This window comes from Pinus tabuliformis, chromosome 6, assembly GCF_031772625.1.
Source record: "Pinus tabuliformis cultivar Carrire ecotype Pingquan chromosome 6, CPIR1, whole genome shotgun sequence".
Classification (NCBI taxonomy): Eukaryota; Viridiplantae; Streptophyta; class Pinopsida; order Pinales; family Pinaceae; genus Pinus; species Pinus tabuliformis.
In genome coordinates, this window is record NC_142292.1 from 1,346,328,036 (window position 1) to 1,346,400,124 (window position 72,089).

Sequence of the window (72,089 nt, forward strand, 5' to 3'; positions counted from 1 at the left end):
TGTTAAGGTATTTAACATCTTTGGATTTTCCTATAATGCACAAGAATCTTTGTTTTGAACTTTTCCATTACTTTTGATGTTATAGTTTTCCATCCTTTATGTAGAAAACATTGTCCATATATATACCTTTCTAATATACTAAAAATATATTTGGATTTCATTTTCACACTCAATCAAGCAAAGATAGACTAATGGAACTTTTCATATTTTTGATGATTTAATAATAGCTTGATTCTTTCTAACTTGTCCCTACATGTATGAATGATAGAGATGTAAATGACACACTTCCCTTAGATACTAGAGATTTTTAATCGTTAGAAATAAAGTAATAAATGCTATATAGGTTGAGATATAATGGAATATATATCAACCTATATAGCATTTATTACTTTATGGTTGGATGCACATTGATAATTGTGGTGAACAATATACACCCTCCCTATAAACACTGGTCTGACATAGTATTTTAGAAACATTATTTTCATAAATGGGAGCAACTGTGAGTACTCAATATTATTTTTCTAATTTTGTCCCCTTGTGAGGTTTACTTCTTGATGGGATGAATCCATTTTTACTAAATCTATCCTTACATCCATATCCTAGAGATCTCTCTTGAGAGATAATAGTAAGATTCCATGGATTGTATAATTTTGGATCAATGTTAATGTATATCTTCTTCTTTCCTCTTTTATGGAACAAGTGGAAAGAGGTGTTATTTGATATTATGGAACCTTTCATATTTTTTATGATTTAATAATAGCTTGATTCCTTCTAACTTGTCCCTACAAGTATGAATGATAGAGATGCAAATTATACACTTCCCCTATGGATTATAGATTTTGAGATGCCTTATCTATCACCCGATTAAGGAGATATGTAATGAATTGGGTTATTTGTGCATTTAAGGAGATGAGAGAAAGTAATCACAATTAGTCGCCCCATCATATACAACTAGAGGATAAATTTATAAAATTTATTCCTACTATTTTGGAGAATCTTAAACCCATTGAGTCTAATAATGATGATTGAGACCTAATTTTCATTGAGATGTAACCTATTTACATTGGATATTGACCAATCTCTAATAATGAGATGATCCATTCCTTGATGTTGTTCTCCTACTCACTAATCCATGATGTTTATGTGTCATTTTTAAGGATAAGTTATGTATTTATTCATATTTATGTCATGGATTATATATTAAGGTATTTAATATCTTTTATGTTTCCTACAATGAACAATAATCTTTATTTTAAACATTTCCCTTACTTTTGATGTCATAGTTTTCCATATTTTATGTACAAAACATTGTCCATATTTATACCTTGCTAATATAATAAAAATATAATTGGATTTCATTTTCACACTTAATCAAGCAAAGATAGACTAATCGAACTTTTCATATTTTTGATGTTTTATTAATAGTTTTATTCTTTCTAATTTGTCCCTACATGTATGAATGATAGAGATGAAAATGACACACTTCCCCTAGAGATTAGATATTTTGAAATGCACCATCTATCACCTGAGCAAGGAGACATTTGGTTCCTCCCCGAGCCACATAATTTATCAATGGTCCCATAGATTCATGTCCAATAATGTATTAGGGTTATTTGTGCATTTAAGGAGAGAAGAAAAGGTAGGTAGAATTAACCACCACATCATATACAAATAGAGGATAAGTTTCTAAAATTTGTTCCTACACATTGAGTCTAATAGTGTTGATTGAGACCTAATTTTCATTGAGATGTGGCCTCTTAACATTAGATATGGTCCAATATCTAATAACATTGAGATGATCCATTCCTTGATGGTGTTCTCCTACTCACTAAGTCATGGAATTTATGTGTCATTTTTAAGGATAAGTGATTTATTTATGCCTATTCGTGTCATGGATTATATGTTAAGGTATCTAATATCTTTGACTTTTCCTTCAATGAACAAGAATCTAAACTTTTCCCTTACTTTTGATGTCATAGTTTTCTATCTTTTATGTAGAAAACACTGTCCATATTTATACCTTGATAATGTAATACAAATATAATTGGGATTCATTTTCACACTCAATGATAGACTAATAATTTTTTTTCATTATTACACTTTTGAGAAATTAAATTTACCATTTTATTTGTGGTTTGATAAAGGGTCCACATTATAAAAAGTTTTGAGAAGGGATAAACATCATGCACTGAGAAATAAATTAATAATGATATATAGTACATAAATATAATGGAATATATCTCAACGTATATAACATTTATTAATTTATGGTTGGATGCACATTGATATTTGTGGTGAAAAATATGCATCCTCCCTGTAAACACTAGACTCACTTAGTAATTTAGAAACCTTAGTGCCATAAATGGGGGCAATTCTGAGTACTCAATAGTTTTCCCATTCTGCCCCCTTGTCAAGTTTACTTCTGGATGGGATGAATCTCTTTTTACTAAACATATCCTTACATCCATATCCTAGAGAGCTCTCTTGAGAGATAATATTAAGATTCCAAGGATTGTATAATTTTGGAGCAATGTTAATCTATCCATGTATATCTTTTTTTTATGGAACAAGTGGAATGAGGTTTTATTTGATATTATGGAACTTTTCATATTTTTGATTATTTAATAATAGCTTGATTCTTGCTAACTTGTCCCTACATGTATGAATGATAGAGATGTAAATGTCACACTTCCTCTAGAGAATAGATATTTTGAGATGCACTATCACCTGGGCAAGGATACACTTGGTTCCTCCCCTAGCCACACAAATTTTCAATGGTTCCATAGATTCATGTCCAATAATACATTAGGGTTATTTGTGCATTAAAGGAGAGGGGAGAAAGTAGGCATAATTAGCTACTCCATCATAGACAACTAGAGGATAAGTTTCTAAATTGTGTTCCTACTATTTTGGAGAATGTTAAACCCATTGAGTCTAATAATGATGATTCGTAGACCTAATTTTCATTGAGATGTAGCCTCTTAACATTGGATATGGACCAATCTCTATTAATTAGATGATTCATTCCTTGATGGTGTTCTCCTACTCACTAAGACATGATGTTTATGTGTCATTTTTAAGGGTGAGTGATGAATTTATGTCTATTCATGTCATCATTTATATGTTAAGGTATTTAATATCATTGACTTTTCCTATAATGAACAAGAATCTTTATTTCAGACCTTTCCCTTACTTTTGATGTCATCATTTTCCATCTTTATGTAAATAACATTGTCCATATTTATACCTTGCTAATATAATAAAAATATAATTGGATTTCATGTTCTCACTTAATCAACCGAAAATAGACTAATAGAATTTTGTCATTATTACTCTTTTGAGAAATGAACTTTACCATTTTATTTTAGGTTTGAATAAAGGGTTTATTTGTGCATTTAAGGGGAAGAGAGAAAGTAGACACAATTAGGCACCCCATCATATACAACTAGAGGATAAGTTTCTAAATTTTATTCCTACTATTTTGGAGAATGTTAGGCTCATTATTTTCTAAGGTCTCTGTGCTAAACATATGAAGAGAAACAATGTTCTTAATCTTTTGTTTGTTTTCACAATGTTTCAAATTGTTGAATTGGTTTTGAGTATTAAAAACATCCATGATTTTTGCTCTAGATATTGTAGATGACACATTCACGTTAATGCTACTCTTTTCTATGCTATTGTCTTATGGCGTTTCCTTTGCAACATTTGGTGCAATTTCTAGTTATATGGATAATGATGTAGTTGATGTAGAAGTAGAAGCTTTTAATTTATTTTTTCATTTGCAACAGAAACCTAAATAATTTTCATTATTATATCAAAATAATTTTCTATTGCGGACATAGAGGGGACATGCCTGAGTGTTCGGCCATGCATTATTTATAGTTCTCAAGAGATTTTCAAAAATTAATATAATATTTTGCAATGTTTGAATACCACATATATCTTTGCCTTTTTTATGGTTTTAAAGAGATTTAAAATGCATGTTTCATTGGAAAAAGTATTGAATATATTAATTCTTTGTTTTACTACGAGATAAATATTAGTATTTTGATTAACATTTTTATTTTAATATAATAAAAATAATATTTTAATTTTTATTATCGTTGTTGAAAAAAAACATGTGGCCTAGAGACGGTCATATCACTAAAGAATATATCTATGTTTTAAATATTTTTTTTGAGGATATGGTTAGTGAAAGTGTATATTGGAATTTTTAATATTATTATTGTTGGTGATGATGATTAATGTCTACTAAGGCCAATGTCCTCACCAATGTAGTTTAGGGACCTTAAGAAGAAAAATAATCTAATTGTAATTCTTTAGGATATTATTTCTATGTTAAAAAAAAAAAGAGAAAGACGCTCAATGTGATCACTAGAATTAAATTGGGCTGACATAACAAAACAAGAAGATTGTAAATGTTTTAAATTTAAATGAAAATGTAATTTTTTAAACTATACACTTTTTAAAAGATTTAAATATATAAATAATATAATATTACTTTTTAATTTTATTTTTTTTAAATCAATTGTAACATTTAAAGTTAACTTACCATTTACAAAAAAAATAAAATAAAAAATTACTATATAAAAATGCCCATTCGGGACTTTGGTAATTGGTTCATTATGTGCAATCACATATATTTGATTATTTTAAATCATGAGTCCATGGACTTGACATGCACTGGATCTAATGAGTCCCACAGATGGTATTAAGTCAAAAGGTTTGAGTTTAAATGTGAATGATCTGCCATGTGGTTTCCCCGTCCTTATGTCTGGGGTGACCTACTACCCTTTGTACCTGAAGCCACGCAGCATGGAGACATGGAGTAAGGTTGTGCGTGCTAACCAGATGGGTCATTCTGCTCGTGCTATCTGTTGGGTGTTGATGTTGTTGATTAGGCTCATGTGATCAGACGATGGCGATCACTTAGGGTTTCAAACCCTAACTAATTGCTTGTCCTTGGCTTCTGTGTGGCTCATTGTTGCCACTGCTCCTGTGGTTTCTTGCTGCTCCATGAGGGTTTGTCGTTCTACAAGGGTTCAATGTCTTGATCAGGGTTCTTGTCCATCTAGGCATCCTCTGAAAATGACGAAGATGGTAGTCATTGCCAATGGAGGGCCAGGTAAACCCCTTAGACCATTGCTCTGTGATCTTCTTAGATTGTATGGAGGTGTTTACCGTAAAGCTGGACTAAGGTTTTGGAGCTATGTTAACACTTGGTCTCAGCTGCACAAGAAAGCCGCATGGTACTTCCATCACTCCAGGCGACAGTTGATTCTAGGATTTAGTTGCAGAAGGTAACTTCTGAGCACTTCTGAACTTGAATGTTTTAAATCCTTTGATTTGCTTAATATTTCTCATATTGTTTGCTCTTTGTGGACAGGGAAGCTACCTCTCATGGGAATTGGCCACCTCTAGGTAATAAATCTTCCCTTTGTTTATTTACCAGGTTTGTTCGATTTTTCCATAAGGTTTTCTAACTTAAGGTTTCAGTTGCCTGACAGGTAACTATACAGTGCTTAAGTGTATTAGTGTTGGTGAAGGTCATTCCTCATCAGAGCTTCAATTTCTCACAATGTCATTGTTGGCCCTTCCAGGTTGGAATCTTAGCTCTGGCATGAATTAAGTTATTGAACATTTCGCATATGGTCAATGATAGAGACTCCGTGTCGAACTCGTTCAAGTTTTATCATTCTGTTGATTATGTGATTAATTAAACACACATGAATAGTTAAGGGAACTTTGTGTAGGCTCTTTTGGTAATTTTTGGGGACAATACTCCCGCTCTGTAATCAACAGAGAGTTTAAGCTCTTTCCCACGGAGAGTTATTTTGTCAAGCGGCCACTTAAGTGAACCGACCTATGTTCTGTTATTTAAAATCTTTAATTTATGCATTATCATTTACACGACTTTATCTGAATTGTTCATATGCTTGGAAAGTGGCACTGACTTAAGTTAATTGCTACCATAGTTGCAATCTAGGCCGAGAGGACCCTTCTCTTCTTCATGCAAATTTAGCTAGGATGATTGGAATTCGATTTAGTTTTTATTTAAGATATTACTAGGTTAAACAATTACTCTGTTGAAATTTTTGTAATTGCGTATGTTGGGTTGTGTTATATTCTTTCCACGTAGTTAATAGGGTTTGAAGGGTACCTGTAACCCCACTTTATGGGGTCCGGGGCAGCGCCCCGGAAAATTTTGGTTTTGGACCATATGTTAGGTTGGGCAGACCCAGCTATGGTTTTGTGCATGATTTTCGCACATGTTTTTTGGACACGATGGTTTTCGGTCGATGGTATTGGACGCAATGTTTTTCGGTCCATGGTGTTGGATGCTTCGACATGTATAAATATGTATTGTAACATTGAAAGGAACATAATGAAAAATCAAGCTGGTAGTCCCGGTTTTGGGATCCAGGGAAAAATCTTTGTGCATATGTGTTTTATGGGTTATGCTATCGCAATTGTTTATTTTCTTTGTTTAAGAATTCGTATGCAGGTAATTTCTGTACAGGGTTAAAACCTACATTTGGTATCAGAGCTGTTTTGGCTTCAAGGGGATGCCTTTGTTTCTGAGGGGTTTCACTCGGGCCTATGGTAGACCCTATTCAGTGGGAGATCTGCGAGATCGATTTTGGTGGTGAAAGAAGATGGCGAGCAGTGGAAAGATAGAGATTGAGAAGTTCAATGGTCAGAATTTTGAGTTGTGGAAACTCAAGATGGAGGATCTGTTGGTGGATAAAGATCAGTGGATCGTGGTAGATCCAGGTACTAAACCATCGGGAGTGACCGATGAAGAATGGAAGAAGTTGGATCGGAAGGCAAAGAGCACAATACAATTGTGTGTCTTAGATTCAGTATTGTTGAATGTATCAGGGGAAGCTACGGTAAAGACTTTGTGGGTCAAGTTAGGGACTTTGTACCAATCTAAGTCTCTGGTGAATAAACTATTCCTGTGGAAAAAGTTGTATAACCTGAGGATGAAAGATGGAGACTCAGTGACAGAGCATTTGAATGCGTCTAATACTGTGGTAAGTCAGTTATTATCTGTTGATATTAAAATTTCAGATGAAGATAAGTGCATCAGTCTGTTGTGTTCTCTACCAGATTCGTGGGATAGTCTGGTTATTGCAATAGGTAGCAATGCAACTGCTTTGCAGTTTTATGAAATAGTCTCAGCCTTGCTGACGGAGGAGATGAGACGGAAAAATATGGACAACTAGAATGGTGATGCCTTGTCTGTATGAGGACGGTCCCAGAACAGAAACAAAAATAAGTCATCGAGTGGGAGATCTAAATCTAGAGGGAGATCTAAATCTCTAGGAAAACCTACAAAGGTGGTCTGCTAGAAATGCGGAAGGGAAGGGCACTTCAGAAGGGATTGTAAATCTAAAGCTCCTGATAAAGGAAAGGGATCTGATGATGCTCCTTCTGGAGAGGCGAAAACCACCTCAGATGAAGGTGGGGATGTGTACTTGGCTTCTTCAAGTACACATGTAGATCATGAGGCATGGTTGATTGACTTAGGTACATCCTTTCACTTCACTCCCCATAGAGAGTGGTTCTGCGAGTATGAGAAATACGATGGTGGTGATGTCTTCTTAGGAGATGATAGGAAGGCTAGAATCATTGGTCGAGGAAAAGTAAAGTTGAAGTTGCAAGGTGGAAGGGTTAGAACACTTCCAGGTGTTCTACATATTCCTGCATTGGCCAGAAATCTGATTTTTGTAAGCAAGTTGGATGATGCAGGTGTAAAGACGGTGTTCGAGAAAGATACCTGCAAGATGGTTTGAGGAGCACTGATATTGATGTGGGGAGTTGGGATTGGAACTCTGTACAAGCTGCAAGGTAGCACTGTTGTTGATGGGTGCAATAGTTCTATGGTTCCTAAAAATGGAGTAGAGAATCTAGTGGTCTCTGGAGAGAAGACCATGTTGTGGCATCAAAGGCTTGGACATATTGGAGAGAAGGGCCTTCGAATACTTCATGGTAAAGGTATGGTAGAAGGTATGAATAATATCTCTCTGGATTTTGATTTCTGTGAAAATTGTGTATATGGGAAGCAAAATTGGGTTAGTTTCCCCTCTGGTGGTAAGAGGACGAAACAGATATTAGAGCTTGTGCACAGTGATGTGTTTGGACCTGTGAAGGTTCCATCACTGGGTAAGTCTGTGTACTATGTATCATTCATAGATTACTTCTCAAGGAATACATGGATATATTTTCTTAAGAAGAAATCTGAAGTCTTTGAAAGGTTTAAAGAATTTAAGGCTCTGGTGGAAAATCAGACAGAGAAGAAGATAAAGGTGCTGAGGACAGATAATGGTGGAGAATTTTGCAGCAAGGAATTTGAAGAATTTTGTAAGAAGTGTGGTATAGCACGGCAGAAGACTACTCCATATACACCTCAACAAAATGGAGTCGCAGAAAGAATGAACAAGACGTTGATGGAAAGGGCAATAAGAATGCTCAGTGGTGCCGGGTTAGGACAGGAATTCTGGGCAGAGGCGGTGGATATTGCATGTTACCTGATCAACAGAGCACATTCATCAGCGTTGGAGGATAAGACTCCACAAGAAGTATGGACTGGTCAGAAACCCTCTCTTTCACATCTAAGGGTATTTGGATGTGATGCATATGTACATGTTCCAAAGGAGAAACGAACCAAGTTGGATAGTAAATCTGAAAAGTGCATCTTTATTGGGTATAAGGATGGTTTAAAGGGTTATAAGCTTTGGAACCCAGTCACACGGAAGGTTGTGTACAACCGAGATGTGTTGTTCAGAGAGGTAAAAGATGTTATTCAACATGAAGTCCAACCAAAGGAACCTGAGAAGATAGAGTTTGAGCCAAAGGAGGAAGAATCAGACTCTGCAGCAGAGGAGGAATCAGAAGATGAAGAGCCAAAAACTCTGGCTGTGAGAAGATCAGTTCGAGAAAGAAGGCAGCCAGAAAGGTATAGTCCATCTGCTTTCGGTTCAAATTTTTCTTTGTCTGTTACTGATAATGATCCCAGAACTGTGAAGGAAGCAGTGGATTCAGAGGATGGAAAACTCTAGAAAGAGACCATGGTCGATGAAATGGCATCTTTGCACAAAAATGAGGCTTGGGATCTGGTGGAGTTGCCGGCTGGAAGGAAACCCATTGGCAGCAAATGGGTGTTCAAGAAGAAGACAAATGCAGAAGGAAAGGTGGAGAAATACAAAGCTCGGTTGGTAGCAAAAGGTTATTCCCAAGTGCCGGGAATTGATTTCGGTGATATTTTTTCTCCTGTTGCCAAGGTAACTTCTATTAGATTACTTTTATCTGTTGCTTCTGCTTTTGATTTTGAGGTAGAACAGATGGATGTGAAGACATCATTTCTTCACGGGGATTTGGAAGAGGAAATCTACATGAAACAACCTGAAGGCTTTGCGGTGAAGGGTAAGAAAGAACTGGTATGCAAGTTAAAGAAGTCTATGTATGGGTTAAAACAGTCACCAAGGATGTGTTATTAGAAATTTGATACATTTATACGGGGACTTGGCTTCACCAGAAGCAAAGCAAGTCATTGTGTGTATTTTAAATTAATTGGTGACTGTATTATTTATCTGGTCTTGTATGTGGATGATATGTTGCTGGTTGGAAATGACAAAGAAATTATCCAGGATTTGAAGACCCAATTGTCCTCCAAATTCGACATGAAAGATCTTGGTGCTGCAAACTATATTTTGGGCATGGAAATTAAAAGAGATTGGTCAAAGAGGAAGCTCTGGTTAAACCAGAGGAAGTATGTCGAGACAATACTCCAGAGGTTTAATATGCAGGATAGTAAACCGGTGAAGGTTCCTATTCCTGTAGGTGTGAGGTTATCTGCTGAACAGTGCCAAGACACAAGAAGAGGAAGAGGACATGTCCCATGTTCCATATGCAAGTGCAGTGGCTAGCCTGATGTATGCAATGGTCTGTACTAGACCAGACATTGCACATGCAGTGGGAGTATTGAGCAGGTTTATGTCAAAACCTGGGAAGGAGCACTGGACAGCAGTGAAGCGGGTTTTCAGGAATTTGCATGGCACTAGTGATTATGGTTTGTGCTACAAAGGAAGACCAGGATCGGACAGAGTGTTGGATATTCATGGCTTTGTTGATGCAGACTGGGCTAGATATCTGGATCAGAGAAGATCTACAAGTGGGTATGTGTTTAACCTATTTGGAGGTGCAGTCAGTTGGATGAGTAAGAAACAATCTATAGTGGCACTATCAACTACAGAGGCAGAATACATGGCAGCCACTCATGCAAGCAAGGAAGCATTTTGGTTGCAGAGATTTCGTTCAAGTATGGGGTTAGTACAGGGAGCTATAAGAATAGACTGTGACAGCCAAAGTGCAATTTTCTTGGCAAAGAACCCTACTTATCTACATAATATCTATATTTAAATCTGAGTTCCAGCAGCGGTTTATGAGTTGTCTTTCTATTGTAGTCATTTGTACAGAGTGCGTAAAACTACTCAGGTCATTCCACAGATTCTCAAATATAGTACATCATAAATAATTTATTTCTATATCTTACTAATTTAACTTTGATTATAATGGATAGTGTATCGTAATCACTGTATGAGCATTCTCTTTCCTTTTGGATGTGTTACATAGTAATTCTATGGTTATTAGAACACATTATCTACCAAATGATTCCAGAAAATTTGTTTTATCTCCTATAATTACACTTTTCCTTACGACTTCTAATATAATTTATCATTCCAGAATCTATTCTATGACAGTTCAAGCATAACAATTCTAATCTATCATTAAATGTTAATCTCTATATGCTACCATTAACTCTAGAAAGAAACTAACTACAATACTTATCTATTCCACTTGTAGTTTCCAATAATTCCAGAAAGTCTCTCCTCCCAGCCACGAACTTGGCAATTACGTCCTGGTCCTCCCCCGAGCACTTTCTCTGCTAGAATAATTTCGAGTTACAGACAGTGCCTTGGGCCTCTGAACTCCACTGTCCAACCTCAAGTCCTACACTTCATTGACTGTTCATCAGCAACTTTCCACTGGTTTCCTTCCCACCTCTAGGATAGTTCTTCTATTTTCTCTTTAGCCCCTATATCTCCCTTTTCCAGGGCAGGGGCATAATTGTTTCTTGTTAACTATTTCTTGTAATTGTAGTAAACAACTTCTTTTAATTAATCATGTTTACATTTCTAATCACTCACAATTAGGTAATAATTTAATATCTATCTTTCTAGCCTTGATAATATATAACAAAAAGTAAATGTAGTCAAATATAAACCAAATTAATATCCACAGTAAATCCTTTCAAGGAGCCAAGGGTGTTACATCTCACCCCCCATGTGCGGAACACCGTCCCTGGTGTTCCTTCTATTTCAAGAAATTAACATCGAGTAAGCTTCTTGCATAAATTATTCTTCTTCCCAGGTTGCCTCCTCCGGGCCAAAGTTCTTCCATTGCACTTTAACCTGGGTGATCACTCGCCTCGACAAGGTGGTTACTCTTCGATCGAGAATACGAAGAGGTTATGCTAGAAACTCTCCTTCCGGTTCGACCTGCACATGCAATAATCATAATCATATTCCTTCAAAACAATTGGAAAAATATATAAAACCTTTTAACTTGTTACCTGCATATTTTCTCAGTTTATTATGTGTTGTGGATTGTACACATATTTCTTTAACAACGAAACATGAAAAAACGTTATGGACCCGAATGTGGCTTGGAAATGCAAGTTTATAGGCTATAGGTCCAATTCGTTCCAAGACCTGAAAGGGTCCATAGTATCGGGGTGCTAATTTAGCACAACCCCTCCACTATGAGGAACTTTTTCGGGGCTTAACTCTTAGATAAACATGATCTCCCAAATGAAATTCTCTATGTGTCCTTCTCTTATCTGCATAGATTTTCTGCCTATCTTGGGAAACCTTTAGATTCTGTCAAAATTTCTTAACGACTTCCTCCAGTTCTACTAGCATGTATGGGCCCAAAGCAAACTTATTCACAGGGTTATTCCAGTCCATAGGTACCCTGCACTTTCTTCCATAAAATACTTCAAGAGGGCTCATGCCCAGTGATTCATGATGTCCATTGTTGTATGTAAATTCCACGAGGTGGAGGTAATCCTCCCACTTATATGGTTGTTGCATTACAATCATATGTAGCATGTCCTCCAGTACTTGATTCACCCGTTCAGTTTGTCCATCGGTTTGGGGATGGTAAGCCATGCTAAACTGGATCTGGGTACCCAATCCTGAGAAGAGGGTTTTATAGAATGCGGATGTGAATTTCACATCCCTATCTAAAATTACCACTTTGGGTATACCGTGCAATCTAAATATTTCCTTCATAAATATGTCTGCAATTTCCACAATTTTGTATGTGGATTTCACAAGTATAAAATGTGCGGTTTTGCTCAATTTATCTACTACAACCATAACTGAATCATGTTGTTTCCTGGTGCAAGGTAAACCTGTGATGAAGTCTAAAGATATGGTCTCCCATTTCCATTATGGAATGGGCAGTGGTTGTAACAAACTGACAAGATGCTAATTATCTGCCTTAACTAATCGACACTCCAAACATTTAGATAAATATTCTGTGACATCCTTCCTTAATCTGGGCCAAAAATACCCTTTCTTAATAGTTCTTAATAATTTTTGGTAACCTGAATGGCCCGCACAAGGTTTCCGGTGAAATTCATCCATTATTAATTGTTTAACAACACTTTGATTAGGAACATAGATTATATTTTTAAATGTAAGGATGTCATCCCAATCTATGTCGAAATCTGATTTTTCTCCTCTTAACAAAGCTTCTTTTGTTTGCTACCAAAGAAAACTATATTCTGGATCCTTGATAGATGCTTCGTTTATAATTTCTGGAATGTTTGAGCATGCTTGACTGATTTGAACCTCATAGATGCAATGTACCTTCCTACTTAGTGCATCAACTACCCGATTTTCCTTCCCTTTTAAATGCTTCATGTCAAAATTGAACTCACTTAAAAATGTTGTCCATCTGGCCTGTCTGGCATTAAGGTTGGACTGGTTGAAGAAATTTGTAAGGCTATTATGATCTGTTAGCAACAGAAATTTCTTCCCCAATAGGTAATGTCGCCACATTTTGAGTGCATGTACCACTACTATTAATTCAAGGTCATAAGCGAAGTATCGCTGCTCATATTCCTTTAATTTCCATGATTCGTAAGCTATAACTTTACCTTCTTGTGTCAGTACTCCGCCAACGCCTTCCTTACTTGCATCTGTGCATACTACAAAGGATTTTTCCGGATCTGCCACTTTTAGCATGGGTGCAATGGTAAGTAATTGTTTTAATTTCTCAAATCTTTGTTGGCATTCCTTTGTCCATTAGAAGGTGCGTCCCTTCTTCTGTAAAGAAGTCATTAGAAAGGAAATTTTTGAAAATATTTCAATGAATTGACGGTAATATCTGGCTAAACCCAGAAAGGATATAATATCAACGACATTCTTGGGAGCGTTCCATTCCACAATGGTTTTAATCTTCTCTGGGTCTACCGCTATCCCCTCAGCTAATATAACGTGTCCCAAGTATTGGATTTGATCTTTGAAAAAGTCACATTTACTAAATTTAGCATATAACAGGTTTTCTCGTAATGTTCGCAGTACAATTCTCAAATGTTCTTTGTGTTCCTCCTGATTCTTAGAGTATATCAAAATATCATCAATAAAAATTAACACAATCTTATCAAGATAGGGCTGGAAAATACCATGCATCAAACTCATAAAGGTGGATGGGGCATTTGTGAGGCGAAATGGAAATACTATGAACTTGTAATGACCATAACGAGTTTGGAATGTCATTTTATAGATGTCCTCCTCCTTTATCCTTATTTGGTGATAACCAGATCTTAAATCGATTTTTGAGAAAACCTTCACTCCCTGCACTTAATCGAATAGATCATCAATACGTGGCAAGGGATATTTATTCTTGATGGTTAGTTTGTTTCATTGACGATAATCGATGCATAATCTCAAAGTTCCATCTTTCTTTCATACAAATAGGATGGGAGGTCCCCAAGGGGACACACTAGGGTGGATATACTTTTTATCCAAAAGCTCCTAAAGTTGCATTTTGAGTTCTGTCAACTCAGGTATGCTCACGCGGTAATGGGATTTAGACACCGGAGTTGCACCCAAAATAAGTTCAATGGTGAAGTCAATATCCCGCTTGGGTGGTAAACCAAGGATAGATTCGAGAAATACATCCACAAATTCCTGAATGACAGGAATATTTTCCAAGGAGGTCATTTTATTCTTGGAGTTGGTAAATCCCACTTGAACCACGTATATTTGACAACCTTTCTTAATACACCTTCCTAGCTGACTGGAAGTAATGGGGCGTAGTTTGGCGTTAGACTTAATTCCTTGCAATTCCCTCCTCTGTCCTGATGATTCTAAAATAAAACTAATGGTTTTTTGCTTACAATCAACCAAAGACCAATATTTTTCCAACCAGTCCATTCCAATTAAAACATCATCTGAGCCTAAAGGAAGAATGCTGAGGTTTATGTGAATAGGTTGTCTGGAAATGATTATGGGGCGCTGATCTATTTTGGCGACTACCTTTCTTTTTGCTATAGTGGCTAGCTGAACTAGCCAAGATTTTTGGAATTTATTGGTCTGTAGTTGATACTTTTCTACCACTTTAGGACTAACATAACTTAAACTAGCACTAGGATCAAATAAAACCGAAACAGGTTGCTTAGCAATCGTACCTTCACATTTAATCATGGTGGGCTGAAATTCTGCCTGATAATCATCCAAGGCAGCGTTAATTTTGGGTATATTTCTTGCCACTTCCCCAACAGTAGATGCTTCCTACAGGTTTGCAAGTTGTTCTGTCCTTGCCTTGTGAGGAAAATTTTTGTAGCAATGGCGTTCTCTGCATCCCCAGCATTGTAACGACAGTTTTGACTGTTGTTCATTACTGAATTTATTAACCCCTTCTGACTATCAATTTTCAATATAGACAGCCTTGGGTTGGTTTCTTGCCGGAAATTTATGGAGAGACTTTTGCTGTAAATTTCTGTTATTAGCAAATTTTAGGTGTTTACTTGAAATCATATTCTTTCCCTTCTTAATCGTCCCTCCTCTAGACCCTTCATTTTTTTTGTTTCATTTGCTGGTAACATATGCGGGCTTTCCGCATTGCATCATCCATTGTTTTGGGGTAGTCAAACTCAAGTTTCTCCTTCATGAAATTGGGTAAGCTACTGATGAAACTTTGAATCTTAGCTTTCTCCTCCTACATATAAGGCACATAGCGTAGAAGGGAGGTGAATCGAGTTAAATACTTGTCCATAGTTAAGGCCCCTAGTTTTAATTCATGAAATTATTTTGCTTTTTCATCATAGTAGCACTCAGTTAGATATTTATCTTTAAAATGTTTTTGGAATTCATTCCATGTCACTTGTTCTTCATCAAATTTTCTTACTGTTTTGACCTCTTCCCATCGCAGCATTGCCTTCCCTCCTAACTAGTATACTGCCAACCGTGCCTTGAACCTTTCTATGTATTCATAAATCTGAAAATACTTACCCATATCGATTAACCAAGCCTCCGCTGCTTCTTTGGATTCCCCTTCAAAAAGTGATGGTTTAATCTTTTTGAACTCTTCTTGTAGTTCTGACTTTTGTCTTTTGCATTGTGTTGGTCAAATACATTATCTGAGCGTCCTTCATTATCCTCCCTGTGTCTCTCGGCTGACTTGGCATTCTCCTCACCATGTTGAGCAGTTGGGCTCTTTTCTCTGTCCTCAACACTAGGGTCTAGGTGTCTTTGATTCTTAGATAGACTTCTGAGGGTCCTTTCCTGTTCCAGGCACAGTCATTCATTATCCGTTCTTAAATTGGTCATCTCAACACGTAAATGTTGAACAGTCTCCTGTAAAACTGTTTTAGCCTGACAAGTCTCCTCTCCCAGCTGTATCCAAATGTCAGGGTTGGAATTTACATAAGTTGGTTCCAGAGTATTGGGCGGTCCTGAATTTATCTGCATTTTGTCTTTTGTATGGAGGTTCTCTCTTTCTTTATGTTCACATATGATTTTTATTTAGTTATATTTTTAAGATGAAAAAAATATTATTACATGCACAATCATATAATTATCTATCCCAAAGAGTCACAATGTACGAACCTGAGCTCTCATACCACTTGCAACATTTAAAGTTAACTTACCATTTACAAAATAAAATAAAATTAATTTCTATATAAAAATGCTCATCCGGTTTTTTGGTAATTGGTTCATTATATGCAATCACATAAATTTGATTATTTTAAATCATGAGTCCGTGGACTTGACATGCACCAGATCTAATGAATCCCACATATGGTATTAAAGTCGAAAGGTTTGAGTTTAAATGCGAATGATTCGCCATATGATTTCCACGTCCTTACACCTGGGTTGATCTACTGCCCTCTGTATCTGAAGCCACACGACAGGGAGACATGGAGTAAGGCTATGTGTATTGGCCAGATGGGTCATGCTGCTCGCATCGTCTGTTGGGTGCTGATGTCATTGATCGAGCTCATGCGATTGGATAATGGAGATCACTTAGGGTTTCAAACCCTAACTAGTTACTTGTCCTCGGCCTGTGTGTGACTCATTGTTGCCGCTGCTCCTGTGGTTTCTTGCTGCTTTGTGAGGGTTTGCCATTCTGCAAGGGTTTACTATTTTGAAAGGGCTCTATGTCTTGATCAGGGTTCTTATCCGTCTAGGCATCCTCTGAAAATGACAAAGGTGGTAGCCATTGCCAACAGAGGGCTAGGTCAACCCCTCAGACCATTGCTTTGTGGTCTTCTTAGATTGTATGGTAGTGTTTACTGTAAAGATGGACTGAGGTTTTGGAGTCGTGTTAACACTTGGTCTCTGTTGCATAGGAAATCCCCATGGTACTTCCGGCACTCCGGGTGGCAGTCGATTCCAGGATTTAGCTGCGGAAGGTAACTTCTGAGCCCTTCTGAACTTGAATATTTTAAATCCTTTGATTTTCTTAATATTTCTCATACTATTTGCTCTCTGTGGACAGGGAAGCTGCCTCCCGCGGGAATCGACCACCTCCAGGTAACAAAATATTCCCTTTGTTTATTTACCAGGTATGTTTGACTTTTCCATAAGGTTTTCTAACTTAAGGTTTCGATTTCCTGACAGGTAACTATACAATGCTTAATGGTATTAGTGTTGGTGAAGGTCATTACTCATCAAAGCTTAAATTGCTCACAACGTCATTTTTGGCCCTTCTAGGTTGGAATCTTACCTCTGGCATGAATTAAGATATGGAACATTTCCCATATGGTCAATGATAAAGACTTAGCATCGAACTAGTTCAAGTTTTATCGTTCTGTTGATTATGTAATTAATTAAACACACATGAATAGTTAAGGGAACTCTGTGTAGGATTGTTTGGTAGTTTTTTGGGAGAATTCTCCCGCTCTCTAATCAACAGAGAGTTTAAGATCTTTCTCGCAGAGGATTATTTTGTCAAGTGGACACTTAAGTGAAATGGCATATGTTCTGTTATTTAAAATGTTTAATTTATGCATTATCGTTTACAGGACTTTATCTGAACTATTCATATGTTTGGAAAATGGCACTGAATTAAGTTAATTGCTACCGTAGTTGCAATCTGGGCCGAGAGGACCCTTCCCTTCTTCATGCAAATATTAGCTAGGATGATTGGAATCGGTTTAGTTTTTATTCAAGATATTACTAGGTTAAACAATTACTCTGTCAACATTATCGTAATTACGTAGTTAAGATATGATGCAACACCTGCATTCAAACAGTTTTATGAATTCTTGTTTTCTTTATATTTTAAATCTGCAATTAACAGTTACAAAATATATGTATTTAAATCTGCATTCCTGCAGTTGCTTATTGATTGTCTTTCTATTGTAGTCATTTCTAGAGAGTGTGTAAAACTACTCAGGTCATTCCACGGATTCTCAGATATAGTACTTTATAAATAATTTATTTCAATATCTTATCAGTTTAACTTTTATTATAATGGATAGTGTACCATAATCACTTTATGAGCATTCTCTTTCCTTTTTGTTGTGTTACTTAACAATTCTATGGTTATTAGAATCCACTGTCTACCATATGATTCCAGAAAAGTTGTTTTATCTCCTATAATTACACATTTCCTTACGACTTCTAATATAATTTCTCATTCCAGTTTATTCTATGATAGTTCAAGCATAACAATTCTACTCTGTCATTAAATGTTAATCTCTATATGTTATCATTAACTCTAGAAATAAACTAACTATAATACTTATCGATTCCACCTGTAGTTTCCAATAATTCTAGAAAGTATCTCCTCCCAGCCATGAACCTGGCAATACGTTCAGGTCCTCCCCTGAGCACTTCCTCTGCTAGAATAGTCAATGTCTTGGGTCTTTGGACTCCACTATCAACCTCAAGTCCTGCACTTCATTGACTATTCAGGAGCAACTTCCCACTAGTTTCCTCCCTAGCTCTAGGATAGTTCTTTTGTTTTCTCTTTTTCTCGTATCTCTCCCTTTTCTAGAGCAAGGGTATAACTGTTTCTTGTAATTGTAGTAAACCATTTCTTTTAATTAATCATGTTTCCATTTCTAATTACTCGCAATTAGGTAACAATTTAATATCTATCTTTCCAGTCTTGATAATACATAACAAAAAGTAAATGTAGTAAAATATAAACCAAAGTAAATGTAGTAAAATATAAACCAAATTAATATCCAGAGTAAATCCTTTCAAAAAACCAAGAACGTTACATCAATAAATATGTTCTTAACTTTTGTGTTTTCTTTTTTTTTAACCTAATACAATAATTTCACAATTTAAATTTATTTAAAAAAATACTCATCCCTCATAATTATTAAATTTATTTAAACCAACATATGACCCTATAATGATTTAAATCATATGTTTTCCATATAATCATTTAAAGTAACCAATGTCAAGATCTTAAATGGGAGGTTTCTAATTGGCACCTACGTTTGACAAATATTTAGAAATACAAATCTTAAATATGAAAAACTAGAAATTTATCATAAAATGGAATACCTTATTTAATGTGATACTTAAAAACACAAATCTTAAATATTAATGCTTGTAACTAGTCTTTTATGTCCAAACATTAGAATGTAATATCATTTTTTTATTATTTGGAATATTTATTTTAATTTAAAATTATTATATATTAATCCAATTAAATATATTTTAATTTAAAATTATTAAAATTTAAAATATTAAAATTTTTAAATTGATTTATTTATTTATCTTAAACTTAATTTATAATAATAATAATAGAAAAGATTTAATATATAATTAAAATGAGTTTATAATAATAATAATAATAATAATAATAATAATAATAATAGAAAAGATTTAATATATAATTTAAAATATAATAAACTCATTTTAATTATAAGAAATTTATTTGTGTATATTTAGAGTAAAAGATTTAGAATTCATTACTTTTAATTATTTGTATTTATGTAATTAAAAAAAGTAAGATTATTTTAAGATTGGAGTTTGGATGGGAAGAATGACAACTAGTTTAGTTAACTGTAATTATTATTATGAATTAACACATATCATTTTTAATTATTTCGAATATGTTCTAATTTTTAATATAATTGTTTGATGTTTTTTATGGTAATTTTGATATAATAATGCATATAGTTTATTCACAAATTTATTAAATTATATAATCGATTTTATTTTTTTATGCATAGTTTTAATGATAGAACTTTATTTTATTATCATGATCTGAGTGGAAATTTGTTACTAATCCATCTTTTTAATCACATGATTAATCTTTATGTCTTACTATCTTTCCCAACTATGAGGTTCCTCACATAATGGTGAGCCCTTGTAATATGGTTTCATGTGAAAATTGGTGGATATCCATTATTTCTATTGAATTAAGACAATTAATCTTATATTATTTCCATTCACATGTTACAAGCTCATGGTTTCCACAAATTGCCATATTCACTCATGGCACTTGCGCTAGTAATTCTCTATAGTATTAGCCATAGTATTTACCTATGTTATCCACCCATAGCAATCACCAATGACATGGTATTTAATAATAAAGCAAATAATGCAAGTGTGTGAGTTCTAAGAGAAAAGACACCTGAAGATAATAAAATTTGGACATTCACCTTTTTAAAGTCTATGATTTTCTCTCATGACTTAGTCTTATCGTAATATTACCATTTAATAGAAATAATTAAACTATTTTCATATTATTATTCCCTATACATTATATTCTATGCACATATATGAATTTTTCTCATGACTTAGTCTTATCATAATATTACCATTTAATAAAAGGAATTAAACTATTTTCATATTATTATTCCCTATACATTATATTCTATGGACTTCTATTATATTCTATTATCGATGTTTCCTCTACATTATTTTCTACCCTTTTGTACCATATTATATTGTCGATATTTTGTCTCGTTCCTCAAGGTATATAGATTAGTGGTATTAAAGTAATCTTCTCGTCATTTTTTAGCACCTATCCTTGATGATGTCAAGTTATAGAGAGTTGAATCTCATGCTATTTTTACATGAGGATAACCACTCTCACCAACACAAGTGACTTCCCATTGAAAAATAAAAGACTTGTGACAAGGTAGAAGATCATGTCAAGTTGTTGCTCGAGGAAGTACCCATGTGACGAAGGAATAATATGATGGGGAATTTTTTCCAAATCCTTCGACGACTACTGATAGTGACTGAGGAATGTTAAGCAAGAAGCAATTTCAAAGTTGTGACACCCTTAAAGGTGCAAGTTAACTTTGATAACCCCTTATTTGAAGGCTAGATAAATATGGATTCCCTAGTGAAATGATTGAGCATCCTCAAAGATTATTACTCTATCCAAAATAATTTTAATGTTGAAAATATCAATTTTGCACTCCTTAAAACCCTTCCTCGTGTCAAATATTGGAGGAAAGGTTACATGAAAGGATACATAGTGGATGAATCTATTGAATTTAGGAAATAAACCACTTGGAATAATTTGTGGATTCCCTCAAGAAGTATTTCTACACTATGGGGTATTGTGACCATTCTAAAACGCAAGAATGACTGAAAGGTGTCAGAATACACCAATATTTTCCATAATTTGTGCTCAAAGTTGGGTATCAAAGACTCTGAGTGGCATTTTCTTATAAATTAATCTAGTGGCCTATATAGCTACATCCCAACATATATGGATTTCTTAAACATCTCCTCAATATGAGCAACTTATTGATATGCTGTCAAAATTCAATGGAAACTGAAGTATAAGAGTAGGTGGGAGTTTGGATCTACAAATCATCCATAATTTTTTTTTTTGAAAAAGTGGACCTAACTCATAGAAGAAAGGACAAAGAAAAGAGAGTTAGCCTCAAGACAACTATCCCAAATCAAAAGAAAAGAAGGACACTAGAAAGTTGTGTGGATTCCAAAAAATCCCTTGTTACAACACTCATGAATGTCACTGAAGGAAACCATTGTTAGATGAGCTTAAAGAGATGGAATTAGCACATATTTTGATTCAAAAAATGATAAATGAAAGAAATTCATTGACGTAGAACCCAATGCTACCATTGCATCTTCGAAGTTATAACTAGAAGAGTCAGAGGATATCGAGGAGTGGGGATGCCTCTTCCATTCATAGATGTGGGTGAAGGGGAGCCCACTACATTTCATTATTTACAATGGGAGATAGAAGAACATGCAATTTTTAGAAATTGGTTCAGCACTCCGAGTATCTTTCACAACATTGACTGATCACCTCTTGTGGATCATAACCTTGGTAATCATAGTAGAGACTAATGCATGTAGGTTTTTTTCCTAATGAAAAGTGTGATTCAAACAAGTGGTATTAGAGTGGTAGGTGTCAATTTTAAAATCACTGGACTTGAACGAAGGGGAGATTGTTGGAAATTGGGTTTTATGTTTCTTATGTGTTTTCTAACATCGACTAGCTACCTCTCGTGGATCCTAACTCTGGAAATTATAGTAGAGACTAACACTTGTAAGTTTTATTTTAAGATAAATATTTATTCCAAAAATATCTCCACTGACGTAATCAAGAGATTAAAGCTATAGATAGTGCTAGATCCCTAAGCATACACCAATGTTTAGTTGAGAATGATAAATTTTATGGCCATCTAAATTGACATGAGCCAAAGGAATTTAGAACTCACTTAAGGATAACAACATGTTAAGTCCCTAATCACAACCAAGTATGGATAAGTCAAAATGGATTCAAAAGGATTCCTATTATAAGCCATCTCAACTTACTAGGCCAAAACCAATGGAAAGGCCCAAAATATTTTCAATGTAAACCTCTCAACAAATGATATGAGACAATATTCAACTGATGTGCAAAGTTAAAGATTTATTATTTGTGGAGACCTTCCATATTATCCCTAACTTTTCTTATGAAAATACAATGGAAAAAAAGATGACATGAATCTTCATTTGGATTTCAACATAGGATATATATACTTGGACCCTAATAATTTATTTTCATTCTGGATCATGTTAAATCCATTTTTATTTTTTTTTATGTACGAGTTAGAATAATAATTTTCTTTTGAGAGGTGCTTCTATCTTCCAAATATTTTTGTACAATCATTTTATAATTACCTAATCATTCTTTTTCAAAGATTTATATCCTATTTTACTGGTGTAATGTCCACATGTAGAATTATACATACATACCTATTTATCATTTCCTTCATTAGCCCTCATAGGTGCATTATTGACGTGTGCAATAGGGCCATCCCTAATTATCATTCCATAGAACTTCAAGGTTTAGGTCTGATGTAGAAACTCATCATTGATTCCATATCATAGTGGTATCCTCGTGTTCTATTTTATTTATGCTTCAAAATCCCCTTTTGTAAAGGAACACAATCAACACATTTGGGAAGAGATTTTCTTACATTTTTTTATAGCATCCATTCCAATGCAAACCCTAGATCCAGACCCGAGCCACTAAGCATGATAAGTATCAACTATATGTTCAAATTCTTGATAGATCATCCCCCAATGGTTGGAGGAATAGTCTTATGTCATGATAGTAACTAATTCTAGGTATACTCGATTAAAATGCATTTGGTAATAAAAAGGCACCTCCATAATTTTTCCCTAAGTCCTAATGAACAAAACTATCCCAAAATTTAGAATATGCTTAAGCCCCTAACCTCCTTGTTTTGTGGGAGGAGCTATCCGAGACCAAATAACAAGATGATCCCCCAAATATTATTTCGATCCTTACAACATATAATTAAAGGTTATCTTATATTCTATTTAGGATAATTTTAGGGATTGGGGCTCACCAATTCCAATAAACATGAATAGCCTCCAACACTACTATTCAACCCATTGGAAATCTAATGATGACACTAGAAGTATATTATATTTTCCTCTTTAGCCTTTCACCACTTCTAGTCCTCTACAACATGGTCATTTGGTTTAATATTGAATCCAAAATAATTGAAACCACCATTTAAATCATGATCCTAATAACTGAAATCTTTGTCACTAGTTGCTTGACTCCATCCACAAAGTCAAGAAAATATATAGTAAATATCTCCATATTAACCTTCATGCTAGTAACGTTACAAAATGATTCTATGATCCCTTTAAAGCACTCACCTTCACTATCATTACAATAGCATAATAAAAGTACATTTTCCACAAGTGATAGGTGAGTGAATTCTAAGTCTTTTCCCATTGAAATTACTTGAATGGACTAAGATTATCTCGACTTAATTATCATCCAAATAAGATACTCTAAAGTTATTAAAACTAAGTATAGAGAGAGGGCACACCCTAGTCGAAGTCATGTAGAGGGTCTAAATATATTAGATCCTTCCCCATTCATTAATATTAGGAATGAGGAGAACTTAACACAATTGATAATCCAATTCACCATGTTTACATTAAAGCCAATGAAAATCAATAAATTTTTTGAAACGTTCCATGAAATCTAATCATAGACCTTGGAAATATATAACTTCATCACTAATATGGGTATCTTTTCAGTTTTGATTATGTGTGCCCCTCTCTATATTGGAACAATTTCTTCATGTATCATTTGACCACTACGGTACACAAATTTCTCATTAGAGATCATTCTCAAAAGCATAAGCTTAACTCTTACAATGATATTATAGATGTAATTACACAAAGGGATCTGCTAAAAATAAACAAATGTCATTAAGAAATCAGTCTATCTAATGAGAGAAATATTTGTATATTTATAGCTACTTGGAATTCATTCAAATTAAATAAATTGCTATATTAGGCATAGATACTTAAATGGAAAGTGTTTTATCACCCTTGGAACGATGTGGGGAGTTCTTGAAGGGCATAACCAAATTGACACTCTTGGTATCTAAACACAAAAAGGTACTTGAAAGGAAAGTATTTTATCACCCTTAGAACTATCTAAGCAATTCTTGAAGGGAACAATCAACATGGCACCATTGGTATTGGGATATAAAAAGGTAGATTGAATTTGAAGTTAATGTGTCAAAGCACTAAAGTCAAACAATACATGTCAAAAGTGAGTTTAGAGTTATATTTTATTTGAAAATTAGAAAATCTTTGGAAAAGGCAATTATGGAGATAGAAATAAATCAAACTTCAAAAAAAATATATCAAATAAAGTAAATTTAACTTAATTAAGTATTTTATCCATCCTAAAACATGTGGGGGGGATATTATCATTTAGAAATAATGGAAATAAAATGTTGATTTGGTTCTAGTTTTAAAGGGAGGAGTTGTGCATGAAATAAAAGAAACAAAATTTTAAAACTAACAAAAAAATATTCATGAGAATCCTCCTTGTAAAGGAAGCATAAAAATTAAATATCTAACTAACAATTGAAATAAAAGAAACAAATAAAATAAGGGAAATTAGAAGAAAAGAATAAAGTAAGAGAAGTTATAGGAAAATGATAAAATAAAGGAAGTTAGAAGAAAGTAATAAATAAAGGGAAGTTAGAGAAAAATAATAAAACACAGAGGTTAGAGGAAAATAATAAAATAAGGGAGGTTAGAGGAAACTAATAAAATAAGGGAGTTTTAAAAAATGATAATAATAATAATGATATAATTTGGCACGAGAGCCAAAGGGCATTAGAAATATCTTTTAAAAGAAGAGAAAAATATGAAAGAATCATCTTATGTACCCTAATGTTGGATTACTGTCCTAATGCTTGAATTTGTTTTTGTGAGACCAAGTTGGGCCTCATTGTGAGTTTGTTGTATGTATAGTTTTTTTATTTTTTTAGTTGAGTGGGAACCCCTTGGGCTTGAAATCCCATGTCCATGCTACTAGACTATTCATCTCTACAATATATAATCCCAAACTTATTTTGTCCCCTTTTGGCTTACAGGGAAACAAAGAGATAATTAGGTGTTGAACCCACATTTCCATGTTGTTGAGATCTACACAACCATACATGAATTTTTCAAAGTATGAACCTTAGCACTAGGTGCTATATCAAAAAATCACCCAAAACTAAGTAATGCATTGGAGAGTTACACATATCAACACATCTCCTAGATAGAAGCTTTAATGCTTAAGTATTTTTATCCCAAGTCAATATAATGAACATCACTTAATAACCACCTTCCCTACAATTGACATTACTATATGGTCAACCGGTGAATTATCATAGGTAAATTGATATCAGAGTATCAATTTATTTCCGTAAACCTCAGAAGTCATATATAGTTATGATTCGATAGATGGAATGTCAACATGAAATAAGGCTTCCACATTGGGTCCTTGTTAGTTTATGGTTGTAGGCCGAACATATGGACACATTAGCCAAATTGAAATACAAAGGATAACCTTGAATTTTTTTTGAGAATGGAGGTGGAAACTTACAACGGAACCAAGAAAAAAATATGATTTCATGTGGAAACTATATGATGATGTGAAAAGAACATGTGTGACATATGTCACTCATATTCAATGACTTTACATGTTAGGTAGGCATAATGAGTGATATGTGACACATGTTAGCAGTGCCATATGGCTAAGGACATGTCAACACCCATCAAAATCAAGTGGTGATGGGGGGATGGAGAATGATGTGGCATGTGGATCTTGTCCATATTACCATACTGACATATTGAGATTTTCTTGAGGTTAAACCTTAATTATCAATATTTTGATACCCGATATACATATTAACATTGATTTATGGGAAAGGTTGTAGGGCTTGATTATGAGGTGGAAAGGTGAGTTGGAAACTCACCCATTGACTTATGGGAAAGGTTGTAGGGCTTACTTATGAAGTGGAAATGTGAGTTAGACACTCACTCATTGACTTATTATACCTGGCGCTAGCAGGATATAACGTATTCAGTTTTTCATTGACTTCTTATTAGTTTTTCTTGGACTAAAAAAATTCAAAATCTATCCAAAGTTTAACATTATGAAATTAAATTTATTATTTTTAAATAAAAAATATTTATATTTTTCTCAAATATGATTGGTTAAAATGTCTTTCCTCTTATTGTGTAATGATGGAAAGAATTGACTTTTGTGTGCTCTATTATTAATTACTATGTACTATATCACTAATTACTATGTACAATAAATATAAATAATTTGAAAAATAATATTATATATTAATTACTATGTACCATAAACACAAATGGTTTGTAATTAAATTCAAAAATTTCATTTCCTTGTTGGTGTAAAGTATTGAATAGATAATTTTATGGGTTTAATTTTTTAATTTACAAAAAAATAATTAAAAAAATATAAATTTGAAAAAAAAAAAAAAAAAAACATGTGTACAATTTGTACAACTCTCATTATATTCTAATGACATGACATGTGTACTATTATATGAGTATTATACAGAAAAAATTATCATCATTCAATATTAAATAAATAATTATTAACTTCTAATCATTCTCTTAAATGTCATATATATATATATATATATATATATATATATATATATATATATATATATATATATATATATATATATATATATATATATATATATATATATATATATAGATATATATATATAACCTTTATCTACACAAAAAATGTTTAATTTTATTTTAAAAATTAATAAAAAAGGTTAAACAAATATTCATATAACTCATTTTACAATTTTATTATTTTTGGAGTACATACAAACACATCATGACATTAAAATATTTTATTAAATGAAGCGGCCGGGAACACTAGCTATTCGGTCAAATTTAGATATTAAAAAAATTGAGGCTATTATCCCCAATTTCCCCTTGAAATATCGATAAGGGCGCTTTCCATGTTCTCACTTAGTATCCAATTTGAAGAAATCAACAACATGACCTCGAAACAAATGAAATACTTATGAGGAGAGATGTGATGTTTGATGAAAGTTGCAATATATTTTGAAATCTTCTTCCTCTACTCCTACATCTTCATCAATTCCTAGTATCATTCATGATCACCTAACTAATGAAGAAAATTAGGATGACATGATTAATGAAGAAAGTTTTGAACCTTGTGGAGGAGAAAATTTTCGTATAGGTCTGCAAGATTAAAACGATATTCTTTGCTAGAATAACAATGATTCTTTAAGATCTCTATCAAAAAGGTCATAAGGCGTCAATATGATAACTATGTTGTGTGCTCTTATAATTAGAACGATTCATGTTGATCACTCATAAAGTTTTGAAGAATCTCAAGGAAAACCTAAATGGGATGTTGCAATGAAAAATATATGATTCTTCATTAAGGAGTCAAACTTCAAACTTTACTTGTCTTCCGCAAAGTAGGAACACCATTGGCTACAAAGGGGCATATATGACAAAGCCACATCTATTAAGAAGCATAAGGCTAGATTACTTGTGAATTAATGCTCACAAAAATAAGTTATTGATGATACTCAAATGTTTACTTATATTTCTAAAATGACAATTCATATCATAGGCTTATATTGCCAAAATGTTGATTCACATTGTGGTTTCTCTAAATACATAATTTGGTTGGAAAATTCATCATATCAAAGTAAAAAGTAATTTTATACTTGTAATTTACATAAAGAAATCTATATGCAACAACCCCTAACTTTAGGAAAGTTGTCCATAAGCCTATTTCTTTTAAATTAAAAAAAATATTATATGTATTGAAGCAAGCTCAAAAGAACTTGGTACTCCAAAATTAATCATCACTTCTAGAACGAAGGACTTAATGGAAGTCATTATGATTTTGATATTTGTGAACCTATTTCTTTTAAAAGGAGAGTACAATATTATAAAGAATTGGAAAAACAAATGCCTATATAAATACATGTAGAAGCACTAAAGGAAAACTAAGAAAAAAGGGGTAAAATTAGAATATTAGAAAAAATTTACAATAACATGTTTAATACAATATAAAACAAGATACCATAAATATAGAAAATCTAAAATAAAATAACATTAAGCTAGACACTTTAATAATGCAATATGGAACTTAATGCTATAAACATAATAAATATTAAAAACTTAATACTATAAACATAATCAATATTAAATAAAGTAACGTAAATATAGAAATATTGAATTTTGTTGATTGGTTTCATTGGTTTCATTATTTTATTTCTAGTGTTATCTATATTTGTTTATAAAATAAATTGAGAGTTTAAAGTAATATATGGTAAAATTTAGAAGTATTGGTTAATACATTAATTTTTGTATTTATATAAAGTATATAAAACATTTATTTGAGAAATTATTTATGTAAATAAATTTATGTTACCTCACGTTCAAGATCATATGGTGCTTTTCTTAATTTGGTATCTTGGTTTCATAAAGATATATATTTCATTTCTTTATAACATGAAATGGCTTAAATCTAAATATGACATTTCTCATTAATTTGCAAAATGGATTTCTAATTAATGTGCAAATTAAGAAGTTTTTGAATTTTTACATAGTAAAAAGATTATTAAAATAATTTATTTATAATGTTAATTAATTTAACATATTTATTACAATTTTTAATTTAAAATAATAAATTAAATCAAATTAAAGTATTAAGTGTATTATATTTTTCAATCCAAATTATTATTGTTTTGATTTTTTAAGGTGAGAGTAATTAGAAGTATTTAAATAATTTGCAGAGCTTATTTTAATTTTTGTTTAATGTTTTAAATTTCCATCTATTATTATTTTTGTTAAGCTTTTTATCCTTATTTAAATAATGTGGGGTTAGGCTTCATCAATCAACTCAAACCAGTAGAAAAAAAATGATATTTTTAAAATATAAGTATTTTAATATATATATATATATATATATATATATATATATATATATATATATATATATTAGTGTATTTATGTAATTTAAATGGCTAATAAACATTGCAATGGATAGTAACCATCAAAATTATATTTATTTAAAAAATTAATTATTTGATTTTGGGTATTTGTATAACCTATTTTATTATTTTAAGGGATGGTTAACTAAACTACAAAGTCATGCTTCCCAAGGCTTGGTGCGGTGAGGTTGGAGGAGCCTATCATTAAATACTTAGGGCGCATGAGAAGATAAAATCCACATCCACACTACTAGACTATTCATCTCTACAATATATAATCCCAAACTTATTTTGTCCCCTTTTCTCTTACAGGGCAACAAAGAGATAATAAGGTGTTGAACCCACATTTCTACGTTGTTGAAATCTACACAACCGTACATGAATTTTTCAAAGTATGAACCCTTAGCATTAGGTGCTATATTGAAAAATCACCCAAAACTAAGTAATGTGTAAGAGAATTACACATATCAACACATCTCCTAGCTCCAAGCTTTAGTGCTTAAATATTTTTATATCAAGTCAGTATAATGAACATCACTTAACAACTACCTTCCCTACAAAATGGTCAACCTGTGATAGATGGAACATCAACAAAAAAATAAGGCTTCCACACCGGGTCCTTGTTAGTTTATGGTTGTACACTGAACATATCGATACATTAGCCAACTTGAAATACAGAAAATAACCTTGAAAAAAAATTGAGAATGGAGATGAAACCTTACAACAGAACCATGAAAAAAATATGATATCAAGTAGAAATTATATGATGATATAAAAATGACATGTGTGACATATATCACTCATATTCAATAATTTTACATGTTATGTAGGCCTAATAAATTATATGTGACACATGCTAAGGACATGTCAACGCCCACCAAAAATCAAGTGGCGATGCAGAATGATATGGCATGTAGATCTTGTCCATATTAGCATATTAAGATTATCTTGAAGTAAAACCTCAATTATCAATATTTTGATACCCGATATACATTTTAGAGAGAGAATCTTCGGCGAAAATCACAAGGAAAATCAATTGTCGACGCGTTTCGAACCAACAAGTGTGGTTCATCATCAGGACAGGTTGAAGAAACAGATCCAGCTGAGCAAGTTAAATAGGCAGAGCAGAGACTCCTGACTAACGGCTAGTTTGACTTCAGGATCGGGGTCAAAAATATTTTATCACTTTAGTTAGCAGAATTAGGACCAAAATATAAATTGAAGGGTAATATAGTTTACAAATTTTAGTGAAAATTAGTTAAATAATGGATATTAAAAGCAATATATATAACATAATATTACTTAAAATATTAAATAAAGGATCTAACAAAGGTTAAAAGTAAAAAACTTATAAATATTATTAAATAAATAAATATTAAAAAAATAAATTTAGAATAATTTTTTTTATGTTAAAACCTATAAATATTATTAAATAAATATTAAATAAAATAATCAAATCAGAAAAAACCTATAAATATTATTAAAATATTAAATAAATAAATATAGAATAAATATTTATTATCAAATAAATAAATAAATTCTTAAAATATTAAATAAAAGATCTAACAAAGGTTAAAAGTAAAAAACCTATAAATATCATTAAATAAATAAATAAATTTAGAATAAATATTTATTATTATTCTGTTAAAACCTATAAAAATTAGTAAATAAATATTAAATAAAATAATCAAATCAGAAAAAACCTATAAATATTATTAAAATATTATAGAATATCAAATAAATAAATACATTCAGAAACGGTTAGTTAAATAAATAAATAAATTCAGAATAAAATTAGTTAAAAGGACAAAAATCACTTAAAATAATCATAATAATAATAATAAAAGTAAATAAAGATAAAAATAAATTAATCAAATTAGAAGTAAAAACCTATAAATAATATTAAAAATAATTGAAAAACTAAAGGAAGAAAACCACAGAGGTTGGAAAATTAAGTTATAAAATGGTAACAATGTAAGGAATAAATGAGAATAAAAAGAATAAAACAAATAGGCTAGTCGGAAAAAATAAATAAACTAAAGACAAGACAAATAGTAAGAGGGAAGGTTAGTTAAAAAAGTAATAAGCGAACAAATAAAATAAGAATAAAAATAATAAAAATTAGTTAAAGGACTAAAACAATAAAGGTGATAATAGAATGAATCAATAAAAGTAAATCCATAAATCACTAAAAATGAAAAGGTTAATATTAGATAAAAAATAATAATAAAAGTAAATAGATACAAAGAAAAACCCTACAGAAGAGGGCGGAAACTAACTAGGAGGAGAGAGCAGGGACCCAACATCTACTGACTTTCCAGCCATCGTCTCTATTAAGATTGCAAGGTCTTTTTTCAATTTCAAGCGCTTCCCTAAATTTACGATGATGGAAATATGAAACCCTAGCAATAACACTAGCCTCCTCAATGCAAACATGATGATTGGTTTTCTCAGCATGTTTAGCTAGAGCGGAGGACTTGGCTCTCCTATGCTTAAGGTCCGCAGCGTGCTCACTAATCCTTTGATTAATAGAGCGACCAGACTCTCCAATATAGGGGGTCCCACAGGAACAAGGGATCAAATAAACCCCTTTCATATCCTTAGGGTCGATAGGATCCTTTACAGATCTTAGGGACCCACGAATGGTGTTCAGGGGCCTGAAGGTCACAAGGATACTATGCTTCCGGAGAATCCTCCCAATCCTATCAGTAGTCCCCTGAACATATGGAAGAAGGACACCTGGGATTCGCTCCTTTGGTTCTTTTTAATCAAAGAATTCTTGGAAGCCTTAAGGAAAGCCCTTTGGCCCAAGTATCTACTATAGCCATTCTCAATAAAGACACCAAGCAGATGGGATTTTTCATCCTCAAGGCTCTTTTCGTCGAAGATTCTAATGGCCCGAGTAGCAAGGGTATTGAGGACACCCATCTTTTGAGCCGGGAAATGGTGGGAATTGGCATGAAGATACTACTCCGTATGAGTTTTCTTACGAAAAACTCGATGGGTGAGGGAACCATCACTATTCTTAGAAATAAGAATATCAAGGAAAGGAAGGCAACCATCAACTTCTTGCTCCTTAGTGAACTTAATGGCTGAGGACTCGTTGTTGAGATGATCAAAGAAGAGATCAAGCTCAACCTGCCCATGAGGCCATATGACGTTGGTGTCGTCCACATACCTTCTCCATAGCTTAGGCAGGAGCCGAGAAGAGCTAAGAGCCTTGGATTCAAAATCTTCCATAAAAAGATTAGCAACAACCGGGGAAAGGGGGGAGCCCATCGCAACCCCACAGGTTTGCTTGAAGAACTCTCCTTCAAAACTGAAAAAGGTGGAAGTGAGACAGATCTCAACCAACTTAGCCGTGTCAGGATCTGTTAGGCGATGGATCACCTCCATGGCTTCATTAATAGGGATGCAAGTGAACAAGGAGACAACATCAAAACTAACAAGAATGTCCCCAGGATCAAGCTTAATGTCCTTGAGTTCTTCAATAAATGAAGCAGAGTCTTTCACAAAGGACTCTGTTCGACCAACCAAGGGCTTAAGCTTTAACGCAAGAAACTTTGCCAGAAGGTAGGTAGGACCTCCAATGGTGTTGACAATGGGCCTCAAGGGGGCACCTTCCTTGTGAATCTTGGGGAGACCATAGATTCTAGGGGTAATAGGGTTGCTTTCAATGAGCTTATGGTGCAAGGAACTTAAAGAGCCAATGGATTTAATGGCCAAGGAAACATTTCTTGCAACCTTCTTCAACGGATTTTTAGAAAGCTGCTTGTAGCTACCACTATTATGAAGATGATCCAACATCTTGCTGCGGTAATCAACCCTATTGAGAATGACAGCAGCACCTCCTTTGTCTGCTTTAAGGACAACGATATCTTTGTTTTGGTTCAAGGATCTGAGAGCTAAAAATTCATCCTTGCTGAGGTTACTCTTAGGCGGCCTAGCCTTTCTCAAGGCAACAACACAATCCTGCCTAATCGTATCCTTGATCCTATCAGGTAAACCCCTGATTCCAAACTCAATATCGCAAATGATATCTTCAACGGGAATCTTTCTCGGGGCCAAGGCAAAATTTAAACCTTTACCCAGAACCTTAAACACCGAAAGGGGAAAATTGAAGCTAGAAAGATTAATCACCTTCTTAGAAGGAAGGTTATCAGAACAAGGAGACACCTTATTCTTAATAAAATTCGAGTTAGAAAAGAAATTATTACTTATCCGAATATTATTAACCCTATCATAATTGTTATTGTTACTATGATAAATGTTGTTAATAGTATTATTATTACAGTCATTATAAGAATTCACCTTATTACTATGAATATTATTATTATAATTATTAAAAATATTACTATTAATAAGATTATTGTTATTATTCATATCGTGGTTAATAACAATACTATTATCATTATTAACCCTATCATAATTGTTATTGTTACTATAATCAATGTTGTTAATAGTATTATTAATACTCATATTATTACAGTCGTTAATAGTATTATTAATACTCATATTATTACATTCGTTATCAGAATTCACGTTATTACTCTGAATATTATTATCATAATTATTAAAAATATTACTATTAATAAGATTATCGTTATCAAGGTTAATAACAACACTATTATCATTATCGTTGATACTATTAATATTATTATAATTATTAAGAATTCGCGTTATTACTCTGAATATTATTATCATAATTATTAAAAATATTACTATTAATAAGATTATCGTTATCAAGGTTAATAACAACACTATTATCATTATCTTTGATTCTATTAATATTCTTATAATTATTAATCTCATAATCACTAAAAGAGATAACGCTATCAACAGCTGAACCGGTGGCGCTGCTATGTAACCCATGGAGAGGCACCGCAGACCGCCCTGGACAGCAGACCGAAAACTGGGAATCGAAGACCGAGCCAACTCCCTTGTTTTCAGAACGCCTTGACTTATCGGGTACCGAGGACACGGGTACATCATTCAACGACACCGAATACCCCAGGGGCCAGCTCCATAACAGCACGACCATTCTGCTCAGCGAGACCAACCCGCGATTTCCAACCGAGCGCTGGGGAAACCGAGCCTTCAGAAGGAAACGGCGGACCAAGGGCTAACGGACCAGAATCATTACTGTCCTGGGAGGCGGAGCGAGCCATGGAAGACAAAGCAGCAGGCTCAGAAACGCTGAGAGTTACATCACCATGGCTGCTGACCCGAGACAACCGGCAATCGCTTGGAGGAATAACGCAAACAGCATCCCTGTCGACAGGAAGGGTGGATAGATTTCCAGCAACGCACTGCTCAGAAACCAACCCTAAAACCTCATCTGCGCAGAGAAGACTCTGCTTACCTCCTCCAGGTGAAACCGAGCCCCCTATAGAAGAATGCAGGCCAGAACCAGCACTAACCAAGGGATCAACGGCATCCAGAGACAAGAAACCAGAGTCCCCATCCGAGCGGCCAGATACCCAATCCTTCAGCGCTGAGATTTGCCCAGATGAGACCCTGCTCTGGGAAGCTGCTCTCACGGATCTATCAAGAAGATCAGAATTCCCCGCCAACCTTAGGAACTTAGAGGCTTGATTTTTCTTACGAATCTCCTCTAACCGAAGAGACTTCAAAGCTGAACAGGCCTCTATTCTGGCCCACAGAGAGGCAGAAATTAAGTTACTAAGATCTAGATGCAAATCAAACAACACCCGGGAAAGCTGATTCAAGGAAGAACGAACCCAATTGATTTCTGCCCTAATTAAAGCCAGACTCGCCTTAAAGAAAACCTGATGGTTTCGAGGAGAGTGAAGGGGGTGCTTAATCAGGGCTTGCTTATGAGGTGGAAAGGTGAGTTGGACACTCACCCATTGACTTATGCTAAATGGTTGTACGCTGTAGGGCTTGCTTATGAGGTGGAAAGATGAGTTGGACACTCACCCATTGACTTATGCTAAATAGTTGTAGCGCTTGCTTATGAAGCGGAAAGGTGAGTTAGAGACTTACGCATCGACTTATTAAAAATTGAAATTTTGTAGTTATAAGAATTAATACATGCTTATACCTAGTAAGTACGCAGCACTTTCAAATTACAACTTTTATCACTTTATACCGGGCGATCGTAGACCTTTGAAGATTCGATTAGCAATGCCTTATTATTACTAAGGTTAATGATTTATATTTACACCACTCCCTGCAAGGATGTACACTTGACTTAATTAAACTTAACTTTTTATTCTACTGTACGTGTATAAAATATCTCATGATATTAATTTTTTATTCTACTGTACGTGTATAAAATATCTCATCATATTGGACACTTGGAGTTCAGTAGACCGTGCATGGACCTCCACTAATCTGGCAAGGGCTAACCAGCCATATATTGCTCCATTAATGCCCTTGCCAGCTATGTATGGGCAGCGGATGGCATAAGATGGAGGCATGACTCCGGCCGGCGACATTGTATTCTCCGGCGACATACCCGGGACCCACCACACGATTGCCCGCCCGCCTCCCGCTTTCCACGTCAGCGCACGGATCCATTTTCAAATGAATCCATCCTTCCCTCGCGCCCATTTCATTAAAACCAATTTGCAACCTGCTCTGCGCATCCTGCATCCTGCTTCGCGAACCCTCTGCATCCGAGTTCAGACTGCTCTGCGCATCCGCTGCATCCGAGTTCAGACTGCTCTGCGCATCCGCTGCAACCATCCGCTGCATCCGAGTTCAGGTATTTCTCTGACTTAACCCAATCTTCATCGATGGATATCCGTGGAGAGCTATGACCCAATCTAGAAACAAGGGACTTGTATATTGCTTAAAATTCAACCTTCCATTATTTTCAATTGCGATGGACCGCAGTTCGAAATACTCCTCTTGCAGTTCTGCCAACTATTAGTTGGATCTGCTGAAACAGGTACCAAAATATTTCCAATCTGTAGAAACAAAATACCAGCCTTGAAAACATATCCAGTATTATTCAATATGTTATATTCTACAGAGAAAATAAGTACCCATAAACTAGGGTTGTCATTTATTAATTTTTATTCTTGCTACTTTGTGAGTAGCGGAAAATTACCTAGAATGATACTACAACTCTTGGTTCGATATTCACATATCCAGGAATGCACAAGATTTACTCTGGTTCCTATTAACACCAGGTATACTATAGTTCTACCTTTTCAAACCATTTTCCTTCACTTAATCACTGTTAATTTTTTGGAATAGTTACAATGAAACACATTGTAATTTTTTATGTGACTCTGGTGTTTCCACTTCACTCATGAAGGGAGCTACTAATACAATATTTAGTAGAGGTAAATATTTTACTCATTGTGTGTAAACCTTATAGTGGAATTTACAATTCAGATTCCCTTACTCACAGTGTGGTTTGGTTTTCCTGTATATTATAATATATATACGTATGGAGGATGGTGTTATCTTCTCGCTCATCTACACCAAATAAGATGATTCAAATAATGTTCTCACATTGTTCCAATTCGATTCTTTGCAAGGTTCCAGGTTGATTCACTTCCTCCATTCTATGATGGATTTTTGTGGCACCTTTTCGATGGGAGAGTTCCTAATTTGTAATTGTAATCTATTTCTTTATTTCTGACTGTGCATTATGCTACAACGAGTCTATAATTTTCTTTTTATGGCTTAAAAGGGTGTACTAGCCATTTAGAATTTAACATAAGTTTATCATTATTATCATTGAGACTCTTTGGTACTTATATTATTTATTTGCGCGGTGGCACCTAAAACGTTTCCAGTATATATACAAGTATATCCTCATTTCTAAAAAAATATTGAGATATTATAATGCTCCTTGGTTTCAGCATATCTATTCCTGTCTTTTCTTTTATACACATATGATCTTCTCGAAAGTAAGTATTTGTAATTTATAATTAGCCAATATCATCTCACCTTGGGATATTTATTCACTTACTATTTATATAGAGTATGGAACTCAATATTGCCAGATTATCTTTGGAGTTTATGATAATCAGGATATTTTGTCATGTTAAAGTATTCTAACATGAATCTATTTTGTTGTTGTCACTATGCAGTGCTTCTAAGCCCACGGAATGGTGGAAAAGTGGACACTATGCATTGAAGTATCATGCCGCCCTAATCCGGGTCCAGCATCTTTAAAAATTGTCCTTCACAATGGGGCAACAAATCATGTGATTTATAGAATATGGGAAGTGCAGGGAAAGACAACCAATAACGAAGCATACTACATTACACTCGTTGCAGGTTTAAAAGAGGCAAAACACAATGGGGTGAATAACATAACAGTGCTGACAAACTCAGAATTAATCTGTAATCACATGGAAGGCATCTACAATGTTCGCGCAGACAATTTGAGGCCCCTCTACAGAGAGGCAAAAATCTGGAGTGCTCGATTTAATTCTTTTTCGATAAAGCACGTTGCGAAGATCCATAAAATCTCTTCTGATCTAATGGTTGGAGCAATCTCAAGTGTAGATGCAGGTGCCAGAGATGATTCAGGATCATCGTTCATTCCATTGGCAAACATTGATCAGCATCAATATAGGTCTCGACTATGTGTATACACCATGGTTGTCATTTTTATTGGGATTCTGATACCGTGGTTCTTTCAGTAAAGTACTCGTTAATGTACTTTTTTTTGGTTTTGTAATATCATTCATCTTGGATGTCCAATCATGTTATAACTGAATTCATGTGTCCAATTATGTACATTATATTTGAGGTGAACTAATTATTCTTAACTTACTGGTGATTCTGAAGGCCATCCACAAGTTGGCAAATGTGTGGATCATTGCTTTCAGTGCATATGAATATGTGAATGTTTGATTGGTTTTAATTATGTCCATTTAATATTTTTCAAACTTGACTAGACTACTATTGGACATGGAATTATAACTCCTCAGCTTAATAATATGTATGCACAATCTTCTTCAAGCATCATTCATGATTGCCTATTAATACTTGGAGGGTACCAAAGGCTCATAGTTACCTTGTTATCTACACCTGTTAATTCCATCCACATACTTGCAGCTGCTCCATAAAACAACACAACTATCTGCACAAGCAATCTGATTTCCTTCATTTGAAGCATTTTTGTTGAGTAGGGTTTGCAACACACAAGCAATTCTAGGTAATGTATCCTTTCTTTTCCTTGCTTTCCATACTATATGCACTCACCACATATTTATTTCCTTCAACTTGTTGCTTGACACGAAGTTGGAATCCTTAACACCTACATATAAACTTAGAATGCTGATGACTTGGAACATGTAAGTATTAATTCTCTTGAATAATGTGCCAACGACCATGAATCAACCAGAAAGTAGTTATGGAAAGACCATCTGCCATCTCAATCCTTTCCCTGTACTCATGTTGAAAAGAGATTGGTTGTGATGAACTCGACTTAAAATGGATCTTTAACAGTTTTGGAAAGACCATCTGTCATCTCAATCCTTTTCCTGTTACACATGTTGAAAAAATATGGTAAAATTGTTTTGTGATGAACTAGACTTCCTCAAAATCGATCTTAACATTTGTCTTTCCATAGTGCATGCACTCTTCATCTAGTTTATTACCATTTATGAATCACATAAATTTGGATGTTGTTTACACATTTTTCCATCAGCAAGAAAGAGAGTCAACTTTAAGGTCACGAGCTTTGAAAATTTGTTAATTGAACTCTGAAATTTGTTAATGGTTAGTTCTTTCTCTAGACCGGCTTTAGACTGAAAAAATAAGCACCTCTTAAAGAAAATTATTCCACCAGCTCCACTGAATTGAGGTTGTTCCTGATAATTACATATATAGAGAATTTGACATGGGATATATCTCGGGGGCCATAAATGGCAAGTTTATTGTATTGATTCCTAAGAAGAAGAATCTGTAGAATTTTGTTGATTTTAGGCCCATATCCCTTTGTAAATGGGTTTATAAAGTGATATATAAATTGATTTCCAGAAGAGTTAAATTGATTTTATCGAATTTTATTACTCAAGAACAATTTTAATTTATGGAAGGAAGGAAGATACAAGACACCATTGGAATAGCACAGGAGATGATCCATTCAATTAAATATAGAGATCATAAATCATGTCTACTTTGGATTTGGTTAAAGCCTATGACTTCATTGATTGATAATTTTTGTTATTAATGTTGATCAAAATGGGTATGAGTAGACATAACTCAAAATGGATCATGGGATGTATTAAATCTACACATTTTGTTGTGGTTATCAATGGTTTACCTTCTAAGTTCTTCTCAGCCTATAAGGGGTTGAGACAGGCATATGCATTGTCACCCTTACTATTCCTTCTGCTAATAGACACATTAAGCAGGAAATTGAAGGATTCATGGGACACAGGCCACATCAAAGGGGTCAGAGTTTCCAATTACCTATAGGTAACACATCTTATGTTCGTAGATGATATTTTATTTGGGGGATAGATTTCTATTGCTGAATGGTCCATCTTTCATAAAAGAATTAAGATATTTGGGGATACCTCTGAACTGTTATTCAATGAAACAAAGTCAAAATTAATACATAATGGAAAAGATGAATAATAAGGTAGCTTTTTGGGATATCTTCCAACCATATAGATGATGGTTTCAACTACTTGGGATTCATTTTAAAACTGTGTGTATTCAAAATTAAGAAATGGGAATGGTTAATTGGAAAGTTTAAATATAAATTAGATAGTTGGAAACATAAATGGATGTCATTGGGGGGGAGATTGATTATGCTTAATCCGAGCATACACAGCAATACACAGCATCCGAGCATACACAGCAATATAATCAGAGCATTGCTGGTGGTGATCCTGGCATCTATAACAGATCAGTACTTGGAGAAACTAATCCGAGCATACACAGCAATATAATCAGAGCATTGCTGGTGGTGATCCTGGCATCTATAACAGATCAGTACTTGGAGAAACATTTACATTTCATATCTTTGATGATAAGTGGACCTCTACCACTCGGGAAGGGACAGTTTACTGCCCCTGTTGTAGTAATATATGCACTGCACAATTTTACCATACAAGTATAGTAAAGGGGCAATTATACATTATCTGGGTTGTCTCTGCTTTTGGTGGTTTTTATTCAAAATTAATTCCAATTAAGTTTATCCTGCAACAATATGAACATTATGATTCTGATTGGTGATAATAACTTACATTACTGTTAGTGTGAATTCTCTCGAGAATTTTTCCTTTTGCTTTTGGCTAGAATATCTTAACCAGGAGTCTCAGTCACCTGCCCTCACATTCTGATCTCTCACTTATCTTCAGGGGCAGGATAACAACCCAAATGACCTTTCTTATTCTTTTGCTCTCTCGTTAACTAAAAGATAAAGTATTGTTTCACAAAATAAAACTTAATGCCTGCTGTTGAGTTTTTAATCTCTTCAATTGCATGCCTCTTTTATCATATCCTGCCAAACCAAATCAGTTACCATGAACCTTTTATGTCTTCAAAACATGCTTAAAAATTTATGTCTTCAAAACATGCTTAAAAATTTGGATTTGTTTTCTCTTCATGGGACGAGCTTGTTTTTTCTTGATGGGACGATCTAGTGGTTGACACAATGGGATATATTGTCCCCTTTATCCAGTTTCAAAATTTGAAATCCTCTTTTCAGTTGTTGGCACAATGGGATGTTATCCTCTCCACCCGGTTTCAAATCACACAGGGGTATCTTTAGCTCCTTGTGATAAGGCTCAAAGAGTAGGCTCCCCCACTGTCGTGGAGTCTCAAATCTTGCTAAATCAAAAATTCCTGGTATATTTGGCTATTGAATATACCCTTGCAATTATAATGGCAATCCCTAGATTTGATCTTAGGCCTCATCTAGAAATTGTACTCACTTTTGAAAAATCATCATTTCAATTAAATCTGTAAATTAAGTGATTATTAATTTGCAGAAACTGGCCACTCAATTGATAGGAAAACCAGTGTTACCGAAAATTGACAACAGATTGGTGCTGTTCATGTCTACCATTGAAACTGATCTCTGATTTAATGTGTATACCGTCATCTCAAACTGATGTTCCATTCAACAGTTTTCCTTAATGGAGCACACCCTCTTGAAATCTCCTCCAATGTGCTTCCAACAATTTGTTTTGAGAAACTGACTGATGCTTCTTCCTTTTGCGTTCCATTCAGTTATTTTAATTAGATGGGATTTCTATTCCCTCCATACAACGAGAAATATTAGTACCCAGGGAATAACCAAATGTCACATATAGTGAAAATTGAAATGATTCAAGAACAGGTGAGTTTTTCATCAACGTGAATCAGCCATTTACTGTGTGTCAGTTCAACTGAAATTCAGAACTTTAATCATGGTTCTGTTTGGATCTATGACAATTTTATATTCGACCATGTCCCAAGGGTTTTCAGGGTCTCTGGAAGAACCAATATGACATAAATGGTTAAACGAGCTGTGATAATCATGTCCATTGATGCACAACAATGGGAAGCCCGTTCACTTTGTATGCCTCTGAATGTTTCAAAGATCCCACTGTCCTCATTTCATATAGCATTGGGAAGCACAATTTCTTTGGTCATTCTGGAACCTTGCAAAAATTCTGTTACAGTGATTCAGACTTCCAATAGAATGTCAGAGTTGCCATAATACACTAGTTCTTATCACACCAATATGACACTGGTATCGTTAAGTTGTTTCCTGCAACATCATATGCAGAGATGCATAGACTTTCTAGTCAACCAAGAGATTAATGATTCCAATCATTTTACAGTGCTGGATTGTAGTTTATATTGCTGATGGTTGTGCCTACCGAGAGTTTCATAGCATGAGGGTACTGTCAAGGAAGCATTATCTTCCTCAATAATTACAAAATTACTTCCTTATCAACAATTCCAGAGTTTATTAGGTTTTGTAATATATTGTCTGCCTTGACAGCTTCAAATGCTATATTTTAGACATTTATGTGCCTCTCAATCTCCACCTGAATTATGCTGTGCTATCAATCCACACTTCTTTTAAGGCCTGAAAATATGGATGGAAAAAGAGGTTTGATATAGATTTGACGACAATGCTGACAGAATAGTCTAGAAACAGTGCAGTACTCCTAGAAACTTGCTTGGAGAATCACAGGTCATCAGCAGCCAAAGTTCAGGACCAAGTGGGAATTGTGTATAATTAATGAAAACAAGAAAAACTCAGAATTTGAAATAATTAAGAGTTCATGAAATTTTCCCTTAATAATATTAACAGAACTGTTTCAATGGTCGCAAAAATGCAGAGCTTTTGATATTACAAAGACCAAGTTGGTTTGCCTGCAAAGGAACCACAAGCATAGCTAAACATACAAATAGAAGGAAACCAGTTTCAATGCCCTAACTAGCCAACAAATTTCACCAACCACTAAGAAGTTCAAGTTATTCAAAACTGTCCCAAGAGATTCACACATAATTATGTTCCCTGTCAACCTTTTAAATGCTCAATAAATCAAAGCTGGAGGGACAAATCAAGCTGTGAATCAACCAGCATTCCAGAAGACTGCCTAACTGGAGACCTTGGAGACTGTTTTTCTACATTCAAATCTGGTGGAATCGAATTTGAAAATTCAGATGTCTGTTGAGAAGGCTGTTTTGAAGGTAAAGACTTCCATAGTTGTTTTTGAGATTGGGATGTATCAGCTCCCATTGGTATCTGCCTGCAATTAAAAGGACTCTGTGTGGTTGAATTCGGCAATTCTAACATCGAGTTTACACCTCCCTGAGAAGTGGCATGAGATGACAGATTCTGAGGATGCATCCAGCTCAGCTGTGAACGCATATACAGAGGCATGTCCATGGGTGCCTGCTGTTGAATAAATTGAGGAACACTACTAGAAATGCCTGATAGTTTTGTATCACCATATGGTTCCCTGGCCACACAATTGGAATTACCATCCAACCTTCTATCAAAACCAGTGCTGCCAGAAGTTGTCGTCTGGACACTTGAAACAGGTTGCACATGTTCAGCTGGTTTGGCAGATGCCCATTGCATAAGTCGGTTACTTCTGGAGACAATCTCAAGCAATTTTGACTGGGATACATTTGAGGTAAATTTTGCACCTGCCAGATTGACTTCACTGGATTTAGCAATTGATGAAGCTGATTTCAACTCACTCTGTTTGACTCCTTGCAAAGGCGTTTGAAAATTTATATTGTTGGCTGACTGTGAACTCATAGATAGAGGAACATGTAACCCAGTAGATTGAGACAGAGATACTAGTCCTGTAGATTGAGCAACTGTTGCAACTGTAGATTGAGCCAAGGTCTGTTGATCCTTGATCTCCTCACGCAATAACAAAGCACCAGGAGGAGCTTCAGCTGTAACAAAAAAGAAAAAAACAAGAATATAAGAAGTTAACAATGAATATGGGAGTGAATCCAATTAACATAAAGGCTATCAATATTCTCCTTCAAAACACATAAACAAAAATGCAGTCCTTGAGGAAAAAGTTGAAAATCCTAGGAATTGAACATGTACAAACAACATAACTTTTACAAGTAGAAAAAGAAAAGGCGCAACTGCTATAAGAGTTTATATGAAGAAACAATGAAATTGAATATCTGCAAGAGAAGAATTAGCATTTAGAACTATCTCAGAAGGCTCATGTCTGTGTTGCTTCCACTTCAAATGCCATATATACTTAGGATCTTGTAGAACAAATGTCCAAAGCATTATCAGATCTTAGATTATTTGAAATAGAATTGAGGAAACATGGGCACTCTAGTAGAGGCAAAAGTACAATTTAATATCAAAGAAAGGCATCTCAATTCATAAAATGAAAGAAACAAAACTAATTAATAATGAGTTGGAAAACAAAGTCATATACAGTCATCAAAATACAGTCATATACAGTCATCAAAAGTCATATACAGTCATCAAAATACAGTCATATACAGTCATATACAGTCATATACAGTCATCAAAATACAGTCATATATCTCAAAGTCATATACAGTCATCAAAATAATTAATAATGAGTTGGAAAACAAAGTCCTAACAACAAAATAAATGATAAAATATTTAAATGATAAAACTCCATATGAGCTTAGGGCACTAGATGAAGTTGACAAAACATATTTCATCGTAGAAGTAAAAAAGGTTATCAAGAAAAACTTCTTTTATAAAAGTCACAAGCCACCGATAATATCTGCAAGAGAAGATTTAGCATTTAGAACTATCTCAGAAGGCTCATGTCTGTGTTGCTTCCACTTCAAATGCCATATATACTTAGGATCTTGTAGAACAAATGTCCAAAGCATTATCAGATCTTAGATTATTTGAAATAGAATTGAGGAAACATGGGCACTCTAGTAGAGGCAAAAGTACAATTTAATATCAAAGAAAGTCATCTCAATTCATAAAATGAAAGAAACAAAACTAATTAATAATGAGTTGGAAAACAAAGTCATATACAGTCATCAAAATACAGTCATATACAGTCATCAAAAGTCATATACAGTCATCAAAATACAGTCATATACAGTCATATAAAGTCATATACAGTCATCAAAATACAGTCATATACAGTCATATATCTCAAAGTCATATACAGTCATCAAAATAATTAATAATGAGTTGGAAAACAAAGTCCTAACAACAAAATAAATGATAAAAATATTTGAATGATAAAACTCCATATGAGCTTAGGGCACTAGATGAAGTTGACAAAACATATTTCATCGTAGAAGTAAAAAAGGTTATCAAGAAAAACTTCTTTACATCTGTAATTGCATATGATTTTCCCTTCAATATAGCTGTTTGTTTTATGATATTTCTGGAGTTCCTGTATTAAACTGTTTACTGAGATTGTAGCTTGTTTCCAGGGATTTTGATCATGTTGATTTCACGCTGCACTCCATTTTTTATGCCTACGGGTGGTTCTTCGTATTGGAGGAACCATGAATAGACTTTGAAGCTCTCAATCAGCAAAGCTTCAAATATTTCCTGTCAAATCAAGGGTACAGTTCCTCATGTCAAAGGATTAGTGCCACTGCAAAATTCTGCAAATCCTTTGATATCATCAGCGAGACTGCCTGCAAGATGAATAGTAGAGATGAAAAGTCACATCCTTGTCCTATATAAATATTTGTAAAGCTTATTTTCTGTTGGAAAGTCCAGTATCCTCAACTAAACTAACCATTTTAAATCATCTATAGTTTAGATGATCTCTTTTTATCTGTCATGATTTGTTGTTTATGGTTAATTCAATAACCAATATCTTTTTCCTCCTCCATTGCGGATGCAAGTACCATTAAGGGCTAATAGTAGTATTGTCAAAGAACTGAGCTATTACTGTCAAAGAACTGAATTCTAAATTTACAATGGCAGGTATGGGAAGTGAAGCTTTGGAAAATCTCTGCCTCCTTATTTTCCTCACAAATAGATCCTTCCAATTTGCCTGAGAAATCCCTTATGGCAGTTTCAAGGGTAACATTCTTATCTGGTATGCCGGTTCCAGAATCTGCACAAGGGGCTACTGATCATTCACATAAGTTTATGTGAAACAAAAATTTCATCTATTAAGTAGATGCTTATCCTCACTTTCAAGTTGACAATCCAGAATTTCATCCATAGAGTACAAGTTTAGCCTTACCTTAAAGTTTTCAATCCAGAATTTCATCTAGAGTATAAGTTTAGCCTTATCTTAAAGTTTTGAATTTCACAATAAATGGTAGATCAATTAATATTTCCATACCAGTATTTTGCAGAATAGAACCTTGTACCCTTCTAGATGTGTGGTCCACCTTGATTTCTTTTGTAGAAGAAATCTCCAATTGTTCATTCAGGCTTCTTTTCCTTCCACGACACCGTCCAACCTTTAGAAACTGTGGTCCACATTTTCTTGATTTCAACGCAGGAACACTTTGCCCCCCTTTTTTTGTTGGGCTCAAGAAACTATGTCGCCTCTTGGTAGTGACCTTGGATGGAGTTAGAACATCAAATTTCTTATTATTGTACTCTTCGCTGACATTTTTTACCAATTCATTTAGTGCATATGCCTGCTCCAAAGATTTGGGTGTTATTTGTAATAAACCCCTCAATATCTTATGAGTTGATGACATCACAAGTTCAATTTCCTCATCGATTGTTAGGGCGCTATCTTGCCTTACCATGGTTGGATCAGTGGAAGGAGAAGCCGGAAGGCTCATTTCAATTTCTGGGCTCATTGCAAACGATTCATTTAAATCAAGTAAATATCCAGGTCTTTCTGTAATAGACCTATAGACATTAGGCAATTCATTGCCACTTGAAACCTTGCTAGTCACTACCATCTCAACTTTTAGAATATGCTTGCAAATATTGCCATTTAGGGCCCATTTGCAATTACAAAAGTGTAGGTTCTGCCCTTTATAGATGACATGATACCATGTATCACGAGTTGCCGTAGTTTGGCTACGAACCAAATACTCACTTTCCCTGTTTCCATCAGCCATACAATCTTCATCTGGGATATTCTTTGCTTTGCACTTACTTAAATTTATTTGTTGCTCAATTTTTGAAGCTCGGACAAAACCAGCATTTTTTAGACGTTGCATGTGAATGTAATACAACTCAACCTTTTTTAATAAAAGGTGCAACAGCCAATCCACCCTTCTATGGGACGCATTATTCTTCTCACAGAGGTACCTTTGCTTTAGGTACCGGTGATAAGATTCGATAGCATTATTAGTATCCTGGTTGGAATGTGGGAAGTCCCTATATGCTTTTGCCCACATATCTGAAAAAAAAAACATATATTAGATGCGAAAAAACAATAGGAAATTGTGAATTACAAAATAAATTGATAAAATGCAACCTTAGGAAACTTACATAGCTTGTTGTTGTTTAACCAGTTGGTTGCAAAATAATCCAAAAACACTGTTTCTTCTTTGAATTCATCAAAGAAACTTTGAATTTCATGTTGCACAGATGCATCATCTTCACACGAATGCATGATTAATCCCAGAGCACGGAAGATACGGACTTTATTTTCCTTTCCCCTGACTTTCGTTCCAACATTTTTCAACCAGGCTCTACGGACATGCCATACACACAACAATAGTGTACAGTTTGTGCAAGACCTGAAATAATATAACATTATAAGAGAATATCCTTGAACATTATTACTTTTTAACTATTCTAAAAAGAAAAAACTGGTTCACCTTAATGCCTCGATTTCCGCTGCTGCATCATCTGTGATGACAGCTCGGACATGCCAATCTGGGTTTTCCTTTTTCCCATTTGCAAATAATTGCGACATCCATTTACAAATATCAGGAGTACCATTCCGTGATGATATTACCCATGCCACTGGAATCCCATTGTGATGATCATCAAAAGCCATTATGGTGTACAGTTGATACTGCATTACAATAAGAAAACAAGATTATAAGCATATAAGAGGACGACATTGAAATAAAGTAGAATAAATGAAGTTTTGGTAAATATGTTTACCCCATATTTGTTAGTGCTAAAAGTGGAGTCCATTGATAACATGTTGTTGTGTGAGTATCTCACCATCATTGAAAGCATCCACTTAGTTTGTATGCCTATAATGAAAGGAATGTTTTTAACAACATCTTGTTGTTGGTAGAAGAAAAAGCTCTCTGGGCACTCACTAACCCAACAATCCACACTCATTGGATCATTTTCATGCTTCACATACTCTAGCCTCTTGATATTATTGTACATGTTTGACACATCCTTTCTTGTCATGAAAGAATCTCGAGGTGCCCCTGTGAAAAGCTCACCAGATCCATACCTTAAATCAAAGATAAATTTTTCCCAGATCATCGTAGCATTAAAACCATCACGAACCAAATCTTCAACAATAGTTCGTATATGCTGTGTTAAATGCGGCGCAAAATTGAATTTCTTGGGCATGTCATTTGCCTCATTTCCATGACAAACCACATTTTTGTCATCAATATGTCTGCATGCTGTATATATTAGAACGGCATCATTTGGTCTAATAGCAAGTCGTCGCATAATAAAGTGACACTGACAACCAACTTTGATGCTGTGACGTGGAAGACGTTTCTTAGTTGTGGATCCAGGTTCAGCCACATTGCTGGATTGTACACGATTTGGACCATAGGCACACCTATATCTGCGATCAGCAATTCACCAAAAATTAAATAAAATATTTATGCATGTTTGACATAGTGAACTTAAAATCAAAATTTAATATAGATAGAGAGAGAGAAAGAGAGAGACTCACACAACATATTCTAGATATGTTGAATTATTTGTCCTCTTGATATCCTTCACATCTTTAATTTTTCGAATTTTAGCAACAAATTGAGTAGGTGCGGGTTCCCTCATTTGCTCTCCCCTTATAAAATCCTCAAGTCGACAATATGGAATAATTGCGACTTGGTCTCCTGCTACTTCTGTCCATGTCAAATCTTCCGCTGAAAACTCTATCATCCCTTCTGGGTCCTCAACCTCCAACTCATTGATCAATTCCCACTTCAACATTCTTCAAATCCCTATACAAATGAGGGAACACATATGAGCAACAGTTCATACTATGAAATTTTTTGTAGTGTGTAGAATTTACACTGAGAGTTCCCACCAGATATAAACACATTTACAGCATAATTCCCTATCTCCCCTTCAATATTTCCTACCCATGCACAAAACAGTATTATAGACTTTCAAATGCTTCATCTTGGTATAATCAATACATTGCTGAAAGAAACGTAATAACATGCAAAATCTGTTGCAAAGAAAAAAATGTTATACAACTTTAATCAGTTTGTTCCACTTTGTTATGCTAGAGTCATCGCAGCACTCTATGTAAGTTGCATTTCAGCGTTAAATTATAATTTCCTGGAACTTGGTTTGTTCATGAGGATTGTTGCTAAGTTCTCTAAGTTCATTCTCAGTGGCTGCCCTGTTTCAGACTCCACATGCTGAAACCTGAGTCTGAAAATAATTTCATTCTCAAATGCCTTATTAATTATGGGACTGATGGTCGACTCTTGTTTGCTTTTTGCATGGCTCCTTGAGGACATTTGTATGCTGAAAGGACCAAAGAAGTCTAGCCTTGTCGCCAACAGCAAAGGACAGAATACATCCATCAAGATATATAGAAACTAAAGAAGCTCAGCATTTGAAGTGCCAGGAAGCTAAGGCAGCAACTGGCAAGAAGGGAAATATCAATCAATAAAAGTTTGTAAAAGGAAGGGAAATGTTTCATTATAGTCCAAGAACGGCAATTGCACAGAGAGAGAGAAGGGGACTGCAAAAAGCTGAGGAAAGCTGAGGAAAGTCTTGTTGGTCTGTTTGGAAAAACAAGTGTTCTTTCAAATCACAAGTGATAGGGCAGATGATTAATCACCATCTGGAAATTAATCCTAAGATACATCAATCAGGGATAACATAGGGATTATGTGTAGTTTGTCATAAAAAAGGAAACTATCAAGCATACATTGCAATATAAAGTGTCTCAAGTCATCTAGAGGTTGATTAAATAAATAAATAAATCCACTCCTCTTCCTGGATTCTTTGAGGTGGAAGGCCGCTAGTGGCTATCCTTGGATATAGTATGATGATAACAAACCATGGCAAAATTTATGAAATACTATTTGTTAGATGAGCCTTTCATTTCTATGGATAATGATAGTGATTTATGGATTACCATTTGTTGGACGAGCCTTTCCTTTGTATGGAGAAAGATATGCAGAACTACTTATGGTAGCAGCATTTCCAAGTTCAGTCTAGAATAAGAGAATGTGCTAGAAGTTCACTTGTAAGTGTTTCATAAATTAAAAAAGACAGTTGTGTCAATGATGGCTTGCTGGGTTGACAAAAGTGGATAGCTAATATAGACCCCAAGAGGGCTCAAGTTCTACCAAGTGATATGCCCCATGCTTTTGAATGTAAGCAGTGCACCCAACAGCAGCTGGGGCCAGGTGCATGTCCCAGGTGACTTGGCCCAAATAGATACCCCCACTTATGGTTTCTAAGTTGAAGGCCACTGAATTGAATGGCACTAAAGGTTCATCTGTAATGATAAATCTGGGGTCATTAGCCTCATCATGATAAGAGGAAGCCCTTTGTGGAGGCTGTACTCTTGCTTCTAATTCAAAAGCTTTATTCAAGCTGGTCTTGAATTCAAGACCATCTGAACTAACATTCTATAAATATGTATAAGAAACTAGAAAATGATAGTCGGAAATCTGAAACTATGCACTTCCACATACGAAACAAAAAGTTAACTTGTCACTATTTGATAGTCAACATAACCCTTGATGACTGTTCTACTTTACTGACAAATTCAACTTTATCAATTCTGTAAAACTGGTATCTTGACTCAAGACTAGCTGTTTTTGATTATGGCATCTGTTGTTCACATTGACTATCCATACTTCACAATGAAGAGAAAATCCTTTTGTTAAGGATCTACTCTATTACTAGGAATCTGATTCTACCCAGCTTAATTTGGATTCAAGTTTGGCACTTCCAACTAAACCATCCAATTGAACCCAACCATACTACCGTATGAGTTAATGATGAACGAAAACCTTGACCTATTACCCTTATATCCTACATCAAACGTCTGACTTGCTAATCTTTAAGGATCAACATAGCACAGCTTGGCCTGTTTAATGTAGCACTAGGCTTCTAATTCATCCCCCTCCACATTGGGTTCCAACTCAGCCTGCCCGTAATCATAGCAATGATGAGAGGAAAATCCATTACCAATGGCCTTTTATCATCAAGTTGACTTGTAATCTGTATCTGACAGCCAAAACTGTCTATTCCAGAGCAGATTCTTTCAATACTGTAACTTCAGTTCTGACCCTGATTGTATTATGACTAGAGATTATCCATAATTAACAATCACCACCTTGAATTAACCATCAATTAAAAACGATGGAATTAACTTTAATATTACAATTAGAATATTAAAATGCTTTTAATTTGACTTCAATTTATCTTACAATCAAAATTCAAAGTCCTATGTGACCAAATGCTATTGCATATTTCTTGGTGCTGTCAGTTACAGTTAGAGCAAGAATTTTCCAAACTTTGGTTGACTGAGCATCCAAGCAATGGAATTGCACACCTGTGTGTTCTAGATAGTGAACCCATGTTCCAAAGAGGCAATAATGATGCTTTCCCACAATATCTCTGCGTTGATGTACCGTAAGTTAAACATTGCACAAGCGTTATAAATGACTAGCTTATTGTAAAGGCTTCATTATTCAAGTAGTTATGTATATAATGGTAGCTGTAGGGTGGTAGATAATCCCGCTGACAGCTTGAGATGAATTGTTGTAAGGAGTCACTTCCGTTACCAGCTGAATAGTGGATGTGCAAACTCAGCATTTAATTAATAACCATTCCTCTGGCCACATATGATGGCTGTGGCTAATTAGTAAAGCGTGCAGAATTTAAACAGAGCACAAGTAAACCAATGATTTGATGACATTAGAATTTAGAATGTGAATTATATGTTTATATAATGGATCTTTGCTGTATGTAAAGCATACCACATCAAGCATTGAGGATGTTTGGCTGTAGCATGCTATTGCACAGTGCAGCAGCTAATACATTGATCCAACACATAGAACAAATGAATATTGGGCTGTAGGTGCCAGCCAGCAATGCGAAAGTGCTAGAGCTAATCCGTTAACTAAACCAGCAATCAACCAGAATGATCTTCACACAAGCTTTTAAACACATTATTTGGCATTGAGATTACCCTGGAAAACCAAATGGTAAAAGTTGGTAAGTGAAGCCCTTTCAAGGGGATTTTGCTACTAAAAGCAAAACTCTTCAATCCCCTTCATTTTCTTCACTTCCAAAAGTCCATTGAACATTATTTGAAGTGAATAATCAATCCCAAGCTTGCTGGGTAAATAAAAATAAGTTTTGTCCCTACTGGGGATTTAAGTTTTAACCCTTAGAACTGAGTAGTAAATTCCAGATTTGAACATCTGTTGAAATACTCAGTCTTTTAAAGTGCTAGGACTCTAGGAGGTTCATTTGATTCATATTTCAATATATTAACACTTCCAGCCCATAGCCATATTTTTCGAGATCATTTTAAGGCTTGTGGATGACCCCAAAATGGGCTATAGCTTGTTGGTTTCTGTGTTTTTGTGCAGGTTTGAAGGTTCAGAACAGAAAGCCTTATCTTCATTTTCAGCCACATACCAAGGGTAATATCACGGTATTTCATCCTAAAATTGGTAAGGGTTCTTCACACAAAATCCCTGTGCTTTTCCAAGGCTTTTTCTTTTATTTATTGTGTGTTTTCTTTGTTGTTTTATGTTTTCTACAGTAAGAAATCATTCTCAGAATAGCAAATTTCCTAAACTAACTCCTGGACTCCATCAACCAATAAGAATTATAACTTGGCACTGGTATACTAATCTTGTGGTGTAGGATTTTGTGATTGTAGGGAAGCCTCCCATGACTTTATAGGAATTGACCTAAATAGTGGGAACTCATGCTGAGACGACAATGGGCACTTTTTTTCTATGGTGTGCCTCCCTAGCATCTTGTCGGACCTTAACAAGACTACTAATTGAATTGTAATAGTCCCTCAGAAAGAGTAATGACATCTTCATTCTCATCCTTATTAGAAAGTCTACCAGCCATATCCTAGAAGATCATAGGATTATAACAATGACTACTGTTGGAAAAATTCTTCCTCTCCTCTTGACAAGAAGAGGTGCATCTAAAGTCCCTTCTTTTAACTAATAACTGCACTTGTTAACTTTTTGTATTTAATTTGTGGATTTGATTAAAAATTGAAACCGTATTGTTTCAACCCCTTTTAATGCATCGCAAGCTTAAGGACATATCTTCGACAATGGTTGTTTCAAGTGATTCTAATATTAGACTTTCAGTGACAAACCAACCTAAATCTGAACCAACCCAAGTGACAAACCAACCCAAATGCTTCGTTGTAGCCGACACTTTGATAAGATCTCCGCAGGTAGGGTTTTATTTGTTAACCGTGGTTTGAAGACCCAAAGGATATCTACCCAAAGGGTTTCTACACAGTCGATCAGCCAAACCGTTGGTTAATATGAAATGCAATTAAGCGAACACAGAGATGATTTTATAATTACAGAATGTTGAGAGAATCCGAGGGTGAGTAGCAGTCTTTAAAACAGATTTAAAACTCAATGAATGTTTAAAACCACGATTTGTCATTTGCAGAGAAGGTGCAGGAATTTACCAGGAGGTAACAGAGCTCAGTTCGGCGGGTACTGAATGTGCAGAGTTTCGGTGGCCAGCAATGCGCTTCAGTCCTGCGGGCAATGGGTTGCAGAGCAAACTGGTTCTGGTTTCACAGCTATGGTGGCGCGAAAATAGTTATCACAATTATGATGGATTCATTTGAAAATGGATCCGTGCGCTGACGTGGAAAGCGGGAGGCGGGCGGGCAATCGTGTGGTGGGTCCCGGGTATGTCGCCGGAGAATACAATGTCACCGGCCGGAGTCATGCCTCCATCTTATGCCATCCGCTGCCCATACATAGCTGGCAAGGGCATTAATGGAGCAATATATGGCTGGTTAGCCCTTGCCCACTAATCTGACGGTCAGCATCACCATTGAGGGCACGTTGGTTGAGGTAACCAATTCCCCACCTGACTCCGAAGACGAGGTTCTTTAAGGCATTTTGGTCCAGGGATTAAGCGCTCTACAACCTGCAAGTTTGGTTGTCTCCTTTGCAGCTACACCGAGTATGTTGACTGTTGTATATTTTGAAGAGATTAGGCTTCCCGATTTTTCCCTCGTTGACGGTTATATCTATTTAGAAGCCCTAATTTGTTCCACTGTCAATGCAGGTGGTTTTTACAGGTTTCGGCCTTGCATCCACAGGTGAAGGAAAGGCTATGGTCAGCTTCCTTCCTCAGGTAATGGTTGGAAACCGTTTTCTCTGGAAACAGTATCGAATCCTTTGCAAGAGAAAGGAAACTGATAAATGCTTATGGCATTTAATTACAGAGTCTTGTTTCACTGACTCAGGTGTGCATTGTTACACCACCACCACTCTACAGGTACTATATTGTTACAGGCCTGTTTTCCTTTACTTCTTTAACAGTCTCCGCTGGAATTTCTCTAACTTGACTCTTAAATCTGCTTGCAGGTTAAGTATTGCCCAGCAACTCCTTTTCGCAACAGTTCGGAATCCTGCAGTGGCAACCACTTATGATTTTTCTCTTCCATGCTCCAGGTTGGTTACTCTAGTCACTGAGGGTTTTTCTTTCACTTCCAGACAACGCAAAGTCACCTTTTGAACTTCCGGAGATGATTAAATAGAGTTAATCTATGGCCGGTCTTGCCGACATTTCAATTGATAATGTTGTTCTGCTTCTAGCTTAGGGTTACAAGACAGTAATTGTATGAACTGAGAACCGAATAGGTGAGTCGGCTGCCATATTACTCTAATTACTGGAATGAGCAATCCTGTTGCAATGTCTGTTAAACAATACGAATTAATCTGTGTTAATTTTTCTGGGTTTAACCCTAATTCGTTCTTACGGGTTTTAGTAATAGCATGTATTAAAGTTTGCTCATGCATCTGAAGTTTGAACCTGAGAGCGGATTCTTGAAATGTTGAGGGTTCAATCCACATATGTTCGACTGTTTGAATGTAAAAAGTTTCCTTAGTTATCAACCACTGTCCTGAATTTACATAAAGCGCCATTGATATTCATGGAATTTAGTGGGCAAGTTTACCTGTGCGTCGTCTGTAACATTTCTGAATTGGTTTCTGAGAATTTCTTGGCTGTACCAAACGGTGTTTTCGTTCCACATTTGTTTGTTTGTATCCAGAATAGAGTTTCGAAGAGGACGGGACCCGGCTACTATTACCCCTCAGTTTTCAGGGCTCAACCTCTTCGATCCTCTGTTGTACAAATAATCCATAACATTGATCTAATTTCTATTTAATTTCTGCAATAGATTATTTAAGGATGCTGCTGATAAATCGTTATATTTTCTTTTCTTTTAAATTGTTTTCCACTTTTTTATTTGATTTAACAAATTCGTAAATCAAGAAATTACTCGATACCCTATCTTGCCAGCCTTGTTCTGGATCTGATGTCATAGATTTTACAATCTTTATGTTTATCCCTGTTGGGTAATCTTTTCCACCATTCCTCGGGGATAATTCTAAAACAAGCTTAATAGGAATAATTTGATAACAGGCAAGAGCAGTCACCCAAACTTGTTCACCCAGAACTTTACAGGTTCTTTCACGCGTAATGTTTTCCCTTAGCCTAACTCAACAATCCAGTCTAATTGTTATCTGCTGAGGTAACTGTTTCCTTACTACGGTAATTAAATGGAAGATATTTTTCCATTTGTTTCTAAGGGTTCTCATTCTGGGCCTTAGCAGATGACCCACACTGCACTGCAGCAACTTAATTATTGTTCAAGATTATTACCTTCCATCATCCACATTATTAATTCTAGGATTAATAGAAATTTTCCATCTATAATCATTATGCTTATCTCAAAAATAATTCACAGAAGGAAGTAGGATTCCAGGCTTCGCTCATTATTCCATCTATAATCATTATGCTTATCTCAAAAACATTTCACAGAAGGAAGTAGGATTCCAGCATTAACTCATTACTTTATTAAAACAAAAGTGAACACAAGAAACATAACCAGCTACTACTTAATTGTTCACTCGATTCTCCGGAATTACTGTAAGACTGAATCTGATCCTCCCTACCTACCGTGAGAAGGGCAATTACGTCGTCTTCCCCCGAGCTTCCACTCCATAGCAGTATGTACAGCTTGTCAGACTCAAGTATCTGGCATCAGCACCACCGTCCAGCGAATACCATCCGAATATGATCTGTTCCGGAGTCTAGACTGGCACATGCCCAGCACAGGAATTACTCCTTGGCAGCGTCCTCCCAGTTCCACAGACCTTTCTTTCTGTCCCCTTGGACTTTTCAGAAAGCAAAACCCTTCTTTCCCTCGAGATCCCTCTTTTATCAGGAAAGAAGGGGGTAACTGTCATAACTGTCTCACAGTTAAAATTAGTTTCAACCAAGGGTGTTACAGACAATGGCACGAGACCAGATTAAGGTAAAGTTGTGCCTGACTGTTTCTGTGGTTGCACCACTCATCCCTTCTGTGAGACATCTGATGTTCCTCTCCAAAATACTGTGAGACATCTGATTTTCCTCTCCAATCTCCAAATTAGTTAGATTACAAATAACAACGTTGGGTTTCTGTTTTTCCGGAGGAGTTTTTTACAACAGTGGAGAGACGCTAAAAGGGAGCCTGTCTTCAGCTCTGGTGGATTTCTATCACTTTGCAGGTCGTTTGGACATGCAAAAATTTAATATTAATGTATTTAATATTTTTTTATTAAAACACAAATTTTAACACATTACATCATACAAACTCTAGATGATATATGTTTTTAACTTCGACTTTATCAAACACATTTTATACGGCAAACTAGGAATAAAAACAGAAGTATAAATATAAATCTATATATAATTTCTTTATATGATGGATATGGCCACATATCGTTTTGAGACTATAATCGAATTCCAAACTTTTTACATAATATAACAAATTATATTACTTTACAAAGCAAGTAGAGCTCTTTTCCATAGTCAATGGTAATATTTTACTTTTATAAAATAATAATAAAAAATTACAATGGCATGCCGTGTACATATGAAAAAACTGAAGTTAACTTTTTATATAATAATAAAAATTTATATTACTATTATATTACTTTCCATGCACAAATGGCCAAAACAAGTGGAGCTCTTGTACATAGTCAATAGTAATATTTTATTTTATATAATAATAATAAAAAATATTACTATTTTATATAATAATAATAAAAAATTACAATGGCTTGCCATGCAAATATGGAAAAAAGTGAAGTTAAGAAAGACATCTAACTTCAAATCAAATCAGCCATGGCCTTTTGATCTCTATTTAATAGAATGCATCCCTCCTCTTAGACCAAACCATTCCTTCTTTTGCTAAGCCTTGCGTATTTTCCTCCGTTGCCAAGTTTCCCTCTGTAGCTGTAGAACAGAGAACAGACATGGCTCCACAATCAACAGTATCTCCTTGTGCTCCTTGCAAACTTCTTATTTATTTGTCATTGCTTTTCATGTTACCTAATTTGATGCAATGCAGACCGCTTGTGCCCAAGATTTCAAGGCCGGATCATAAACCCGTTGATGGGTTGAGAATAGATCTTGTGCACAGAGATTCATCACTTTCCCCATTGTTTCCAGGGAATATTAATTCAACTGAACGAGTTAAGCAAGCACTGCAACGCAGTCAAGAGAGGCTGGAAACACTGCATAGATCTGTAGTTCTGAAGGTTGGTCAATTGGCCCACAAAAGTTCAGGAATCCAAGCTCCAATAAGTGCAGGAAGTGGAGAATATACGATGAAGGTAGAAATTGGTGAGCCGTCATTATCATATTCTGGAATTCTAGACACAGGTAGTGACTTGATATGGACACAGTGCTTGCCCTGTGATAATTGCTCTGATCAATCCTATCCAATCTATGATCCTTCCCAATCGTCCACTTATAGGAAGGTCTCATGCGAAAGCCCTGAGTGCCCGCCAAACCCTAATTTTTATTGCTCTGCTGGTATGTGTCATTACATGGTGGAGTATGGTGATTACTCCACCACCTCAGGGATCCTTTCATACGACACGTTTACCTTTTCATCAGAGTCAGTGGACCAGATTGTCTTTGGTTGTGGGCAATACAATGATGGCCACTACGCAGCACACGGAGGTGTAGGCTTCGGACGAGGTTCCTTATCCTTAATTTCACAACTTGGGTCATTAGGTGCTAATAAGTTTTCTTATTGTCTCCAGGGTTTTGAAGAACCTTCGTACATGGTCAGCCCTTTGTTTATAGGCCACAGTGCTACTTTGAATGCCGAGGTTGTCAGTTCAACTCCTTTTATTCAAAACGCGGCATCAAGTTTCTATTTTCTTTCGTTGGAAGGAATTAGCCTTGGAGGTAAATTATTAAACATCGATGCATCTACTTTTGATATTCAAGATGATGGTAGTGGTGGATTTATGATAGACTCCGGAACCACATTCACGCTTTTGCATGAGGATGCATATCAAGTTTTGAAGAAAGCATTGATCTCTGCCATTCACTTTCCGCAAACCGATGGGTCTGGACTCGGACTAGACCTCTGTTTTAACTTAGGTCCTGACTATCACTTTCGGCTTTCCTCTAATCAATTTCCTACTATGACTTTCCACTTTAAGGGAGCAGATTATGTTTTGCAGCCGGAACACTATTTCTACGTTGATGACACCACTTTCTGCCTGGCAATGCTTCCGACTTCCCAGCTCCAGATGTCCATATTAGGGAATTATCAACAGCAAAACTACCATATTCTCTATGACAACGGGAACAACATGCTCTCTTTTGCACCGACGGATTGTGATTCCTTGTAAGCAAGCACATCGACAGGTGTTTTCTCATTATCAGATGAATAAGGTTTTGTTTCATCCAAAGAAATTGTCATGCAATTTTGAGTCTGTTAGTGTTACTAGAATTTGTTTTCGAGTGTGTTACTGTTCCTAGAATTTGTTTTTGAGTCTGTTACTGTTACTAGAATTTGTTTCGGAGTGTGTTACTGTTACTAGAATTTGTTTTTGAGTCTGTTACTGTTACTGTGACAGTTTTTTTGAGGACTATACGCAAATAGTAATAAAGTTGGTTATTCTGATTTCGGATTCATTGAACCATGGTTCCCTTATTGTGAATATTTTAAGACTATACGCAAATAGTAATAAAGTTTGTTACTCTGATTTCGAATTCATTGAACCATGGTTGTTCCCTTATTGTGAATATTGATAAACTCTTGTGATTACGGAAAGGACTCCTTATTGTGAATATTGATAAACTCTTGTGATTACGGAAAGGACTCCTTATTGTGAATATTGATAAACTCGTGATTACTGAAAGGACTTACTAGGTGGATTCAATCCTATATTATTTTGATATTTATTATTTTACATTGAATATTGCATTTATAACCGTATTGAGAAATATGGTATCGATAAGCCATTGATAAGCCATCATACTTGCCCATTAAATTGTAACAAAACACACATATATATATATATATTATAGATTAAGAATCTTAGTGATAAATTTTTATGATTAAGAATTTTATTATATGCTTTTTTAAACCAGTATATGTCTAAATTATATATAACCAAAACACATATATAGATTAAGAATTTTAGTGATAAATCTTTATGATGAAGAATCTTATTATATGTTTCTTAGTGATAAATCTTTAAACTAGTATATGTCTAAATTATATATAAATTATTTTTATTGTTTAATAATTTTTGTTTTTTTAAATAGAATTTAATTTACTTAAATTTTAGATTTTTTAAATTTTAACAAATTGAGATGAAATGTATGGTAAATTATTTTTATTGTTTAATAATTTTTGTTTTTTTAAATAGAATTTAATTTACTTAAATTTTAGATTTTTTAAATTTTAACAAATTGAGATGAAATGTATGGTGAAGTAATTGTTTTAGGTTATTATAAATTAATGTCTATAGTGAATTACTGTTTTTATTGTAAATAAATGTTTTCACCAGGTAAATTAATGTTTATATGGTGAAGTAAGTGTTTTAGTGTTTTAGTTTATTATAAATTAATGTTTATATCATAAAGTAACTGTTTTATTTATTAATTTATGATAAATTAATGTTATATATCATGTAATTTATATAATTTCTTGTTTTAATTTATTATTTTTATGATAAATTAATGTTTATAGGCATAGCCATGTAATTTATATAATTTCATTACTTTACATCATAGCTTTATTTTTTAAAACATGTTTATGGAATTAACCATTGCGTAATTTATATAATTTCATTAGTTTACTTATAGCGTGATTCAATAAAAACACGGGAATGGAGTTAACCTTATTGCGTGATTCAATAAAGAACACGGGAATGGAGTTAACCTTATCGCGTGATTCAATAAAGAACACGGGAATGGAGTTAACCTTATTGCGTGATTCAATAAAGAGTAACTTAAATTGCGTGATTCAATAAAGTCACTTAAAACCCTAAACTCTGAAATAATATAGAGTGTAGTGGAGTACCCTTAACTGTTGTTTTCTGTTTTTTTCGTGGCCAAAATGGCAACGAATTTCTTGGGAACAAAATTAGAAACATAATATCATGTACTCGAGTTGCCTGAGATATATATGAGGAAGTCCATCCACATCGATTGAGTGGAAGTTTAGTTATCATCTAGTGATTGGACTATTGACAACAAGAGTAGACTTTATGCCACTAACAATATGGTTCCCGAAGAGCAATGGGTTCACACAATTTTAAAAAGAGTGTTTATATGCATGATTTCAGGGTTCTTGTTTCCTACCCAAGCAGTTGGTGGAGAGGGCACCGGCAAGGTTTCCAATATCTCCCAAGGCAAGGTTCCCAATATCTCCCAAGGATCTTCTTTGTTATCAGAAACTCTAATTCTTTCAATTTAATGGGATTTCTTCTTTGTTATCAGAAACTCTAATTCTTTCAATTTAATGGGATTACATACATTATTAAATGCCCAATACTTGCCAGTTAAAGTAAACCAATAGAGGAAAACTCAATTTAAATCACATAAACACACTTATCTCATAAAATCACTTGTAACAAACAAATAGAGAAACCCAATTGAGATCAATTTTGTGAGAAGAAACCGAGAATTAGCCAATGAACAAAAACATAAAATACCCTCTAACAAAGTAATAGAGGAAACCCAATTGAAATCAATTTTGTGAAAAGAAACAGAGAATTAGCGAAAGAACAAAAATAACAATGGAAATGAAGCCTCAGTTCTTCAATGGTGGCCCTTGAGTACATGGGGATGAATTCCCCTTGGTGTAATTCATTCAAACTCCATTTGTAGAAAACTTGTTTCCCAAACTGAACACTTAACTTGATAGACCCTATTTTTTCTTGATGTCAGCATAGTAGGGTTTCCAGGAATAATGAAAACTTTGTTTCATATGCTGAAAAGCCCCAGTGTGAGAAAAACACCGGGAAGATGTAGAGAAGCTTCTGATGTATGGATTCTGTTATGTTAAATAACTTGACCAAGAGTTATGATTATGCCCTGTGGTTTGAAGCAGATTTCAAGGTATTTGATCTTTCTCAAAATTTTATATAGATTCACTTGATGCTCTTCTAAATGCCTTTGAATCAAATTTTAAGGTATTCGATCATTCTCTGAACTTTATATTGATTCACTTGATGCTCTTCTAAATGCATTTGAGTAAAAACAATTGCCATAAAACAACTATTGCATTCTGCAACCGAGTTGTGATGGAATTCCTCTTAGTCTCAACCTACTCTACTGACAGAGTTATGCTTCTACTGGAAAATAGAGAAATCCAATTGATATGAATTTTGTGACAAGAAGAAACTAATGAATATGGAACCCTTTAATAATAACCAGTATAGATCCATTTTAAACACCGATCTAATGTGAGCCGAGAGGGATCCGATTTCTTCACTAACATTTTTTTTTTATGAATCGACATTATTTAAATATTTTGTATAGTTTATTATTATTATTTTTTTGTATTTTAATTTTTTTAGTTTTTATTTGGGCAGAGATGATTAAAATTTCAACTTGGAGGACGAACAGACAGAGTTACACATCATACTAGGCTGTAGAATAAACTTCTCAACTCAATAACATTGTTATTATAGATGAAACATCGGTTCTTCAAGCACAAAGAGAAAAATACCTTGTGCTCTAATTCACTCAAACTCCATTGTAGAAAACATGCTTCCCAAACCAAACAATTAAGTTGATAGACCTTATTGTTCCTTGATGTCATCAAAGCAAGTTTTCCAGATATGATGAAAGCTTTGTTTCAATGAGCCTCTCAGCTCCATTGGTTCTTAAAGCACAAAGAGAAGAATACCCCGTGCTCTAATTCACTCAAACTCCATTGTAGAAAACATGCTTTCCATACCGAACAATTAACTTGATAGACCTTATTGTTCCTTGATGTCATCAGAGCAAGCTTTCCAGGTGTGATGAAAGCTTTGTTTCATACGTTGAAAATCCCACGTGTGAAAAAAACACCATAAAGAGGTAGAGTATCTGATTAACAAGATGATTGTGAAAATCCCTGAATGCATGGATGCTGCTATATTAAATAACTTGATCAGGAGTTATGATCATGCCTAATTGCTAGAACCAGATTTCAAAGTATTCGATTCCTTTAATGCTCTTATAAATGCGTTTAAGACCATAACTAGGAGACAATTATTGAATTGTTCAACCAGCCAGGTTGTGGTGAGGTTCCTTTCATTGTCTCAACTTACTCCACTGACAGGGATAACTAGGAAGAGTACCCCATACCCTAATTCGCTCAAACTTCATTACTAAAAACTTGTTTCGAGAACCAAACAATTAATTGTTTCTTGATGTCATCAGAGCGAGGCAGGGCTTCCACGCATGTTGAAACTTTTTTTTCATAAGCTTAGAAGCCCCTGTGTGAGAAAAACACCATAAAGAGAAAGAGAATCTGCTCAACAACATGATCGCGAAAAACTTTCAAATTATGAATCATGTTATGTCAAATGTTCATGCCCAATTGTTAGACAGAACAACATACTTACAAAAAACTTTCACTTCTGCCATGTTAAATGTTCATGCCCAATTGTTAGACAGAAGAACATGCCTACAAAAACCTTTCAAACAACCAATCCTACCATGTTAAATGATCATGCCCATTTGTTAGACAAAGCAACATGCTCATCTTTGGGAATGATGGGAAATTATGCATTGAGTTAATTATAGGTTAATTTTTTCCCTAATGATGGAATCATTAATTTCGAAATCATTAACTTATTATTTAATGTTTATTGTTTGGTTGGTTTTACTTGGTCATGGTTATGTTTATGGATCCCATTAATAAATAGGAACAAATTCAAACAATTAATTTCGAAATCATTAACTTATTATTTAATGTTTATTGTTTGCTTTGTTTTATTTCCTCATGGTTATGTTTATGTCAATGGATCTACTAAATAAAAACAAATTCAAACAATTAACTTCAGAATTAATTTCGAAATCATTAACTTATTATTTAATGTTTATTGTTTGCTTTGTTTTATTTCCTCATGGTTATGTTTATGTCAATGGATCTACTAAATAAAAACAAATTCAAACAATTAACTTCACTTCTGTAGAAACAAATTCAAACAATTAACTTCACTTCTGTAGAAAGTGGCTGTATATTAAATCTCAAAAATTTTAAAAATATTAAATAAAATTTAGCTATATAGTCCCATTTAGGAACAAATTCAAACAATTAATTTCGAAATCATTAACTTATTATTTAATGTTTATGTCAATGGATCCACTAAATAAAAACAAATTCAAACAATTAACAATTGTTTGCTTTGTTTTATTTCCTCATGGTTATGGTTATGTTTATGTCAATGGATCTACTAAATAAAAACAAATTCAAACAATTAACTAAATAAAAACAAATTCAAACAATTAACTTCACTTCTGTAGAAAGTGGCTGTATATTAAATCTCAAAAATTTTAAAAATATTAAATAAAATTTAGCTATATAGTCCCATTTAGGAACAAATTCAAACAATTAATTTCGAAATCATTAACTTATTATTTATGTCAATGAATCCACTAAATAAAAACAAATTCAAACAATTAACAAAATCGCATTGGCACTGATGGATCCAATAAATAGAAACAAATTCGAACAATTAACTTCAATTCACTTAATTCTCTACAAAGTGGTTGTATATTAAATCTCAAAATTTTTAAAAATATTAAATAAAAATTATGCAGTCCCAATGGCACTACTCCCACCTGCATTAAAAGTATGGAAATTATACAGTATCGTGAGAATACGAAACAAAAGCAATGCACAAGCGGTTACGCCAACACTTCAATTAAACCCCTTTAACGTGGGAGAGAGATTAGATAGATTTTATGTGATCAGTGTCCTTGTCAATTTTGTGTTTTAATAAATAACAAAAAAATATTTTTTTCAAAATTAACGAAAAAAAACAAAAAGTTTATTTCATATATAGGTCCTGGTCAACTTTGTGTTTTAATAAATAACAAATAAATAAATAAATATATATATATATAAATTAATATATTAATAAATAACAAATTTTTTCTTTTCAAAATTAATAAAAAGTTTATTTTATATATATGTTGTCTTTGTCAACTTTGTGTTTTAATAAATAACAAATATATATATATATATATATATATATATATATATATATATAATGATTTTATTTATATGTTAGATTATTTAATTTATATATAAAATAGTTTTTTGTATTGAATATAATTCGAGTAAGATTGTAAATTTTTGTTGTTTAAAATAGATTTTTGAATGCATAAATGGATTTGACATTTTAAAAAACTCTTTGAATACTAAAACTATGCAAATTAAATAACTTAAACTCAAGTTTTAAAAATCACTACCCAATTTTGATTAAAATTAATCATAAAAATCCATCTATTAGTTAGAATATATATATATATATATATATATATATATATATCATTTTTATTTTATATTATTTTTTAATTTGATTGAAATAACATAACATTATAGCATCTATTCCATACTCAAGTGGGTTTTGGTTATAATTTTTACCGAGTCAAAAATGTCTACATAACATACCAGGACATGAATCAAAACATCAACTTAAATAATAAGTGGTTATAGATACCGAAGAATCGATTCAAAGCTATCCACATCACAAAAGCCTAAACTCATAAATAACAGGAGATTACAACATTTCTTCCATACTAGACGGGAGAGTTTTTGTTGATATAATTTCAAGTAAGATTGTGAATTTTTGTTGTTGAAAATACATTTTTGAGTGCATAAATGGATTTGGCACCCTAAAAAACTCCTTGAACACTAGAATTGTGCAAATTAATTAAATAACTTAAACTCAAGTTTTTAAAATCTCTATCGAATTTTGGTTAAAATTAATATGAATTTTGGTTAAAATTAATATGTTCCTAATGTTGAGTTATATGTTCTTAAAGGTGAGTGATGTAGTTGATCATATAGGCTCACACGAGGACTTTGGTGTAGGGAAAACTATGGCTAAATTGCACAGATATGTGTATTGGCAAAATATGCAAGATTAGGTAGCTTGGTTCATAAGATGATGCATGCTTCGTTTTACTAGCAAGCATAGAAACATGAAACATGGTCTATAGTATCCCTTAATTATACCTGCTCATCCTTGGGAAAGCATTTCCATGGAATTTGTGGGAGGTTTACCTATAACCAGGAAGGCGCATGACTACCTGTTTGTGGTAGTTCATAGGTTTAACAAGTTGTGTGTTCTAATGCCTTGTAAAAATATCATTAGCAATAAAAAAGAAACAAAACCGATCCCCCCGGCTGGGGGTTCGGGGGCCTGCAATCTCCCGGCGGGGGTTTCGGGGGCAGCGCCCCCGAAGCTAAAAACAGATGTAAAATTGCCTTGTAAAAGTATAGTAATTTCTAGTCAATCTGGGCCATTCATTAGGTGGATGATCTGGCGGTAGAACTTATGTTTAGTTTAGGGTTTTTTGCCCTAGAAGGCAACCCCCCTCTCTTTGTATGAGGGCATTGTATTGAGGTTGTGTAATAGATGTGCATTCTCTGAGTGAGAAATAGAGAGGCGAGACTATGAGAGAAAACAAAGGATATTACAGCGGATCTGCTGTAGGTTGTGTCTCTTCATTTTGTTCGATAATAAAAAGGAAGGACTAGCTCTTCGGGGTGGACGTAGCCCAAACTCGGTGAACCATGTATATGTGTCTCTTTGGTTTTATGCATTTTCTATGTTTATATTTCTGCTATATTCTATGTGTTCCATTGCTTTGTTATATATAATTTTCTAACACCTCCAACTCTATGTCTTACCTTTTTTTCCTTCATGCCTGACATCCCTTTCGAAAAGCCCGTTGTATGATCTTCACTGTTTTCCGCCGCCCTTCCTCTCACATGTGGGTCTCGAGATGGGAGTTGATCCGGATTTAAACATGAATGCAACAAATTACAGAGATAACCATAAACACAGAGATGAAACGAAAATAATACTTCATTTCATTAATGTAAAATAATGAAATATGCTTACAAAAAGGAATGGAAATACCAACTAGGGCGATGGTAGTTTATCTCTAAGAAGAGATGTCGCGGCTACATGCCTTTGAACTGCGTTACAATGAGACTGAAGGGCCTTCTTATTAGTGAACAATAAGAGCAAACCCTAAACAACCAAAACCCTAACTCGAGGAGATGTAACACCAAGAGTTTATGGGCCCCATTGGGGTGAGTTGGACAAGCAACTTCCGGGGTCACGACTTGGTCATATTATCTTTGTTTTACGCACATGATAGCCCGTTGGAAAGATCTCTCTGAGGACTACGACAGAAAAGATGATTTTAAATATAAATCGTTGGCGGTAGATTTCCAAAAGATGTCATTTAGGGCCTCAAAACGGATCTGGAAGTTTAGGACCCAAAAAACAACTAAAAATAGTAAATTGTGCTACAATTAAGGAAACTGAGAAGTTGAAAGAAGCAATGGTGGGGGTCCAAGTGGAATTGGCGGGTGGCCACCAATATCCACCTCGATCATTCCTCCCCCCTTAAGAAGTAGTGGTCTCCATTGCGTTGAGTTCCTCCATGAGATGAGGGAACTTCTGCTGAACTTGGTCCCTAGTGAGCCACTTTCCCTGGTGAAGGAGTTGGCTTACTTTGACAACTTGATACAGTGGTATATTCTACTGGCGAGTGTGCTTGATCTGTGTGTCCATGATCCGATCAATTGCAGCTTGTTCCATGCAATTTGAATTTAACTCCAGGCGGGTGTGAGTTGTTCTGCAATGTCAAATGTAACTAGTAATGGTGGAAAGTATGGCCAAAGGTGGTCCACATTGAATACTGGGTGCAGGCCAAGGAATGGGGGAATGCAGAGCTCAAATGCATTATCTCCCATAGCCTTGGTAATGGTGTAAGGACCATATCAGAGTGGTGTAAGTTTCTGATAGGCTCCGGTAAGGCATTCCTTTTGCAAGTGCAACCAAACTTTGTTGCCCACTTGAAACTTGTGTGGCACCCGATGTTGATCATGACACTGCTTGTACTTAGCATTTGATTTCTCTAGAATGTCATGGACTTGCTGGCGAATATGTTGGATGTGCTCAATGAAGCTGTTTGCCTTCTCTGTTTCGGACCAGACATGAGCCGAATCTACGTGAGTAGTTGCAAATGGCATGGCCACATCAATGGGACATAATGGCTGGAATCCCAAGCCCACCTGAAAAGGGTTGTGGCCAGTTGAACTGTGGAGAGCCCGATTGTAGTTGTGCTGAACATAGGGGAGGCTCTCATCTCATGTTTGTGGATGCTTTGATTGTACATGCATAGAATGTGTATGATCATCTTGTTGACAACCTCTGTCTGGCCATCAGTTTGAAGATGGAAGGCTGTGGACTTAGTGAGTTTGGTGTCCAGCATTGACTAAAGTCTGGACCAAAATGTATTGAGGAACCTGTTGTCCTGATCTGAGATGATAGGCCGTGGGATCCCAAAGTGTACCCACACTCATTCAAAGAAGAGTTTAGCAGTGGCTTCTACTATGATATTCTTCTTGTAGGCCGCCATAATGGCCATCTTCGATAACCTATTGACGACCACAAAAACACAGTCATTTCCATGCTTAGTGGAAGGAAGGCCTGACATGTAAATCATGGATATGGATTCCCAAGGTAGACTAGGGGTAGACAGTGGGGTATAGAGGCCTTGCTTCTTGATGGTTGGTTTGGCAATGGCGCAAGCAGTGCATGATTTATGTATTTGCTGACATCTTGTCAAAGATTCGGCCAATAGAAATACTTTTGCAGTACTGCTACCTTTTTCTCGACCCCGAAATGCCTAGTAGCCCGACTATAATGTGCTTCCCAAATCATCTTGGCACGCTTGCTTGAAGGAACACAAAAGTGACCCAGGTGGCATAACAGGGCATCCTAGAGGTGAAAATCTGGAACATGCTGACCCTCCAAGAGTGTCTGGTATGTGTGGCTGAATTCTGGGTCGCTTTTGTAGAGAAGTGGTCAATCAAAACTCTTGTGCCCACAAGAGTTGATCACGGTGGTTAACACCATGATCGGTGGTCGACTGAGGCAATCTGCAAAATTATTGGTGTTGCCCTTCTTATACTTTATATTCAAATGGAACTATTGCAGGTACGTGGACCACTTTTGATGGCAATCATTCTGCAATTTCCCTTGGGTCTGTATGAACTGCAGGGGTCAGTGGTCTGTGTGGATGACCGTTTCCTTCCCCAAAATGTAATGCTTCCATTGTCTGCAGGCCTGCACAATGGAGTACATCTCTTTGTCATAAGTGGGATACTTACGGACTGTGTCTGAAAGTGTCTCACTGTGATATGCCACTGGATGCCCATGTTTAGTAAGGATTTCCCCAATAGCATAGTCAGAGGCATCTGTCTCGACCTTAAATGGTTGTTGCAAGTCTGGTAATGCGAGCACTGGGGCTGAGCAGAGGCGATATTTCAACTCTGTGAATGCCTTCTGTTGAGATTCAAACCAAAAGAATTTTGCTTTTGCTCCTGCCTTGGTGACTTGACTCAAGGGCCAAGTGATACGAGAAAATCCCAAGACGAACCTGTGGTAGAAGTTTGCAAGACCTAGAAAGCTGCGAAGCTCTGTTAGAGTGGCTAGAGATGGCCAATCCCGAATGAATTGGACTTGTCTGGATCCACATGCACCCCGTTTTTATCAATAATGTATCCTAGATACTGAACCTAGGTCATGCTAAAACTTCATTTCTCCAATTTTGCACATAACTTGTGTTGTCGCAGTGTTTGGAGAACCCGTCGGATGTGGTGGAGGTGCTCTTCCCAACTCTGAATGAAGATTATGATATCATCCAAGTATACCACTACAAATGAATTGGTGAATGGCCATAAGATGTCATCCATTAGCCTCATGAAGGTTGCAGGAGCATTCGTTAATTTTAAAGGCATAACCAACTATTGAAAAAGCCCCTCCTTGGCTTTGAAGGCAGTCTTCCACACATCGGAGGGTTCGATTGGTACCTGGTCATATCTCGACTTCAAATTGATCTTGTTGAAATATTTTTCCCCCTTCAGTTGGTCAAAGAGGTCATCGATCTTTGGGATCAGGTACCTATTATGGACAGTGATCTTGTTCAGTGTCCGATAGTCAATATAGAATCTCCAAGTCCCATCCTTCTTTTGTACCAACATGATCGGGCTCTCACAGGGTTATGAACTCGGATGAATGTGACCTTTTTGCAACAACTCCTGAATTTGTCACTTGATTTCATCGTTCTCTAAAATGGAGCTTCAATAGATTGGTCCACTGGGCAGCGGCGTCCCTGGGGTCAAATCGATGGAGTGCTTGACTTGACAGTGCAGAGGAACCCCTGCGGGGGAGGTGAAGATGTCCTCATACTCCTCCACAACCTTGTCCATCTGTAGTTGTCATGTCGAGGGGCCTTGTTTAGAGGTTGTGGCCAATGTCTTCTTCTTTCCTTCAGGGTGTATCATCAGGAAAAAAATTTCCAGTTTTGGAAATGAGCTTCCTACATTTTTTTGTAGTAACCAAAGAGATGGCAGTAGGTGGTGCTACCTCTGGTATCCGGTACAACTTACTAAAGTAACAATAACAACACGGGGCCTTGATTCATACACATCATGTCGCTTCTACAAGTATGGTTGTCCTAATAATACATTGCAAACTTCAAGGGGAGCAATGTCACACAATACTTCATTCGTGAAGGGCTTGATGTTGTATGGAAGGCGACATTGCTAGATCACATGAAGATCCTATCCTTGGTGAATCCATCCGATGGTGTATGGTTGTGGATGTGTTGTGGTCGGTAAGCCCAAGCGCTTCACGAACTCTGCCGAAATGAGGTTCTTTTGGCTCCTGCTGTCGATAATGAACTGTAGTGAGGAGCCCTTTATCCACATCTGGGAGTGGAAGAGATGCTCCTTCTCCTTTGGATCTTTGGGTTCCTCCTTCTGGATCTTCGTGGTGGCAACAGTGGCATTGGGCTTTGCATCGATACTCTTCTTCCCTTTGTCATTCCCCTTGTTGGGTTCTGACTCAGAGTCGGAACATGCATCTGATTATGAAACCTTTAGCTCGGCCACCAGTGACTGCTTAGCCTAACACTCACTTGTGTTGTGAGTGGAGCTCTTATGTAACTCACGCCACTTTCCCGTGTCCTTTTTCGGCTTCGCGGCGCTGTTCTTTGCTTGCAGCTTTGGCGGGTTGTCTTGGGCCATCCCGCCTTGGCTTTATCCTTTGTTCTGCAGTTTGGGGGCACCTTTCCCTTGCTTCGGATTCGCAGATCCAAAGTATCACTTCTTCTATTTAAAATTTTTCTCGACCTTGACAACATATCGGTATGCCATTCCGAGTGAGGAGATGTTCAGGAATTATATTTCTTCCTGGATGTACTTGTGTAGTTAATCACGATATTTGAGTACCAAATTCCGTTCTGTATCCTTCATACCCAACTTTATGCGAAGGGTATGGAAAATATTGGTAAGCGACGGTACGTCTTGGTCCCTTCCCTACCGCAGCGTGGTCCACTTTATGTATTGATCCTCATAGCTTCCAACAGGGTAGTACTGCTCCTTGATAGCATTCCAGAATGAATTTCAAGTGGGTGCAGTTGAAAATAGTGAGCGTGTACTTTCATCCTTCTTCTCGGAGTAGGTTTCCCACCAATCCTTGACGTGGGGAGCTGCTTTGAGAAAAGCGAAAATAATCTTTTCCCGACTGGAAAAATCATGAACAAAAAAATAACTCTCTAGCAGATTTAACCATTTATCGACAGCATCTGGGTCTATTTGACCCTCAAATATGGGGATTTCAAAATTAACTTGTAACTTAAATGGTGTGGCATTTCCAAAGTAGCTATTGGAAGTCGATGCGTCACCCCTGGGTAGCCGCTGAAGGATCTGGGCAAAGCTGTCCATCATCGTGTTTCTTTGTCACCTGAGGGCTTCTTCGACCAAGATTTTGATAGGATCTCTTGCCCCCTCGTCTTTCTTTTCATCCGCCATGGGAGGCCGTCAGGATTTGCGACGCTGGTCATGCAAAGGTTCAACTAGTTCAAGCCCTAACTCCTTATATCCTGACCTCGTTGGGGACATGCAAAGAAAAACAATGAAAAAAAGTAGACCGCTCTAATACCACAAATCTGGATTTAAACATGAATGCAACAAATTACAGAGATAGCCATAAACACAGAGATGCAATGGAAATAATACTTCATTTCATTAATGTGAAATACTAAAATATGCTTACAAATAGGAATGGAAACAAACCAGCTAGGGCGATGGTAGCTTATCTCTGAGAAGAGATGTGGCGACTACATGCCTTTGAACTACCTTACAATGACGTTCAAGGGCCTTTTTATTATTGAATAATAAGAGAAAACCCTAAACAACCAAAACCCTAACCCGAAGAGATGTAACACCAAGAGTTTATGGGCCCTGTTGGGGTGAGTTGGACAACCAACTTCCCGGGGTCGCGACTTGGTCATATTATCTCTGTTTGA

The 72,089-nt window shown here is 35.1% G+C and overlaps 3 protein-coding genes, 1 long non-coding RNA gene and 1 pseudogene across 6 annotated transcripts; 3 read left to right on the forward strand and 2 right to left on the reverse strand.

Moving 5' to 3' along the window:
- The first annotated feature begins 35,742 nt into the window (after positions 1 to 35,742).
- On the forward strand, positions 35,743 to 38,057 carry LOC149263603 (uncharacterized). Its single transcript, XM_089388146.1, has 2 exons — positions 35,743 to 36,119; positions 37,462 to 38,057. Exons 1-2 carry the CDS (start codon positions 35,831 to 35,833, stop codon positions 37,506 to 37,508), a joined length of 336 nt encoding a protein of 111 aa, XP_089244272.1. The 5' UTR covers positions 35,743 to 35,830; the 3' UTR covers positions 37,509 to 38,057.
- A 4,573-nt stretch (positions 38,058 to 42,630) lies between these two features.
- On the reverse strand, positions 42,631 to 53,750 carry LOC149263604 (uncharacterized). Its single transcript, XM_089388160.1, has 2 exons — positions 53,614 to 53,750; positions 42,631 to 43,747 (listed from the first exon to the last, which is right to left on the reverse strand). Exon 2 carries the CDS (start codon positions 43,602 to 43,604, stop codon positions 42,879 to 42,881), a length of 726 nt encoding a protein of 241 aa, XP_089244286.1. The 5' UTR covers positions 43,605 to 43,747; positions 53,614 to 53,750; the 3' UTR covers positions 42,631 to 42,878.
- On the reverse strand, positions 43,646 to 48,890 carry LOC149263605 (uncharacterized). The gene is made up of 6 exons (XM_089389365.1): positions 48,631 to 48,890; positions 47,928 to 48,519; positions 47,573 to 47,772; positions 47,241 to 47,491; positions 46,541 to 47,148; positions 43,646 to 43,747 (listed from the first exon to the last, which is right to left on the reverse strand). The coding sequence occupies exons 1-6, from the start codon at positions 48,888 to 48,890 to the stop codon at positions 43,646 to 43,648; spliced, it is 2,013 nt and encodes a 670-aa protein (XP_089245491.1).
- Positions 53,751 to 53,829: 79 nt separating the features above from the next.
- On the forward strand, positions 53,830 to 57,796 carry LOC149263606 (uncharacterized). 3 transcript variants are annotated; one of them, XR_016259288.1, is made up of 5 exons: positions 53,830 to 54,122; positions 54,228 to 54,296; positions 54,388 to 54,440; positions 54,530 to 54,616; positions 57,669 to 57,796. It is a non-coding gene; the product is annotated as an uncharacterized LOC149263606 (long non-coding RNA). The 3 variants fall into 3 exon arrangements; XR_016259287.1 differs by lacking the exon at positions 57,669 to 57,796 and having other exon boundaries at positions 53,846 to 54,122; positions 54,409 to 54,440; positions 54,530 to 55,121; XR_016259286.1 differs by lacking the exon at positions 57,669 to 57,796 and having other exon boundaries at positions 53,903 to 54,122; positions 54,530 to 55,121.
- Positions 57,797 to 57,826: 30 nt separating this feature from the next.
- Positions 57,827 to 58,867, forward strand: LOC149263607 (aspartic proteinase nepenthesin-2 pseudogene; annotated as a pseudogene).
- Positions 58,868 to 72,089: the final 13,222 nt, after the last annotated feature.

Coding starts and splice junctions, on each gene's coding strand:
- LOC149263603 (XM_089388146.1), top strand. CDS start 35,831: ATGACTCCGGCCGGCGACATTGTATTCTCCGGCGACATACCCGGGACC. Junction 36,120..37,461: donor TCCGCTGCATCCGAGTTCAG/GTATTTCTCTGA, acceptor GTCACTATGCAG/TGCTTCTAAGCCCACGGAAT.
- LOC149263604 (XM_089388160.1), bottom strand. CDS start 43,604: ATGAGTTCACAGTCAGCCAACAATATAAATTTTCAAACGCCTTTGCAA.
- LOC149263605 (XM_089389365.1), bottom strand. CDS start 48,890: ATGTTGAAGTGGGAATTGATCAATGAGTTGGAGGTTGAGGACCCAGAA. Junction 47,773..47,927: donor AGTGGATGCTTTCAATGATG/GTGAGATACTCA, acceptor ATTGTAATGCAG/TATCAACTGTACACCATAAT. Junction 43,748..46,540: donor CTTCCACTGATCCAACCATG/GTAAGGCAAGAT, acceptor TTTTTGTTACAG/CTGAAGCTCCTCCTGGTGCT.